Source organism: Polypterus senegalus, chromosome 14 (genome assembly GCF_016835505.1).
Source record: "Polypterus senegalus isolate Bchr_013 chromosome 14, ASM1683550v1, whole genome shotgun sequence".
NCBI classification, from domain to species: domain Eukaryota; kingdom Metazoa; phylum Chordata; class Cladistia; order Polypteriformes; family Polypteridae; genus Polypterus; species Polypterus senegalus.
In genome coordinates, this window is record NC_053167.1 from 106,463,035 (window position 1) to 106,532,873 (window position 69,839).

A 69,839-nucleotide genomic window follows, 5' to 3' on the forward strand; every position below is an offset into this window, starting at 1 on the left:
ACCCTTTAGGGGTCACAATGGTGGTTCATGAGTAAACAGCCTTTATACAAGTCCAGCCACAAAGTCTCAGTTTAATTGAGATCTGGGGCCTCATTTATAAAACTTTCTGTGGATTAATGGGTGAAAATATATGCACAACAAAAAACTAGGTAAAAGCATACACCAAGAAAAATCAGATTTCTAAGACCTGGCAAATGCCCATTTCTCCACAATTTACCCTTTATGTGTCACAATCATCTTGCACTGCAATTATGTTACTTTAACATGGCCTTTTATAACTTCAATTTAATCTTAATTTAACTTAATCCTGATACTCTATAGGGCCGGTGAATTAAGCCTAGTCGTAGACTAAATGTCATTTTAAACCTGGATTTATTGAAGTAGCTTTCTCACACATGGATTACAATAGTCTCAGACTTGCACTAGTCTTGACTTAAACAATTGGATTTCTAGAAGTAGAATTAGACCTAATCCAGATCTAAATTAAGTCTTAAATTAAACCTGGTCAGAAGCAGGTTTAACCTCAGATAAAAACTGCTTGCCTCAAGGCTCACGTCCACAGTAGCAAAAAATGGATTACCTTGACTATTTCAATGACAGTAAGAGACCACCACCAAGACCAGAAAGAAGGTTGCTAAAAGACAGGAGCAACCCACTAAATGATTTTGATGATTTACATTTTCTTGACCGTTTCCGTATGTCAAAGGAAAATGCAACAGAAATAATTGGTTTGCTGCAGCCCAAGCTTACAGGTGACTTAGTCAGAGGCACCCCTATTTCTCCTTCCTTACAAATATTAATTACCTTAAGGTTTTGGCATGTGGAACCTACCATCGGAAACTGGGGATTTGTGTGGTGTAGGTGAATCAACAGTGTGCAAAATAGTACACAAAGTCTGCAGTGCTATATGTGAACTGAAAAGGATTTCATCAAGTTCCCAAATGCTGCTGAACAGGCCACCTGCAAGGTAGATTTCTATGAATATGGGAACTTCCCTGGAGTCATTGGTTGTATCGATGGCTGCCACATTCCCATCAAGTGTCCCTCTACAGCAGATGCTGAGGAATTCAGAAATCGTAAAAACTGGTTTTCAATAAATGTACAAGGAGTGTGCACTCCCACTATGCAGTTCTCCAATATTGTTGCACGCTGGAAAGGTTCAACTCATGACTCAAGGATTTTCCACAACTCCTCTTTATATACTCAGTTTGAAGCAAGACAACACTCTGGAATTCTACTTGGTGACAGTGGGTATGCGCAGACAAACTTCTTGTTCACCCTTATCCCCATCCAGTCAGACCAGAGCAACAGCGCTATAACCAAGCTCACATTCTCACCAGAGGGCTAATAGAGCGCATGTTTGGTGTATGGAAGAATCGTTTCCAGTGTCTCCGAAATACACTGCGGTTTGAACCTAGGAGGTGCTGCATTGTTATTATTGCAACAGCAGTGCTTCATAATTTTCTTAAACGGTGCGGCTGCCCAGACCCTGATATTGAAGATGATGATGACCAACATGTCCCCATCCCTGAGCTAGCCAATGACAGAAATGGACTTGCTTACAGAGATGCTTTTGCTTTGCAGCACTTCTCATAAATGTGCCTTGAATGATACATAAATGATTGGCATAGACAGGTAAAAATTTCAGGAAATTTTTTTATTTAACTGAGGTTTGGTTCCAAAGACAATTGACACTGCTGCTGCTTCATCTCTCTCTTTCATAGACAACTCAAGATGAAGAATTTTCATTTTGACTTCATGTTCTTCTTTTAAATATTTTAATTTACATTCATGGAACTCTATGGCAAGTTTCTCATGAATGGTCATCCTTTTCCCTCTTGACCTGCTGCCTGGATTAGAGACTGCTGGATGCTGACTAATGCTACCGCAGGAGACTGGATGCTGCTGCATGTTGGTGCTGGCTGCTGATGGATTCATTTGAGCCTCTTGACTGTTCCCTGCGCCCCCCAAGTCCTGGGTGAAGATCAGGTCATCTTTGTATGGAAGAAAAATCTAGTATTACATTTGACTTCAACAATAAAGGTCATTACGTCATTTTTGTTACAAGACATGACTTGCATTTAATTACTGTATGTTGGATGGGATAACACATGTTACTGTAAATGAGACATGTCCTATCAAATGAGTCTTTGAAAGATTCCTCACCTGAACTGTCCAAATGGTCATCATCTGGAATACCTTCCAGGGGTTGCTGACTTTCAATAATCCCAGCCAACAAGTCCCCCAACTCCTCTGTGTCTGGTGGAACTGGAAGTCCCCACCTGTCTTGAAACGCTCTTGACACGTAGCAGCAGTTGTTTTTTTCAGGTTTATTTTTATGTTTTTCCACAGGACCTTTACAAGATAATATACACTCTGAAGTTGGAGTTCTACATAATATTGTTTTCTTTTTACATTTCATTGATGAAAACATTTATAATTTACTGATTTGTAAGAATGGGGCAACAATAAATCATACCTGAACTTGTTGGAGTGTCCGTTTGGTTACTTTTTCATTTGAGTTGAATTCATTCAATATGGAAATCCATGCTTTCTTCTTCTTGTTTTCTGTACCTGAATCATGCTGTTTGTTTTCAATTACAGGATAGTTTGATACAATTTGTTTAAAAAGGGTCTTCTCAAATTCACTGAAGTTTTTTGAGCGTTTTCTTTTGTCTTTATCCATTTTTGGTTAAGTGTAATGACTCCTGTTCCACACACTCCTTAAGACTAATGAATTACAAGTATTCCATACCAGGTTTTATAGCAACCTCTCCTTAGCCACATGTGCATGCCATTAATCTAATCGGGTTTCCAAAAGATGATCTCACTTGTCCTTGATTACCTTAATCTGAGACTCTGTAGTCTAGAACTAGTTAATCCAAACTTAAGCAACATCTCAGAAAGTCAGTTGTTTAGTGTGGATTAATTTAAGTAGAATTAGCCTAGTCCTGGTTTATTTTAAGCCCTTAACGGGAAACTGGGCCTATATGTTCAATCTCCTCAAAATAACTATTCATGGTGGCTCTAAAATCCGTACTGACCCCTACTCTCTTTTCTGTTTCTTTTTCCGATTTCTTTGTGGTGGTGGCCTGCGCCACCACCACCTACTCAAAGCTTCATGATGCTCCAACAATGATGGACGGATTAAAAGGCAGAAGTCTACGTGACCATCATCATCATCAGCTGGAGGGGCAGAAGTGACGTCATCTCCAGGAGCTGGAAGTGAAGTGAATGATGAAGTGGTGGATGTTCCATTTTCTGAATTACTGTTTATGTTGTGAGTGTTTTTAATTGTCTTCTTTGGTTCTATAAGGTTAGAGAGAGAGGGATCAGTACCATGAAACAAACCCTTATCATTTGTTATATCGCTCACCTTAGGACTTGTTGACTGCTTCCTATGCGCGCGTGTGTGACAGCATGTAAAAATGCTTCTAATGCCTTCCTTAAACATCCATATATGGAGCATTCTAATCAACCTGCTACATATTGTAATAAAATAAAGATGCTGGAAAAACTCCAAGAAGAGTTGGGGAATGACCCCATATAATGTCCATCAGGCACAATGAAATAAAATAGCAAAATGGGTCAAAAACATGAGCATTTCACATTTGAGTAATGAATACATGGATTTTATATAGAAAATGGTGGCAGGAAATGATCTAGACAGGAAATTATATCAAAAGCAGACAGGCGGAAGTGATATCATCATGGAGGGCCGGAAGTGGGATCATTATGGCGGAGCCGGAAGTGACATCATAAGTGGGAGCTGGAAATGACATTGTCTCTGAAGAGCCATGAGTGGCATTGGTGATGGAATTCAGAGATGAGATCGTTGAATAGTAGCCATTTTAGGGAACCGGAAGTATTGCGGGTGAGTTATGGTTTTTCTTCTTTGATTCTGTTGATGGAGAGAGAGGGGCATTAGTACATACAATCAACCCGTCATATCTTGTAATATCACTCAAATTATGGCTTGGTAGCTGCCTCCTAAGCACACGTATGTGACAATACATAATCACAATGCATTTCATGACTGGTAGAGCAGCCTCGCTGTTGATGCGTTGAGATCCCATCACCTGCATTCAAGTGCATTTGACTGTGCTCTGCAACTGAGACTGCAAGATCATGCACAACATTATAACAAGTCTCCTCTGCGCACTGGGCATCTGGGTAGGGCATAAAGCACCAGCATCTGAGCAAGTACCCACTATCACCTGGCATATATAATAACATTATTGCTGTTATATAAAACACTAAGCATTCAGATGTTACCTCACCAACACACCAGCACCATCACATCTGTCAAAGCTACTTTGCCTCAAAATAAATGAATCAAGAGTAGAACCCAGGCCACTGAGATCTGATGTTTGCCAGACACATCTTAAATGACTTGTGCATTAATAGAATCTAACTGCTTCTGGTTAACAAAAGCAACTTCGTTCTTGCTAAGTGCTCTTATTGCAATATGAGTGCAGTCAAGTGCTCCAGTTATGTTAGGAGAACTGGATACTGCTGTTTCTTCCCCCTATGTTCTCTACCATTCTTTAACCATGTCCACATGACCATCATCATCTAATTCTTACACATAAAGCCTGAAAACCATGAGGACTGATTGAGATAATTTATGTTAGGTAGAATGCCCCGTGGGGGGGGGGGCTTGATGGTCTCGTGTCCTCAGAACCCCTGTATATTTTTTTGTTCTCTGGCTCTCTGGAGTTTTTTGTTTGTTTTTTCTGTCATCCTGGCCATCTGACCTTACTTTATTCTTTGTTAATTAGTATTGCCTAATTCTTATATTTTTTCTTTCTTCGTCTTGTAAAGCACTTTGAGCTACATCATTTGTATGAAAACGTGCTATATAAATAAATGTTGTTGTTGCTGCAAATTGCTGTTTTGGACAAAATATGTTCATATCTAAATATGTTCACCTACACCATAGAAAAACATGATGGAGTGCCTTGCTGGTTGATGTCTGATGTCTTTCAGCAAAGCAGCCATGACAAAATGAAGTTTGACTGAAATATTCCTGACCTGTGATCCCCGCAGAGGTCAGAGTTACCTTATATATGCAGACATTCCATGGTTAAGTTTTGTTGTATAAATCCTGAGTTTTATGTAGACTCTGACTCAGCCACTCCAGGACATTAGCATTGTTGTTTTTAAGCCATTCCTGTGTGGCTATGGATTTCTGCTTGATGTTGTTTTCTTCTCCTAATGCACTGGTTTCATTTAGATTCTATCAGGTTTTCCTCCAGGATCTCCCTGTATTTCACTGCATTTATTTTATCTTCTACCCTCACAAGCTTTCCGGAGCCTGCTGTATACAAGCATCCCCAGTGTTCTTGATATTGTTCAGTGTTTAGCTTATGCAAAGGTTTTTAGTCTGATTGCCAGAAATCTCAGTTTTGGTCAGCTGAAATCTTCTTTCAGATGACATCACAGTTTTCTCATGTGCCTTCTGGCAAGCTCTAGGTGAGATGTTAGGTGCATTTCTTTTAATAATAGATTATTCTTTGTCACTCTCCCATAAATCTTTGACTGCTGAAGAATGCATGTAACAGTTGCTTCGTGCACAGTGTCTCTAATGTTTTCCAGTGTAGCTTGTATCACCTTCATAGATGTAATCAGTCTGTTGGTGTCTTTCCTCACTTATCTTCTTTATTTATGATCATCCAGTTTGTGTGGATGGCCTGCTCAAAGCTGATTTACCATTGTGTCATACTCTTTCCATTTCTTAATAATTTATTTAACTGGACTCCAAGGGATATCCTTGACGTATGCATTTGAACAACTTTTCTTGGAGTGTTTTTGTATTCATTGTATACAGTAGGATAGTCCATGATAATGATACACCAAAAGCTGGGCCTTCCCAATAAGGTGGAGTTATACTGCAAACAACTGAAACCCCAGACAGGTGGTCACTATTGAACTAATGATGTGACTTCTAAAACTAATTGGGTGCACCTTTGATGACTCAGGTAAGTTATATTAACGGGGGTGGTTACTTATGCAATCGATTATTTTGGGACATATATTTGTAACTAATTTAGCCCACTTTTCAGAGAACTGTTTCACTTTGACATTAAATAGTCTTTTTTGTTGATTAGTGTCAAAAACGCCAAATGAATTCCACTCTGATTCAATTTTGTATAACAATAAAATGTGAAAACTCCCAAGAAGGTGAAAACTTTTAAAACTGTGTATAGCTCATTCTGTTCAAGATATCTCAAGTAAAATTCTACTGTGTTGACAAATGTCCTTGAAGAATAAGCATGCTACATTTCAAGAAAAATCTTCCATGGATGGCTGATTTGTTTTATGCAGACAAACAGATGGACAGACAGACAGACATGGCTATTGCAATAGCTGCTTCACACGTTATATAAAGTACGAGTGCACCTAATAACAAAAAGTGTATTGTCAGTAAGCGTAGTTACCATTTATTAACTCACTAGGGGGCTCTCCCCAATAGCTTCGCTTGCCAACTCCCCTGGCCTGCACTACATGCCAGGCTCTTTGTGTCTCTGCTGTTTGAGTTGTGAAGATTCTGTGTTTATTAAATAGAAAATCCAGATGTGGCCAATTATGCCCTGTTTTTCACAATGCAAAATAATATCCTGAGGACAACTTAAGAAATATGTTCATAAAAAATTAACAATTTTATGTAGAAAGCTATTCAGGTAAATTGGAGATGATATTTGTAGATAGTATAAACAGCAATACGGGTTGATTTTATTCTTGTTAATTGTAAAAGTTGTTCTAGATTCCCTGTTCATTACTCTTCTTCATTGATATTGTTTTTATAAAGATTTCAATAATCATTAAACAAATTACCAGATAAATACCATATGTGTACGCCTTACATGTACTGTCATTTCTAAGGAAGCTTATTGATTTTTGGTAAGTTAGACAGTAGTGAATGCATTCTCAACATGAGTAATGTGCTATCAAAAGGTAAAAAATGCCTTAAAAGCCATTTGTTAAATAATTTGTAAACTTTTAAAAGTACATTATCTAATGTATGAATTATCAATTAATAACATGTATAACTGTTTGAATGAACATGAACTCATGATCTGTTAAACATTAAATAATGCTTGTTAATGTTTTATTAATGAAAGTTATTTTTAAGTGTTACCTGATTTTTTGATGTGTGGCCCACTTAGCTTGTTCACAACTAGCGCTGTTGCCCTTAGTAAAATAAGGCTGAGAGCACCTGGATTAGCTAAAAGAAAAAGAAAAATGTCTAGAAATGTGGTCATGTTGCAAACTGTTGAAATTGCTAGATTTATTTTTAGAAACATCACAATCATCTCGGTTTAGAATTATCAGGAAAGAAGATAACATTAGCTTGACCAGATCTGAATGGACAAATAATGTGGTATTTTGAGTGCAAGCAACATAACTGCTCATGTGCCAGTGGCCAATGTAAGTGTGTCTGATGGAGCCCATGTCCTGCCTGATGATTGGCAATAGAACCATTATAGTATTTTTGTACACCCTGTGAAGTGTAAATAAAGGAACTAGCTATTATGCAAGGGTCTTCATTTTCAAAAGAAGCTATTTTGTTCTATTTTCTTGTTCTGCACTCTATTCAGATGTATGCATTATCCTGCCTTTGCACATACTGTACAGGTAAAATGTACTGTGCTTTGCCTTATTCTGTTGATTTGTTATATTTTGGACTCTAAGAATTCAATACTAGTAACTATAATCATTTTTCTATTTAATTTCACCACTTTTGTTGTCAATTTTGTTCACATTTTATTACTCTGCTTTAGTACGTAGAATTACAAGGGACGTTCCACTTCCTTATTTTGTTTGTTTGTTTGATTCTATTTCTGGGCAAAAAGAACTCATTAAAACTTACATTTTTTTTCCATAAAGCCAAATACACTGATTGTGTGTATTTTGGAAAGAACAGCAAAATTGTAATTAGTGGCTCTGAGCCTAGGGATCTGCACTGGCAATCGGAAGGTTGCCGGTTCGAATCCCTTAAATGCCAAAAAGGGAGTCTACTCTGTTGGGCCCTTGAGCAAGACCCTCAACCTGCAATTGCTGAGTGCTTTGAGTAGTGATAAAAGTGCTATATAAATGCAAAAAATTATTATTATATGAATGCAAAGAATTTACAACTGTACAACTGATGACACAGATTCTAACACTCCTATGGAGTTTAGGAAAGTTTATACAGGTGCAAATAAACTGTCATTTGAAATCTTATTTGTATTTATTACTGACCTAAAAAATTGTTTAGGTGTATTGTAAATTAATATTTGACTTGTCTCCATGCATGTATATAGGTGCACCAATGGTGCTGATGCCCAGTTGCACCACAGAGTCTTAATCTGAACATGTTTGGTGATATAACGCTTTGAAATCCCAGAATTCTGTCTTCTGCTCAAGCAGGTTTATTAATAAATGCCAACTTCCAGTGGCAGGTTCGTTGAAAAGGGTCCAAAACAAAAGGGACAGGAGTTCTAGCAGGTGGACAAAGGGGATGTGAATGTTCATTTCTGGTTTTCTCCTTCAAAAACAGGAGATGAAGTTACTGACTGTGTCACACTTGCCACCCTTTTCCTGGGTTCTTATCTGGACAAGGCCCATAAAATGCTCCTGAATTCGTATGTAGGTCAGTAGTTAAACCCACTAATCATGACACAAGAGAGTGGCAGTGTGTTGCATGTTAGATAGATAAATCGAAAGATCGATAGATAGATAGATAGATAGATAGATAGATAGATAGAGGGGTGGCACGGTGAGTGGCGCTTCTGCCTCGCAGTCAGTAGACCCAGGTTCGCTTCCCGGGTCCACCCTGCATGGAGTTTGTGTTGGCTGGGATTGGCTCCAGCAGACCCCTCTGACCCTGCAGTTAGGATATAGTGGGTCAGACAGACAGATAGATAGATTATACTTTATTTGTCCCCAAGGGGAAATTAAAATTTCACAGAAGCGCAAGAAAAATAGAAATATTGTAACAAACTACAACCATCCAAACACAGTAGCTACGGTATGTGGCATTTTTGTAAATATAGCAAACTGGCTTAAACATCATATTTCAGATACTGAGTAATACTGGATGGGCTTCATTATCAGACAGAATGGAAAAAGCAGCAATTCTAGAGATCTGTGTAAATGAGAAATATACAAAGCAAGCACATTACAATTAAAGCTTCTATGTGTGATCCAGACTTTGAAATGCTGAATGATTTTTTTCACATTACTGCCAAGGAGGGGGCTGCACCTTCCTGTAGATGTTTATTGTAGCATCTGTGCAGAGCATCGCAATGGATAGATTCTCTGCTCTTTACATTGTTCTTTGAAGTGGCTTGTTATTCTTAAAAGGACTGCTTACCTTTTGCCACACTATAGTTAAAAAAGTGACTTTTCTAGCTTGCCGTTTAAATAGGTTCCTCTGCCCCTCTTGATGTAATGCCAGCTCATACTTGGCTGACTCATCTCTGGCTGAAGTAACTTGTCAGTGCTGTTACATTATTTTTAAACTCAGCATCAGAAATGTTTCACTTTGTTATCAACACTGTAGCAACAGAAGGCTTAAACATCCCAGGAGGCTCTGCAGCACTGCACCTAAAATTAGACCTTTATTTACAATTTATTTGATGTTGAATTTTAAACAGTTTGTTGTATTTAATCTTGTTTTGTAACTTTTTGCAAGGAGGGTATCCTACAAGCCTGTTATTGGCAGCAACACCCCTCCAGTATACAATTTTATTATGTATGTTTGGTGAGTTGGTGTTTGTTTTTTATAATATTAGTATATTTTTCCATCTTTTTGTTGGGCTTCTGGAAAGGTTTAATTTCCCATTGTGGATAAAGTATCTATCTATCTATCTATCTATCTATCTATCTATCTATCTATCTATCTCTTCAAATCAATTAAGAGACATTTTAAATGATAGGGTGTTTTCCCATGATACTACTTTGCAACCTTCCAGTCAGACATAGTTAGAATCTGTTGAGAACCGTACTCTGTGCGAGGTTTAACAGATCGGCACCGTACAGCTAGAGGCCGCTACAGTCGTGCTATTTTACTTCAAAAAACGACAGCGAGCTCTCGCTTCACCGTATGAGCCCGCCTCCACAGGGAATATTATCCAATTACCAGCGACAGTTTTTCAACGTCTATGATTGACGTTTCAATTTCTCAATTGAAATCGTTAGACAAAACGCCGTTTTAATATCATTGGTTGGCTGTATTTGCGTATGTTCCGGAAATTTATCTACAGTGTGTACATTTGGCTTCGCTATCCAAGTATAGTAAGTAATCTTGCGATTCGTATTTTTTTGTTTTTCTTTTTTGTTTAATTGAAAATGCAAAAATGTAATTGGTGTTGATTTTGTTGTTATCTAAATTGTACTGCAGAATTTAAAACTGTAACGTTATATCTCTTCAACAATACTACTGAAATTTGAATGGCTTGTCTTTTACTATGGGGTGTTTAAGTAAATGTAAAACCAGATAAATGAGATTTGTCTAGAAACGTTTTTAGAAACAAGTATGGTATTATTTCTGACTTATTGAATAACATACTTTTGGCTTCGTATTTTTACAGTTACTTGCACAATGCCATGGCGACTAAGTGGTTCGTTTGAGACTTTTACAGTTTTTTGGTTAAACATTTATTTTTCATGTAACAAATGTGTTTTTTGAGATTCTAAATTTTGCACGATTGCGCAGTTTTTGGGTATATTTTGTCATAAGATTTTTAGCGCACCTACGTCAGATCCATGCACACCCAACTTTACATGAATAGAAAGTGATGAACTGTTAATGTGCAGAGATCTGTACCTTTTTATCTTCTTCATATTTTCTGCAGAATCATGAACCTGGCAGGCCACCAAGACCGTGATCAGTTTAACTTCAGGAAAAGTAAAACCCTGATTATTCGTCATCTGCCTTCGGAACTGACTAGGAATGAAAAAGAGGACCTTCTGAAATATTTTGGTGCTCTTTCTGTCCGAGTGTTTTCAGACAAAGGAAGGATGGTTAGTCAGCGTTTTATATTTGTGCATTTTGAGGGTTGCAATTTGAGAGATCAGTATTGTGTAGTCATGGATTTGAGATCTCGGATTGAACATTGTGTATATTGAGTTTTCACGCTCCACCTATGTGTCTGGGCACTTTCTTTGTGTGTATGTGTATGTGTGTAATATATTTTAGCTAATTGGGAACTGTATATTGTCTTGTTCTAGTGTGAGTGTGGACATATGAATGGACCCTGTGTTGGACTGCCACTTTTTAAAGGATTAGTTCCCACATTGCAACACATGTTGATAGGATGAGCTTCATGCCCATATCCATCCTGACTCAATTAATTTGGTGACAATATGTTATTTGACAACAATAGTTTTTATGGTTTTAACAGTAATCCTTACATTTATATTTGCTACTATGTAAATATGCCTGTTTAATTGTTTTTACATTTCAATTTCAGAAACATACAGCATTTGCAAACTTTGAATCTGAATTTTCAGCCTTCAAGGTGCGTGTATTTACAAAATAATATATGGTTTCTGAAATTTAATATCTAAGATAAAAAAAATATATTTTTTTTAGATTTTATGTCTGTAGTAAAACTAGGAATTTGCAACTTTGGAGGTTTTAAATTGTTGACATTTCTTGCTTGTTGATACGAAATTTGTCTGTGTATTTGTGATATGTAAGTGCATGGAGCTTGCTAACGTTTTTTGGTATAACTCACATTTTTAAGCATGTAACTGAAATTACAGTTGATAAGTGTATTGAATAACAGTAATCAAAACTTAATGCCTTTTCATTTGTGTACGTCAGATAATGGAGATTGTTTAGGTGAACATTGTATCTTTTGGTAAATATAGTAAATGTATTCAATTCAAAATTTACAGAAACACAAAAAATATAATTATCTATGGCTGTTCTATAGTAAAACATTTTAAATTAAAACGTTAATTTAAAACGTTGCTTAATTAACATCATGTTTTTACATTAGAATACAGTTTGTTCTGTTACCAAGCAATGACATATTTTAATAAACATGTTTAGACTTAGTTGAAGTATTATCCTCTCTTTTGTAATAATTTTTGTCTCATTTTTCAAATATGTTTGTCAGTGGTTGAAAATACTAACTGCACATTTCAAAGATGTGAAATGTGATTGAGGGCACAGTGGTCTTGATTGTAATTTATTGTAGAATTATTTGCTGTAAAGCCAATGAATTAAACATATAAATTTCATTCCAGATTATAAAGAATTTTTTTTCAGAGAAATTAAAAATATTAAGTGTAGGTTAATTTAATACCTATTGATATGCTGGTGATAGGAAGAGGATTACAATAAAGGAAGACATGATGGGAGACAGTTACCTGTGAAAGACCAAAGGGGCTACTGTAGTTTATTTGTCATTGTTGTTAGCTTGGCATTAGTTGTTACTGTGTCATTTTAAAATAAATGCAAATTTTTGATAGATCCTGTGCCTTAGCAATCTTCCAGGCATGGAAAGAAAACTGGGTACATTGATATTATTTTAATGTCCATAGCAGTATACAGTATTGTATTCATTAGTAATCAATAGATTCATTTTGATGCCTTTTACAATACTCAAGGAGTTCTGAGCTCTGTGAAACTGGAAGCCATGTGTTTTTTGTTTTTTTTTTTAACCTTAAAGAGGGCATGGCACAGTTGGTGATAACATTTACTTATTTCTCATTTCGTAGTTGCTGGAAAACAATATATTTGTTTGTTAATTATATGGATTCTGTTGAAGCACTTGCTGCAGTTGTCACAAAGTTTCTCATAATGGGATACATGCCTTACAAAAAGGCTTGCAACCACATCTGGCCAAGATAACATCATGGCTTTAAATCCTGTATGCAGCTGTATTATTGATTTGATTAAAAACACTCCAGTCCTGTTAATTATAAAATCTTTTTTGCATTTGAACAAAAACACTTACAATCCTCTAAAAATTACAAATTATCATAATTTTTCTTTCCAATTTACTGCAGCACGGAGTTTATTGTTTGATAGTATATCTGGTAAAAATTGTGAATAAAGTATAAGAAAGAAGCCCTAATTATTTTTCGTGTCTGAAAAATATGCTTTATGCAGACTACACAGTTTTACTAAATGCAAGTTTAAAGGTGAAAAACTATGTGTTATAAGAATATTTTAAAAGGAATGAAATATTGCATTAATATTACTAAAGTATTTAGTATAAACACTTTGGCTTAAATTATTTATACCTTTGCTTGTGATTATTTTAGGCACTTGGTAGACTGCATCAAATGAAAATTTTGAATCATACTTTAGTTGTAGAATTTGCAAAAGATCAAGACAGTATTCATCTTTCAAATCAACCAGCAATTTCAGACACAAGGTAAGTGTTACAGACTATATAGCCCAAAGATGGTAAGAATTTTGAGTTATACAAAATCTTAGTATTGTATCAACAGTCATTTTCAAGGATACATTCCCTGCTGTGTTTTTATTTAAAAAGATTTTAGTTTTGCTTTCTTATTTACTAGTTTGCAAAAATTGATACATTTTCCCTCAGGTTTCAATAAAGTACTATCTGCTGCGTCTGTTTGTCTACCTTCTAAAATCTTTTTTGTCTTATGTTTTTTTCTTCCACTAGAGGGAGCAATGGTATCAAATTTAGCACAAAGTATTTTGGTCAAGAATACATTTGAAGTAATTATTGGAATTAAGTATGTTATTGTAACAGTGTTATGTCTTTTTTCTTTTTTTTAATTTAAGTAAGGATAAAATCACAGATTCTAAGGGGAAGCCTGAAGCAGCGTCACCTGTAATTCCTTTGGTAGAAACTGGGGTGGCTCCCAGTTTAGGGTAAGTTCATTTCAGTATTTCTACAGTTTTTACGAGTTCACAATTATTTTTATTGTAATGTACTTTGTATACATTTTTAGCTTAAAAATGATTAATTTGGTTTAAGAAATGTTTTTAACAATGTACTGATCAGGAAATTTCTTATGTTTTTGCTACTTTGAATCTACTTGTTTATTTTATGGTACATTACATGTTTTTTATTTTGACAGTACAAATCTGGTACTTTTAAGTGTTTTAAACATTTTTGCAATGATCAATTTTTTTAGTGATTGAAATGACATTGTATGCTGCAGGTGTAACACAGCTGGTTTGGTATTTTAAGGGTTCTCACTTTTATTTTGGAAAGTTGGAACCTTTTATTTATGGTTATGTATGGTTAGTCATAGTAGCACAAACACAGTTCAGTATTACTTAATAATAATAATAATAATACATTTTATTTATACAAGGCGCCTTTCAGAGAACTCAAGGACACCGAACAAACAATAAATAAATAAATACAAAACACAATTATAAACAACTTAAAACATCAGAAAATCTAAAAATTAAAACCAAACAAAACCACTATAATTAGGAGGAAGAAGAAAAAGCCATTTTAAACAAATGTGTTTTAAGTTTACATTTGAAAGATGAATATGATTTGATATTTTGGAGATCCACAGGTAATGAGTTCCAGTGCTTGGGAGCAGAACGGCTGAAAGCTCTGCTCCCCATGGTGGTTAGACGGGAGGGAGAAACGGTCAGATGGGTGGAGGAAGAGGATCTAAGGTTACGGGATGGAATGGCAACATGTAGAAGGTCAGACAGATATGGAGGTGCGAGGTTATGGACGGCCTTAAAAGTTAGTAGCAGAATCTTAAAATCAATACGAAACTTGACCGGGAGCCAATGAAGCTGCTGCAAGACCGGAGTAATATGGTGAAAAGATGGGATTCCAGTGATGATACGTGCTGCAGAATTCAGGACTAACTGAAGCTTGTGAAGAGATTTATTAGGGAGACCAAAGAGGAGTGAATTGCAGTAGTCCAGCCGAGAAGTGACAAGACTATGAACAAGAATGGCAGTAGTATGAGGAGTGAGGGAGGGACGAATGCGATTAATATTACGTAAGTGGAAGTAAGCAGACTGGGTGATGTTATTAATGTGATATTGGAAAGATAGAGTACTGTCGAGGATGACACCCAGACTCTTGACCTGAGATGATGGGGAAACAACAGTTATCAATAATAAAAGAAAGATTATTGGTTTTGGATAATGATGATTTTGAACCAATGAGGAGAACCTCAGTTTTGTCACTGTTTAATTTAAGAAAATTTGAAGAGAACCAGGATTTAATTTCAGAAATGCAATCAATAAGTGAGGGTGGTGGAAAAGAGGAGGTGGGTTTACCAGCAAGGTAGAGCTGGGTGTCCTCAGCATAACAGTGAAAATTAATGTTATATTTGCGAAAAATATTGCCAAGGACTTATGTTACCTTATTGTGTTTCTTCATTATTGTGAAGCTTCAGATAGAAAAAAATTCAGTAGTGCAGGTAATTTTTTATTCAATATAATACAATTTTTGTCTAAACAATGAAACATCTGCATGAACTGTTTATAATGTGATTTTACTAATCAAAAATATTGTCTGCACATTTGTAATAAGGATATGATCATGTAGGTTTTACTAACTAGTTACATTAAACAAAACATGTTTTTCTCTTCAGGTTAAAATTCCTTCCAAACCCTTGCCTGAAGTATTTATACCCACCTCCAACAAATGTTATTTTGGCAAATGTAGCAAATGCAATGGCTAGTGTGCCAAAATTCTACGTTCAAGTAAGTAAGGATATTTCTATAATTCACAATATTTACTTTTTGCAATATTTATCTATCAATTTTCTGAAATATCCTCATCCACTCTAACATAAGGGGAGCAAGATTCTGTCCCAACAGCATTTGATACGAGGAAGAAACAAAGCCTGAATGAATACTTGCTTGCAGAGCACACTCTCTCTCTTCAACACACACACACACACACTCAGTCCTGTCTGAGGCCAATTCAGATTTACAAGCATCTTTGGGGCATAGGGAAAAATCTGTAGAGAATACACAAACTACATAGACAGCGATTACCCTGCTTGTTAAATTCAGGTTCCTGTCTCTGTGAGTCCACAGTTGTAATGTGTTTGTACCACTTTGCCATCATCATTTTGCACTTTATGGAAGTGTTAACTGCTAAGAGTGCTTGGACCAGTGGTCCAGCAATATTAGATGTCATATCTGGGTGAGAAAGACACAGCAAAATCCGGTAGGTCAGTGCTGGGTTGTACTTGTTCACTTCGTTCCCTTCAGCCCTTTCTCAGACCAAACCTGTCTTGGGTTCATATTTACTCCTTTGCAAAGCTTCCCTTTAACCCTACCCCAACATATCTAATCTGCTGGCACACCATTGTACACTACCCAGAGGAGACACCGTTCATCTCAACAGTAGAATTAGACATCTCACCCTGACTTCTCTCTTTTGTTCATTATGTCATCTAGAGGGTGTGTGTTGGTCCTTCCATTTTCTGCTTTTTTTTATTGGGATGTGTTTATATAGTTTAAAATTAATTTATTTTTGTAACCTTGACTCACATTATCCTATCTATTTTAATAATGTAAATTTGATCACAAAAACACACAGGAATCATAAAAGCATTACAAAATACTTTGTAAGCTAATTGATAAACTATTCACCATCTAAACCAATCTTGTATATAATTTAAACAGATTCTATTTTTTCTCATAGCTGCAGCAGACTCAGTTTTACCATTATTTTAATACATTTATTTCTGGTTCAACATCCAGTCATATGTGCAATGCCCAGTGTGGGCATGTTGTTCCAAAGTAGCAAACCTGTCGGGTTGTACTTTACTTATTTATCCTGTTTTCTTTCCTGAAAAGTGCAAGTAAAAGATTTAGATTAAAAAATCGTGAATGAAGATGTAAGCAGAATATTTCAGTGGCTTGTGTTTAAATTTTTTTTTTTTTTTAAATGTCATTGCTCATTACACTGCTAATAACAAAGTAAATTTAGATTTTTAGTCCATTTTAAATTACTTTGAATTTTTTTTTTAAATTAAAACAACAAATATTGAAACAGCTGAGAGCATTAATGACTTGTTAAGTTTGTAATGAGCCGATACTCTAAAAAGATTACTTTTCCCATTAAGTAACAGATTTTTGTATTGTAGTAAAATTCCAATTAGAGACCTGGTGAATCGTTAGACGTTGATGATAAGATGGAGTTAACTTGGCAGCATTTTTTTCTGGAGGCTACCTTATAATATTTTAGAATTGTTTAGTGATGGGCAAGTCAAGGTGCACCCAACTTATTTTGCTGATAAGATATGACATAGATGGTAAGGATGATGAAATATTTATAAATTTCTATTAGTAGAATGTAATCTTTTAGACATTTCTTTAGAGAATGAAGGGCACACTATAAATTAGTAACCAAATTATTTCATATTTGCTTGAATGGACGGCTTGTTTGCCTTACGTTGTTGGTCAAGGATGTGTGTTTCAGGTTACAAATTCATATTTGTTGTTATCAGCTTCAATTTTATAAATTGTACCTTGGGTGGGAGTATTATTCCATTGGCTTTTAGAGGAAAGAAAGTACATTCTGGTTGGATGGGTCTACTTGCATTGTTTGGCCTTGATATAAAATTCAGCATTGCAAGTAACCCTTGCTTAAAAAAAAAAAGGTTTGCCTTACTTCTGATCAGCGTCATTGGTGCTGAAGCTCAACCTTTTCACATTTTCATGATGTGATATAAGACAAAGATAATAAAAATTTTAAGTGAAGATTAGAATGACATAAAGCAGTAGACTTTGTTGTTTACAGTGCTGGTACACTTTCAGCAATGTTTTTAAACCACTTGTGGAATCATTTAACTGGCAAAATGTCTAGGAGGTTTGAATTCATTAAAAATGGTAAAAGAGATCTACAGTAGCAGAAGAGTGACTGCTGCGTAACACATGATTTCCTAAAATTTAAAGTATCAGGATATAGATTCGGTGATTAGTAGAAGAATTATGAAAAAGGTGTTAGCTTATACTACCTAAACCTTTCAAGGGGAAATTTTAATTTAAATTCTTTGTCACTTGGTGGTGCTGTTCTATAACTTACAAGGTCTGCAATGTCCCATTTCTTTTAGGAGAAATTGATGTGTATAACTACCCAATTAGTTCAAAAACCATTCTACTTCAAGAAATACAGCTGTGGTAAATGCATATTTTTTTAGTTTTGTTTGATTAAAAGCACTATGTTGGCATAATAATGTTTTTAATGTTACTTAAGAAATCAGCCTGTTGTGAATTTGTGTCCTTTTTTTGTGTGTGTGCGCTGGTTGACAAAGGGAATTATTGTTTTGACTGGTGTTTTTGGTGTATAGTAGAATGTAATCTAATTTTGCATTAGTTACTATGGATATTTCAAATTGGTATCCCAAATATATGCATGTTTGTACTTTTATCATTGACTTTTTTTTATTGAATGTTTCAAAGTGAATTTTTTTTTCAAATTTAGAATTTAAAAAAATATACTAAAAATGGTAAAATATTTTATTTTATTTTTCTTTGGATTAGCTTGCATTTATGACATTTTCTGGAGTTTGGGGAGGTAAACCGGTTGCAGGTACCTAAATTGTGTCCTCAGTACCTTAAAACATATCCACATTTGTTCTACTAGGCTGTATCCTTTCCATCTGAATTGAAAATTAATTAAAATCTGATCCAAATGTCTGACTTCCTGGTCCCTTTTTTTTTTCCTTTTTTTTTTTTTCTTTGCTTTACTGGTTGGTTTTGATTGTTCTTTGCACATCTACCAGTTCCATCTGTTTTGAGCATTTGTTGCTTTAAAATGGCATCATGAGAGTAATGATATTAAAATTGAATTTTTTAAAATATAAACAGCACAGAATATTTGTGTTGTAGTGGTTGTACAAAAGATCATTATAACTGTAAAAGTTTAAGTTACCTATAAACAGACTTTGAAACTGCAATAAAAACTGGAACCACATGGACAGGGAGATGATAATCTTTGCTGTAAAAACTGTTTCTTGATATGTAGAACTTTATCAAAAAATTAAATGGCAACATAGGTCAGACAGATGGAGAGTTGAGGAGTTGGTGTAGAACCATCATCTTCCCTGGAGATTGCTGTCACAAAGTGGCTCACCAACATTTTGGTGCAAAACAAAACAATAAAAAACATACTTGCTGTAAATCAAGTTTATCCAGAAGTAGTGATCTCTGGGCACCATATGTAAATGTAATGTCAGAACAAATGTTTAGCACTACTGCTAGGGAAATAATCTATAAATAATGCATAGGTGAATGTCACTGTTACAAACTAATCCAAAGATGGATGTCCTTTAATATACAGTAAGCTTTAGTAAGTCTACAATGTGAACAGCCTAGTTCTTTATGACAAAACTGGAGAATATAAAAAAAGCAATTATATGATGTAAAATATTCATTTACATATCAGAGTTAAGAAACACATTTGTTTGTACCAATTAGAACACAGATAAATAGTATAATCTTTAATACACCTATATCTTAGCTAAATGTCTCAAAATATTTAAATGTGCTTAACGTTTTGGCATATATCTATATTTGTCATTTCCACCCTCTGAATAAGCTGCAAAGATGGCAAGATCCTTAGTAAAAGATCAAAAATAACACAACCTTTCTTTCTTTCTCATCGCTGACCTTGAAATAGTCTAAAACAATACCCCATAAAGTCATTTTTAATATTTTGGGAGTTGCTCTTAGAAGGCTAGGAGGACCAGTAAAGTTAAAATTTCTAAAATATTACCATGTTCGTGAACAGCAACTTCAAAATAGCATTAAACAAAACTCCATATTCCTGTGTTACTGATCCCCGTCTTTTTGAGAGTTTTGTAAAAAGGAATAACTTTGACCTCTTGTATCCCTTTATGGGGTGAACCCCCTGGAGTCAATTCATGTGACATGTACAGCTTCAAGCTATTCTGATCATTTTTGTTGAAGACACCTGTAGGTTGACCCTTTAAAATAAGATTGTAATTTCCTGCACAAGAATATGGTCCTAAAATAGTGTAAAAATTAGGTTTTTTTTTTTTCAGGTTTGAAGGGGCAAAAATAAGGGGGGAGGAGGGCAGTGGGGACGGTCTACGAAAAGCTCAACAATAAAGCAGGTTGAGCAGTATATCATCTGTTGGGGTTTTCTCATGCTGGTGAGTCACCAGGTGCTGGACAAAACAAACTGAAGTGATTTCAAGGTGTACCATAAGTCATTCATATGAACACAAAAGTATTCAATGACATTATCTCATTGTTCCCTTGGTAATATGCAGGGTAAAGGTATTACAGAATGTTGTAGTTAAATAGGTAGGCACAGTCAGTAGCAAGTTCACACAGAAATTATAAAACGCACAAAGATTAATTTTGTTTTTCTGCTTCAACTACTGAGATTATTGTTGGTCAAATGCCCTTACTTCAAAAATTGAAAAAAAACTCTGTCTAAAACAAATATTGTCAGGCTTTCACTCCTCACAAAATCTGGTCCTGCCACTGGTAATTTTTTGACAACTTTCCAATATTCCACCCTGAAAATACCTGTGGTTCAGAGAGTGTTAGGCTCTGGACCCAAGATGTAATGCAAAAAACAAGACATTAAAAAGCTAACTAAGAAAAAATAGCTTAACCTAGGGCTTTATTTGTGATAAGTATATAATACAGTAAAAAATGATATATCAGATGACTGTGCAAGAAAACTTACAGATATATAAAGCTGGAAAATGTTACAAAAGCATTTTTTTTAACTCTTTGGTGGAATTGTACAGTGCTGTTTTTGGAGGAAAAAAGCACTGCCCACCAAACCCTCATTCTGACCATAAAACACGTCTTAAGGATCAACATGTTTTGGGGCTTCTTTGTAACCTTTGCTGTGAACAGTTTGCTGTCACAGATGAATTAATGAGTACAGTATTAAGAAAGTTTACCTGGGAATGTCAGTATTAGTGGCCTAATACCTGAAGCTTAATGGAAGCTACTTAATACAGCAAGACAGTGACCCAGACACAGAAGAAAGTCCACACATTGAAGGCTTCGAAAGAACCAAGTGCATGTTCGGGATTGACCAGATTGAAATGCTTTTTGTATGACCTGAAAAGGGCTATTCAAACAAGGCATCTCAGAATAACAGAAGTATCAGTGAGCTGAAACAGTGTTGCTTGGTGTAGTGGTATAAAATTCCTCCTAACTATAGTGCAAGTCTGAACAGCAGATAAAGGAAATGTTTGGTGTTGGTTTTTGCTGGTAAAGGAGACTTTACCAGTCAATAAATACAAGGGTTCACATACTTTTTCCAGCCTATAGCGTGAATGTTTAAACAGTACATACAGTATTAGCAAGACAAGTACAATTGTTTTTGTGTTATTAACTAAAAAAGTTTGTGTTTATCTAATATTATGACTTGAAGAGTAGAATGCATTTTCATAAGTAATTAATGCTGGCATCTTGGTAATTCAGATACCTTTTTTTATACAACTGTATTTACTAGATTACAACATTGCTTGTATTAAAATGGGTAAAATATTTTTATAATCTGATTTAATAGGTGCTTCATTTAATGAACAAGATGAATCTTCCTTGCCCTTTTGGACCAATAACTTCAAAACCTCCTTTGGTAAGAGGTTCTTTTAATATAGAACAAACTATTCTGTTACTTCCAACTGATGCATGTTTATATTCAGTTTAAAAATATTTTCATTTAAAATCAAATTCTGAATATTTTTATTACCATTTTTGTCCATCTTAGTTAATTCTGAATACTCTGAAATGTGTGGGTATAATTGAAGTCAACCTTTTAAATTTTCCATCATCTGATAAGCAGTAGTTTTTATTCTGAAAGAAACTATTAAATGTGATAGGAAGACAATGAAATAATATACATTTTTTAATACATAAATACTGGCTGCTGTAAATGACATTCCTAGTGTAGTATAAAATGTATTCAAGCTAATGTTATTTTTGTTATGAGGCTATGCTGCCTGACAAACATGAGTTGCCCTGAAAGTGGACACAGTGACTGGATACATGGAGTAGTAACATATGGTCACTTCGTATAATCCCTACTGGTATTATAATATATTTACAGTATATTATAACTGAAGTTATTAAAGTTGAAATCGTGAACCTCTTTATGTCAAAAAAATTGTCAAATTTTTAACCCAGTAAGAAAAAGGCCGTCTTAATTACATATTTTTGTCCTTGCAAGATTCCTCTCCCTTCTTTGCAATAGGTCAGTCTACAAATATTGAACATTAGAATTTTTGATTTAAAACGTTCTTTATACTTATATATAGTTATTGTATATAAGTGTGTTACTTTTTGGGGCAACATTTAGAGTACATTACCATTAAGTGTGTGTAGACTGTTCATGTTAGTTTCACAATGAAGTATTAAACTTTCATATACTATCATTAGATGTTTGAACTATTTTCAGTTTTTGACTATTGAGTAGTGTTCAAATTAATTAACCATAGAGTAAAATTCCAATCATCTTGTGATTGTTTCCAGTCCCTTAATTTTTGTTTTGTGGACATTATTTTCCTTTGCTCATGGAACTTTGCTATAGCCCAGACCAGATTTACAGTTCGCATGTAAATCAAAGCATCTGCAGAAATCTTGAAAATTGCATATGAATACAACAGTGATTTCAACTTGGGTGTATTGCTTCTTCAACTCCATTTTGATGAAATCAGTTTTTGAATTCTAAATTCAGTATAAATCGGCATTTAGGCTCACTTGTGAACTGGGGTTTGAGAGACTACTCTAGTTTGTAGTGCACTCTAGCACTTGGTTTTAGTAATGGACATGTAATTTATCCACCCTTTTTCTTAATTTGTTTATTCAATGTAGAGTCACTGCACAAGGCATTAAATAACCCCAGGTTTTGGTGCCAGCCTGCTGTAAGGCATACTCACCCATACATATCCCAACAAAGTTTAACCAATTCCCATGCAGAAACAAGGACACTGCTGATGCTATATATTTTTTTACCAGGCTGGTAACTGACTCTAGGCTCCTATAGTTTTGGACGTTTAACATTTTAAATATATTGGACACACACTGAACATTTTGTAAGTCATACAATCTTTCTCTTTCTCTTTCTGTTTAATATAATACAGATTACTTAAGTGTAAAACACTAATTGTCCCGATGAACTATTCGAGAGGAATGTTAAAAGGTGTTAGCTACAAACAAAAACAAAAAGCTAAATACATCTTTGAAGCCATAAATCTTAAATTAAAAAGATGGAACTGCAGAATTGGATACCAAATAAAAAAAAAATCTGTTAGATGCCACAATATGTATTTTTGTGTAAACCTTATAGACATGTACTCCCCTTTGGTGTACAGTAATACCTTACCACAAAATACAGCAAAGTTGGAAAAATTAAGAAAGCTCTTAATTTCAAGATACTGTAAAGAAATAGGCATGTCAGTGCAATGACACATGTTCATATTTTCTTCTTTCTATACAGTAAGACCCCACTTAATGTGGGAGATATGTTCCAAGAAATCCAAGCGCTAAACGAAACAGCGTTACACGTGGTCCCCTTAACACATAAATAGTGGGGATAGGTGAAACAGGACAGAGAATAAAAAAGTCTTATCACTTTTTTTTGTTTTTTGTTTTATTTTGTAACGTATAATTAAATACTTTTTTATTACATTAATTATAGACATTTTTTATTGCTAATATTGATTATATATAATTTCGAGTAAATGCATAATTTATGCTTGTGATAAAGAAAGTTATTTCTCATTTGACACTTTTTGTTTTTATATGAAGAAGTCATCTAATGTCGTTGGCCTTTTTCACTGTCGTTCAGCAAGCAATTGTCAATAGCAAGGCATTGCTTCAATGACACTTCGTCTTGCCTTTGAACTTCTAGTAAAATTTGGATTGTTTTGTATAAACCGATCAATAATTTCAGTATTAGCGGCTAAAGTTTTTTTTAGAAAATCTGTTGAAAGTTCCTTTTGTTCCGCATCTTCAGAAATGCTAATTTCGCTAATTTGGCGTTCAACTGCATCTAATCGTTTTAGCACCTGCATTTTAGCTTCCAGCGAAATGCTTTTTCTTGTCACTTTACTTTTTTCTTTGCAACCACTCATTTTAAAAACTAAAAAGGGATAATTGTTATTTGTTACAGTAGAATAAAATGTTATGTTTATGTCCTTACACAATAACGTTGATGACCAATCATAAATATGTACTGTACTGCACTGGTACTGCACATACGAGTATCTAATCAAGTCGTGCGATTGTGGAGTTCCGCCGAAAACCTCGCTTTTATGTGACTACAAAGTGAATCAATGAAAAATTAGAATTCAGGAAAAAAAACGTGTAATACTGAAACAGCATTAAACGGAGCCGTGTTTAGTGGGGCCTTACTGTACTTTAGCTTAATTAGAAATGAGAAATATGTGATATCTGAGAAGCTTTTTATAATGTTTTTATTTTTTTTTTTTTGTTAATTTTCTACATGTTTGCAGGAGATTGTCATAGTATTAGAAATTTAGTTTTGTGATGCCATCTAAATACTGTAGAACTTAATATTTTTATTATTAAAATTAACTGGCACAAGTATATCAAAATACAGGTTGGTGCAGGGAAACGGGAAATTTTAGAACTAGGTGTTGGTGACCCTGGGGTATCGGCAGTTGTTTAGGACCAATGCGACCTCATTTAGAACCCCATGCCATTAGTTATAATGGAGCAGTGGAATAGTGTGCGACAAGCGTTCTCTGTGAAACCTTTGTATAAGAATGGTAATAGTGTGACTGCTGCGCAAAGGGAATTTTGGCATCATTACCAGTTAGGATGTCATGATTGTGTCCCATCTGCTCATGCAATTGCAAGGTTGCGTAATTTCAAACAAACTGGTTCAGCCTTCAAAAAGAAGTCCCTAGGTGGAGCCACTTTGCATATTGCACGACAATCGATGGCAGCTATTCAGTGATTGGAAGGCACATCATTTCATGCAATGGTTACATTCCATGGCCTCCAAGATCCCCAGATTTCACTGTTTATGATGTTTTTTCTGTGGGGGCATCTTAAAAGCCAAGTGTATCGCACAGATCCTACAACCATTGCTGAACTAAAAAGCAGGATTGAAGAGGCTGGTATTCCTCTTGACATTTTACATCGAACAATGCAGAATTTTCACACCAGGTTGTCAGAATATGCATGGAGAAATTGACATATTTTATATGCAAACACTAATACTACTGCCTTGTTACAAATATTTACATCTTTATTTTAAAATTATCATGCTCTGGTTCAGTTTTATCCAATGCCCCATAAAGTTTTTCATTTAAAACTCTTTGAAATTATATATACATATTTTTATAATTATTTTGAGCGTTTTTTATAGTACTAGGGTCTTGTACCATGTTAATCATTATGGATGTAGTGAAAAGTCAAGCAAAATGACACCTTTTTATTGGCTAGCTAAAAAGATTACAATATGCATCTTGCCTGAAGAAGGGGCCTGAGCTGCCTCGAAAGCCATTATATTGTAATCTTTGTAGTTAGCCAGTAAAAGGTGTCATTGTGCTTGAATTCTCACTACTGTATTTTCCATGAAACTTTACTAAAAAGAGAAACAGAAGCACGCATAGAAGCAGCAATGCAGAAATATTTCTAGGGGGTGCAGAGTAAGACATATCACTTTGGAAACTTTTTTTTTCTTTGTTCAAGTGATATCATATGGAACTGATAAAGTAGACATATGAATGAAGTAGTTAACTACAAATAATTACTCTATTTAAACTTGTTGAAAAATACGGCATGTTCTAATTCTCATTAAAAGTAACTGCAAACAATCTGTAGTAATGCAGGATAATGGAAGTTGTTGAATCTAAAGTAAATTTATTGTTAGCATTATTCAATACTGACAGTGATGTTCTAATTCAAAAACTGCTTTTTGGGAAAGAAAAATTTTAAATTCCAAGGAAATTAGGCCGTTTTAACCTTGGTGATATATTCTGCTTATATGTAATTTTTTAGTATTTATTTCATCACAAGATTTTGTGGGTTTCTCTTAATATGAAAATGGAATAATATGAAACAAATTAAAATTATTTAGTTACCAGTCTTGCTTGGTCCTCCTGTATTAAAAGCATCTGTAAAAAATACTTGATGTCTGCTTTGTCTGTCTATGTCTTAGCATTTGCACAGATTCCAGCAAAATATGCAAAAGAAAAAATTATTCTTGCCAGTGAACAACTTTATAATGGTATTGTTTGTTGTGTGATATTACCAATATTCTGATATTATTACCAAAAGCAAAATATCACTAACATTTTGAAAGTGGCAAAATTTCATAGTATTGGTATCTTTTGACAGGGATAAAAATATAAAAAGGAAATGTTTATAAGTCAAGCAAAATAATTATAGTTGTGCATTGACATTATTCTTCATTACAGTTTGAAGATTTTGTTCCTACCCCACCAATTTCAGCACCTCCTGAAAATCCTCCACTACCAGAAGAAGAGATGGAATTTTCAAGTGAAGCAGAATCTGAATATATAAGTGAAGATGATGAGGAGCATGAAAGGTGAGATTATGTTTTATGCCGGTAATGAGTTTTTCTTCAGTAATTACAGGAGGGCTGGTTAAAGCATTATTCAGTTTAAGGTATTTGCTTATTATTTTTCAGTCTTCAATAAAATGTATTGTTTTAATCTCCTTTTTTTGTGAGTGAAACTTCATCTGTGGTTACAAAAAGTTTTGACCAGTGGCTGTTGTGTAAAAAAAATAAATAATAATTTAAAACTTTTATGCTCAAAAAGGAAGAATACATGCAAGGTATGTCTGTTTTAGGTGTCATTTTCTTTCTTTAGTTTAAGGACATTTGCCTCAGGGTACGTCTCTCAAGATCATTTTCTCATGATAGACTGTAACAAAGTTTAGACTAGCTTCTAGAGTTTGGCCTGCGAGTCTTTTAACTTGGCTAAGTGATTTATCCCTTCCCCAACACATTGAATTCTGACAACATCTTCTCTGTGCTTCAAAGAATGTGTCCTCTCATTTGAGACAGCTTTAAAACCTGCTATCCCCAAGACACTGGAAAGTGTTTGCTCTTTGCTAATAATGTAGAATAGCAAAAACTGCTCTTTCAGCGGCTTCCTTTTTATGTGTCTATCAAGAGAATTTCAGGTTCTTTTCTTTTGCTAGATGATACAGTAAGCACTTTTTACTATAATACTATGATTATTATATATACCTTCACGAAAATTTAAAATTAAGTTGAAATCATAATTCTATGTACCCTATATATAAGTTTTTTGTATAACAAATTTGCTGTAATGAGGTACAATTTTATTTACAAATATTAAAACAATGGTATTAATACTCAAACTGCCCTAAAGAGGGAAAAAATGAGAGTGCAAAGAATTAGCTCATTTTAAAGAAAAGAAAATACCTGAGCAAAAATAGTTAATAGCAAAATTGCTTCTTTCATACTGGCCTTGATAAAATTTTTGTTGACCAAATATTTCACTGTTATTCTTTTCTTGAAGGTGCATTTTATAACAAGAACAAAAAAAAAAAACTGTTTCTGTAATATACACTTGTTGCCACTTGTAGGTTTCCTTTTTAAAAATTGGTGTGTAACAAGTATGCTGAGATGAAGGTTTGTGTAGTTATTAAGAGCAAAGGAAGAGTTCTCAGGATCACTGACTATAGTCTTGTGTAGAATGCTTTATGGATCTTGTCCTTAACTTACTGTATATCTGTTTAGTTTGGTTTAGAAAAGTTTATCCCACAGTAATTTTCTCCCTGTTTATTTTAACAGAATGGTGAAACTAATGGGAATTGCAAAATTACCACCTAAACGACAACAAAAGAAAAAATCTTCCACTTCAAGAAAAAAGCCAAAATTGAAGGACCTTCTCTATGTGCCTAAGCCTGATTCTCAAAGGTATTGTATTTTTCATGAAGTGAATGTGTTGAATATGCTAAATACATGGATTATCATTTTGTTTGTTATTTTTTACAGAAATAATATGTTTCACTTATTGCTTGTATTATTGTGAACTCTGTTTATTAGGTTCATCTACTTCCACCCTTAAAGATTAACGCACACACAGATACACACACATACTAGCCATAAAATGTCTCTGGTGTTGCAAGTTGCCAGTCACCCTCCACACACATACCCATAGAAAGCTTAGCCAGATAAAGTTCTTGAGTATTTGCAAATTGCCAATCACTGTGCAATATTCCACATAAGATTCTCTACATAGGGACTAACTATCATAATCACTAACAAACATGCATGTGTTATCGTGACACACAAAATAACAACTCTTGCTTTATCCCAGTTGCTCTAATTTTTGTGGAACAATCTCAGTAGCCTTGATGAATCCTGTGGGTAAGAAAGTAGCAATTTTGCCCAAATTTGGCACCAAAATATAAAAACAGTGTGGTATTTGTTAACATATAATAATGGCAAGTTGAAAATGATATAATAGAAAACAAAATAAGATAGTAAAGTCTGGATTTAAACAGTCTTAGAAAAGCTTATTGAAAATCACAAATGTCGAGGGATGGATGTACTTGGCAGCTTTTGGTGTTGCAGTCTGTATTATTTATAGGTTATGTTTCCTGACATCCAGATGATTTGGTCACGCATATCTCAATCTATAACGTTTGCTTCCTCTGTTGCTCTTCTGTTATCATTCATGTTTGGTTCCTCGGACGAGTTATATTTATGTTAAAATATACACATGGGGATTTGGGACATGTGATATTGCACGCATTTGATTGGATATCTTGTTTTGATGATGAATGTCTTTGATCAAGGTGCTTGATCTTTTAAGTGCCTCCGCACTACTTCCTTCTCAAGCTATAAAATAATTCTTTAATTCCTATACCTATTGCATCCGTCCTTTCACAGGTCATAAATTAATTGAAACCGCTTCTGTGGCATCTGTACTTATTTCTGTTTTCTCTCCAGAGCCTTTAGTCAGTTTCAGTTTTCATTTGCTTCCCTGACCTCCAGGAATACAGCCCCTTTGGCCTGTTGATACCTCTTTGCTGCTTCGGGAGTCTCCTGTGCTGTTCAGACATGGAAGGAGTCCTTTTTAAGCCTGATGGGATCCCTCACCTCTGGTGTCCACCATTGGGTCCTTGGGTTGCCACTTCAAGAGATAATCTCTATGGCCTTCATATTTAAAAAGAGTAGTCCGCCTGGTATGGTGTTATCGTGGTCTCCTCCTGGAGCCAGGCCTAGGGGTGAGCATCTTGAGGCTAGGCCCGCCATGGGGCACTGTCGGGCACTGCCCGAAATGACAATTTAGGCCTGCCCTCCTGTGGGCCCACCACCTGCAGGAGGAATAGATGACGGGTACAGTATGACCTGGGTGGCAGTCAAAGGCAGATGCCTTGGTAGACTGGAACCCAGACACAAACGAAAAAGTAGTAATTCAAAATGAGCCACTACTATACATTCAGCTAAAGAGTGTTGGAGAGCTCGAGAGTGTTCACTGTGCACTATTACCACTTTTAGTAATGGTGAATTTTCTCTTTCTTCCCCTTATTTTCCAGTGATCTGGCTTTGCCTCTGACAGTGCAGTTTAAACTCTTATGTTTTTAACAGAATTTTATAAAATAAAGAAAAGGAAATGGTTGTTTTATCTTCTCTTTGTGACCTTGTAATTGAAGTTTGTAGCTTGGTCTTTGTATTTGGCAAATATATTTTTGTTGCCTCCATTTTGTGTGTTAATAAGGGATAACAAGAAGTACATTTGACAACCTTCACTGTCATATTGGAGCAGGAGTGTTTCTGATGTTTTTTTCTGACACCAGCCTCTTTTAGTTGCCTATTACCTTAAAGTTCTGTTGTTTATTTTTTTATTTTAGACTTGTGCAAGTCCAAGGTTGCCAGGATTTGCCATGATTTTCAGTGTTCATGTAGTGCTGCTTTCTAAGAGAGAGTCTGAACATATAAACATTATAATTATGTTTAATATTCTGTTTATTAAAAAATGTGTATTGGAGCAACCCATTTTTAGAGTGGAGGGAATTATATTAGGTTATAATAAATGTGTTTTATAATAAATGTTTTTCAGCAGTTAATTTAGTAAAAGGATAGGCACTTTCATCTTACCTTTCACAGACATATCCAATTAACATCCTACATCCTTTTGACCTGAGGTGCTTTTAGGTATTTATTTTTCATGACCATATAAAATATCAAATGATCACAGAAGCAGTGTAATGCCTTTTTGATTGATGATGCCACTTACTTCTTTACACATTTTTTCTGTTAGTATTTTCTATTAATCAATAGTTTAATTTCAGATTTCATAAAAAATAAATACAAGTATACTATCCTACTATGAATAGAATGTGCAATTACCAGAAATTGTTTTATGTTGAAATAAAACATGCTTAATGTGTTTTGGTATATCCTGTGTGTAAAACTCCACAAAATCTTTCCTCATTTGCACATACAAACTGTGAGACCATATTAATACCATCCATTCATCCATGGTATTGTTGAAGCCTCTTTATTGTTTTTTGACAGAGTTCTGTGAGTATATCTACAAAAACATTCACCCGTCGAGTTTGTTTACTTTTTTCTTGTTATACATCTACATGTTAATGCATTAAAATATGTGATCTTCCCACAATAACGCAATAAATTCAACACATTTGTGAATCAAAAATATTATTTATTTAAAACACTTATTTCTGCAGACTCAATAACATTTCTTGTTAAGAACTAAAGTTTTCACACCCCATTCACCGAGCCAGTAGTTTTTACATAGTACTTTAGCAGCCATGAATTTTCTTGGCCAGGTCTGCCTGAACTTTGAACATTTACATTTTGGAATGTTTGTCCATTCCTCAATGTAAATTTGCTCCAACTCTCTCAATTATATGGAGTGTGTCAAAAGTAAGAATTTTTCAGGTAATGCTACAGATTTTCAGAGTTGGATTCAAATCTGGATCTGGCTGGGCCATTCCAAAATGCTAACCTTGTGTTGTGTTTTTTTTTTTTTTGTTTGACTTCCATAGTAATTTTTATTTTTTGCTTTTGGTTATTGTTCTGCTGGAAAATAAGTCTTTACCCTATAGGACATGCAAGGTGGCACATTGTGAAAAGAGCAAGGGAAAGTATGGACAATCTTGTCAATAGTAACAGTGTCACTTAATGCAGTGTCAGATTTTAACCATGTATTTTGCCTTTTTATTTCTACTACTAATAAACAAATATTTTACTTGCAGCAATTCCCATTCTCTTCTCCAGCCATCAGATGTTTTTGAACAACTTCCAACACCTAGTCAGAAAAAAATAGAATTTCACATATCATCTCATATTCCAGGAATGCCAGAAGTTCAGCATCTTCAGGAGGTTAAAGGTATAAAGAAAAACTAAAAAGCAAATACTCATTGCAATAACTTCAGTTTTATTTGTTTTTTGCCATGTGTAAATATACTTCCTTGAAATCTCAAATTTGTGATATTTTTCGTAGATGGTTATCCTGTGAAATTAAGTTTCATGTCTGTCCCTGAAATCGGTCCTGGTTGTTACATAATAATAAATCTAGACAGGCTTCTGTCTGTATTATTAAGCCACATTAGTATGATATCCTGTTCCTTTACCAGGCTTGCTTTTTTGAAGGTGAACCTATTGTCTTCATTACAGTTTATAAAACAGTATGAATATCTAGCCTCTATCCTGAAGCTTTACATAATATGACTCATCAGTCGTTTGAAACGGATCCAGCATTACTTCTGTGTTATATGTAAATGGAAACTCTTCCACCTTTTCAGATATGCCTATCTTTTCCTAAATAATGTATTCATCTATGCTATACTCGTCCCAATCTGTCGGATTTAGTCAGATTTCTGTTACTACTTTAATATCACCATTATTTGTTGCTTCATATAACTCTACCTATTTATTTTATTTTGCCACTACTAGAGTTGAGGTAGTTTTTAATATATTAACTGATTTTATTTCAGCTTATTCACTTTGGTCTAGTTATCTTTTTAGTTAAAACTACTGTTTATTCTTTTATGTAAGTTCTAAAACTTGCCTATCTTAAACTCTTGACCCCAAATCTTTAAACAGTCCTCAACTAACATACTGATAGTTTTCCCAATCCAACTGTGCCCTTTCCATCTGAATGTAACTCATCAAAAAGGTACAGATCCCCTCTGCTCCAAAAGGTACCCCATTGTTTCATTAAACCAATGACACTTTCTCCTATACCAAACAGAAAACTGTTAAAATATTGCACACTACCTTAGTTGTGACTGAAAACAGTTTGTAGTAGCATCATTGTTTGTCTTACCTCTTTATAGAAATAGAAAAGAAAGAAGAAGTGAATGTAGTGGAAGAGGACAACACAGGTTTTGGAAAGATCTACCCATCACTGGTGACAGAAGATACAAATGATAGTGAGCATGACAGTGACAGTGATATACCTTCAGAATTCATATCAAGACGAGACTTAGAAAAGGGAAGAATTTCAAAAGAAGGTATCTTTTATCTTTTCTGGTTTGTTTTTTTTTGTTTTTTGGAATTTTGCATTGTATGGTATCTGGCAAAACATTTCCTTGGTTACAAATACAGTGATTTAAAGATATAATATTTTAGTTGTAAAAGTTGGTTGACATATCTGCTGAAAGAAGACCTTAATTAATGAAGAAGCACAATTATTCTGCTTTATCATTCACTTAGAGTTTAGATTTTCTGTGTTGCTTGTATAGTAGTACTATACTCATTCATTTTTTTTCTCCTCATTACTACCTCGTGTTAAAAAAAAATTAGGGAATGTGCTCCCCTCGACTGTCTTGTATACTGAGATGGAGGAAGAATTCATCAGAACCACTTCCAGTTGCACAATATCTCTCAAATATCTCTTTGTTTCTCATCATAACTAATTGATAATATTGATACCCAATCATTTATCTCTATTTATAGTCAAACATTATGTTAAAATGACATTTTCATACATAAGGAGGTCAAAAATGTTTGTGGAATTTTTTTCATGATTACATATGCATTACCTAGATTATGTGCAAAGTAAAAACAGTTGTATTCACCTTAAAACACTGGAAAAAGTTTTAGTATTATATAATACTAGCCAACCCGCGGCGTACCATACGTCGCATAATCAGACCGTTTTTTTAATGATTTTTAAGCACAGGGAGAAAATTAACATTTGAAAAATCGGTAATGTAATAAACCAGCAAGAAAAGCAACATTGTAACAATGCACGGAACAAACCAACACACAGTCGTCCGTGATTGAAAACTGGTGGACCGCCATCGCGCCCTGCCTGCTCATGTGCCCACCTCCAACTCGTCACTTGAGTCGTTGTCGTCTTTGCACAGTCTACATGCACCTTTGACTCACTTTTCATTGCTCTGTGCGGTTTTGGCTGCTTTTCTATATATAATCCACCAAGACACCCGACCACGGTAGTAGCGCGAATTGCTCTATGTAGCGTGTAAAACAGTTTGCTATGGTGCACGCGGTCGTGCGTCGTAACTGAAAACTCGGTTTTTAAAGATTGCTTGCTTCATTGTGTTTTAACCTCAGTTGTAAAGAATTTTTTTAAGGATCACATGGGATACCCTTCACAAACCGTTTTACACGCTGCATATGGCGATTCACCTCCGCGAGAAACATGCCTCTATAAACAGTTAAGGTGGCACGGAGGTACATGAGGCCTCTACGACAGACGAATATAAATGACACCGTTCTTTCTGTGTCGTCGCATCCGAGTTGGTGGGCATGGCTCTGCAAGTTGTCGTCGTATCCAATGGTCTTGGAGTTGGTGGGCGTAGCTCCTCCCAGCGTGCGCCATAGGTGTCTGTCTTGTCAGCGGCTTAGTGAATTCACGCCCCTTCTGGCGTGCTTTCCATGGGTGTCTTGCCTTAGTGAATTATATATATAGATTTGTTGGAATAAATTGCTAAAGGTTAAACTGCATTCAGCAACATTTAATTATGATAATGATGGTAGAAATAAAAAAATCATAAAGTTAAATGTATTACCAGGAGCATGACGGGGAGGTAGCAGCTTATTGTTCCCATTTACATCTTTATATTTACTTGACATGTTAAATGTTTACACGTTATTGTTAAACTGATGATGAAATGAATATTAAACTTAAATAATAAAAATTTAAAATAGTTAATAATTAATTATAATAATAATAATAATTGAAAGACTAAGCCTTATATTGAAAACAGTTTTTAATATCATGTACACATTTATATTTCCATGATGCAAAAAATGTGGGTGGTTGTAAATAAAATACTACTTCCAGTTGAGTAATTTTTCTCAAATTTCATGTCTGTTTTGCTTTTTATCATTATAAATATCTATACACAAATTGAGTCATTTATCTGTAATTATAACCATAGTTTACTTGAAAATTTGCAAAAGTACTCAGTTAAAGTACAAATGCAGGTTGCACAATTTTTCTCAAATTTCTTATCTACTTATTTTTCGTCATTTCTGATATCCACACAAAATTTGAATCATAAATCCTATCAACTTTTGGGTACTTTACCTGAATACATTTCAGATTTTTTTCAAGTAGACTATGGCCACAAATAAGGATATATTATTTTTGATTTTAAGCAGGTGTACAACAAGTGAGGCCTGCAGTTCTTTAGACGTTGTCCTGGGGTCTTCTGTGACCTCTCGGATGAGTCGTCTCTGCACTCTTGGGGTAATTTTGGTCGGCCGCCACAGGAAGGTTCACCACTGTTCCATGTTTTTCCCATTTGTGGATAATGGCTCTCACTGTGGTTCGCTGGAGTCCCAAAGCTTTAGAAATGGCTTTATAACCTTTACCAGACTGATAGATCTCAATTACTTCTGTTCTCATTTGTTCCTGAATTTCTTTGGATCTTGGCATGATGTCTAGCTTTTGATGTGCTTTTTGGTCTACTTCTCTGTGTCAGGCAGCTCCTATTTAAGTGATTTCTTGATTGAAACAGGTGTGGCAGTAATCAGGCCTGGGGGTGGCTACGGAAATTGAACTCAGGTGTGATACACCACAGTTAGGTTATTTTTAACAAGGGGCAATTACTTTTCACACAGGGCCATGTAGGTTTGGATTTTTTTTCTCCCTAAATAATAAAAACCATCATTTAGAAAACTGCATTTTGTGTTTACTTGTGTTATATTTGACTAATGGTTAAATGTGTTTGATGATCAGAAACATTTTGTGTGACAAACATGCAAATAGTTTTTCACACCACTGTATATACAGGTAAACTTGACTGACTTACATACTAATTATGCAACACTGAACTTGTTGTCTTTTCATCTTGTTGGGGATAAATCTTCTCTTCTCATTTTAGAACTTGTACAGAACAAAAATACCACTGTTTATAATATTTTTGCAATACATTTGCTGAAATTAGAACATACAGTGCATCCGGAAAGTATTCATAGCGCATCACTTTTTCCACATTTTGTTATGTTACAGCCTTATTCCAAAATGGATTAAATTCATTTTTTTCCTCAGAATTCTACACACAACACCCCATAATGACAACGTGAAAAAAGTTTACTTGAGATTTTGCAAATTTATTAAAAATAAAAAAATTGAGAAAGCACATGCACATAAGTATTCCCAGCCTTTGCCATGAAGCTCAAAATTGAGCCCAGGTGTATCCTGTTTCCTCTGATCATCCTTGAGATGTTTCTGCAGCTTAATTGGAGTCCACCTGTTGATTGGACATGATTTGGAAAGGCACACACCTGTCTATATAAGGTCCCACAGTTAACAGTTCATGTCAGAGCACAAACCAAGCATGAAGTCATACCTGTGAGACAGGATTGTCTCGAGGCACATTATCTGGGGAAGGTTACAGAAAAATTTCTGCTGCTTTGAAGGTCCCAATGAGCACAGTGGCCTCCATCATCCATAAGTGGAAGAAGTTCGAAACCACCAGGAATCTTCCTAAAGCTGGCCGGCCATCTAAACTGAGTGATCAGGGGAGAAGGGCCTTAGTCAGGGAGGTGACCAACAACCCGATGGTCCTCTGTGGAGACAGGAGAACCTTCCAGAAGGACAACCATCTCTGCAGCAATCCAGCAATCAGGCCTGTATGGCAGAGTGGCCAGATGGAAGCCTCTCCTTAGTAAGAGGCACATGGCAGCCCGCCTGGAGTTTGCCAAAAGACATCTGAACAAAATTCTCTGGTCTGATGAGACAAAGATTGAACTCTTTTGTGTGAATGCCAGGTATCTAATTTGGAGGAAACCAGGCACCGCTCATCACCAGGACAATACCATCCCTACAGTGAAGCATGGTGGTTTACAGCGACAGGAACTGGGAGACTAGTCAGGATAAAGGGAAAGATGACTGCAGCAATGTACAGAGACATCCTGGATGAAAACCTGCTCCAGAGCGCTCTTGACCTCAGACTGGGGCGACGGTTCATCTTTCAGCAGGACAATGACCCTAAGCACACAGCCAAGATATCAAAGAAGTGGCATCAGGACATCTCTGTGAATGTCCTTGAGTGGCCCAGGCAGAGCCCAGACTTGAATCCGATTGAACATCTCTGGAGAGATCTTAAAATGGCTGTGCACTGACGCTTCCCATCCAACCTGATGGAACTTGAGAGGTGCTGCAAAGAGGAATGGGCGAAACTGGCCAAGGATAGGTGTGCCAAGCTTGTGGCATCATATTCAAAAAGACGAGGCTGTAATTGCTGCCAAAGGTGCATCGACATAGTATTGAGCTAAGGCTGTGAATACTTATGTACATGTGATTTCTCAGTTTTTTTATTTTTAATAAATTTGCAAAAACCTCAAGTAAACTTTTTTTACGTTGTTATTATGGGGTGTTGTGTGTAGAATTCTGAGGAAAAAAATGAATTTAATCCATTTTGGAATAAGGCTGTAACATAACAAAATGTGGAAAAAATGATGCAATGTGAATACTTTCCGGGTGCACTGTATATGCACATATAGGCATATACTGTGTTGTCCTCAATAAAAATGATTGCTAACTAACATTAAATCTTCATCAGGAAGTAAAACCTTGTTAAAGTAATAATGGCACCTGTGGCAAGTTACCCTGAGTAGTCAATAAATACATAAAACATTTACCAGCACCTTAATTTATTGTTGTGTAATAGACTGTAATAATGCAATGTTTATTTTAATTCATGTTACTCTTTAAATTTTTACTTGTTTTTCATATTAAACAGAAATGAAGAAAATGTCACTTTTTAAACATTATGAGCCTGGAGATCCAACCTGCAGACTTTATATCAAAAATGTTGCCAAACAAGTTGAAGAAAAGGTAAGATGACATTGCTGGATAGTTTAAGCAAAAAAAAAGAAGATTATAGAACTTTAAGCGTGATGTGTATTTTTTTTTTTACTGAATGCAGCTAACGTGAAATCTTTTTCTACTTTTTAGCATTTGAAGTTTATATTTGGAAGATATGTTGATTTTACATTAGAAGCTGAAAGAAACATGTAAGTGTAAAATACTTCTTTGAAATAAATATTGTAGAACAATGTATCCAATAAGCATTATGTAGTATAAATACTTCAATAAATATATGTATATAAATTGCTCCCTCATCTACACAAAACTGAATTTGCTAATTATTACTTTGGGTAACTGGTATTATGATAATACAGTATATGGTTTGGCTTTTTATCTCCCATTTAGGTTTGATATTGTGTTGATGAAAGAAGGTCGGATGAAAGGACAAGCATTTGTTGGACTTCCAAGTGAGAAAGCAGCAGCGAAAGCTTTAAAAGAAGTTCATGGCTATGTACTTTATGACAAGCCAATGATTATCGTATCCTTTTAAACAGTGTATATTTATTTCATATTGGTTACTTGCAGTATAATCCATTCAGTAGCAAGAACTTTGAAGTGTTGACATGCAGTTTTTGTATGGCTGTGTAAATACCGTCTGGAGTTACACTACTGAAGACTTGCCTGCTAACTGCTTCCTTTGTGTGTGTGTGGTACAGACACAAACATTAACCAGGTTTCCATTCAAGGAGTTTTTGTGAAAAAATATTTAGCGCTTCAAATTTTAGTTGATGGAAATGCTAATTATCGATAAAATGTTGTACATGTCGACATAATATTTTTCCATTTAACTTTAGCGCATAAATTCCATATCGATACTTCCGATGTCGCAAAAACTACATTGGAAACACTTTTTGTCGGAAAAAAAGGGCTTTAACGCAAATAAATGTGTCACATGATACATTTTCATCACGTGCAATCAAAACGAGAATAGCGGAGCGGTTCGCATGGTCTGATGAAGAGACTCGTTATTTCTCGTGATGAGCCAATGCAGTAGCGGATAGGCTGGGTCTCCTGCTACTAAACGGGGTACCTGAACTCCCTCCACATCAACTGTAGCCTGGAGGTGTCTCTCAGGATGTCTAAATAATATAAAAACCGCAAAGGTAATTTACTGTGCCAGTCAAAATATTTAATAAACCGTGTGTTTCATTATCTAAACATTTTTTTCTTATTATTAAATGGCAGATGTTTTAGCATATATGAGAAATTCTCTCATTAATATTAACTTTAGTTTTTTGATTAAACGTCGTTATTTTGTATTAATTCAAATTTCAGTTTTAATTAAAAACCTTAAGGGAAGCAGGTTACAGTACTAATTCAGTTGTTATCGCACTGAGAAGGGATGTTGAAAGGTAGGCTCACCTGTACAGATCCGATGCTGCAAACACAGCTGCATCATGGGCACTTCCAGGAGTGCCAACGCAAATGTCTCGTTCATGCACCTGTCATCAACAAGGGCCTGGAGAACAATAGATGGCCACCCTTTGCGATTAATGTAATCGCGTAGCCTTCCGTCGGGGGAAGAATAGGCACATGCGTGCCATCCAGCGCACCGTAAATCTGTGGCACAAGATGCACCAAGGAATTGCGGTATGCAATTTCATTGGCCTCCGCTACAGTCGGAAGTCTGATATAACACCGCATTAATTTTTCTTTAATAGCGGTGCACACAGCATATACACATCGATGGACGGTAGTTTTACTAACCCCGAAAGTTTCTCCAACTACTCTATACTCGGCGCAGGTTGCCAGCTTGTAAAGGGCGATGGCAATCCGCTTTTGGGTTGGAACCGGTGGTCGGTGGCAACCTGTGATGGGCGCAACATCAGGACTGATGAATCCACACAACATCTCAAACGTCGTCCGTGTCATTCTAAAATGTTGCAGCCAGAGATTTTCTGTGAAGTGTCTCCCACCACCTCCTCCCAGAAGGTCTTATTCCGTCATCTCCCATACCCGTGGGTTTCGTCGCACTGGGGTACTTTTTTCGAGCTCTAGGGCTATCAGACAAGCAACTGCTTCATTCTGCTGTCTTCTTTGAATATTATATACAATTCCAATTATTTGTGAAACTGAAATAACAGTAAGATGGCAAATTTCAAAAAACTGTCTGAATAATCTCTCCATTTCTTTGTTTCTTTGTTTAGTGGAGGGGGTGTAACGTGGAAAACAAAAGGTAGATAATTTGCGACATACACAAAATTATGTATGGAAATGGCTCAAGGGCAGATTTTTTTTCGCGATACAGCAAAACTTATGCGACAGTTCGTTTTGGAGGGGATGACGTCATCACGCACACCATTTTATCGATAAAAAGCTAGTTTGATGGAAACAAGCTGGAGACAGCAAATTTCGCACATTTTTTTACGTACAGTATATTCTGTTTGTCGATAACAAAACGTCACAAAAAACTGGATGGAAACTTGGCTGTGTTTTATTCTATACTTGGTATTAATGTATAGGCTGATAATTGAACCTAGGCTATTTTAAATAAAAGGATTCAGTAAATACCAAGATGAATATCTGTATGCTACATTTGTCAAAATTAAATTTATAATGATTAACCAAAAGGTACGGTTGGAATTCAACGACAAGACAATGTTAACAAAATTGTTTCTCTATAAGAACTTGTTTGATTGAAAGATATTAAAGACATTCTTAACCATGAAGTGCAATTATATAATCCTAGTACTTTTTACCCCTTTTCCTTAATGAGATTTAGCAATATGCAAGATCTGCACGGCCAAAGCCAGATTCATCTGATCCCAAAAGACGAAAGGGTTTAAATCTATAAAATATAGGTGAGGTGTTTTTCATTTTAGTTTTAATGCATAATATTGTATATTTTAGCGAGCAGTGCAGCCAGCATCGATCCCTACAGGCACCCCACTACTAGATTGTTGTACCATGACCATTGTTTTGTGCATTTAGGCATTTTCTATCCCTATTTACTAAAGTTTAGAATCTCTGTTGCCTTTCATCAGCAATTAGTCTCTCATACAGCACAAAATCAAGGATTGTTTAAAACCCAAGGTATATAATATTTTATGTTGACCACTGCCAAATATTTATGTTGCTTGCTCAAACAGTTTAGCATGATAGTTATGGAATGCACAACCTTCCTTAGCAGTAACATATACTGGAAAACTGTGGTTCTATTTTGACTTTTTTATTATTATTATTATTATTGCTTACATTATTTTACAAGTAATATAGGCTAACCTAAAAGGACTAGAGATACTGGGCTGTAGAGGGTCATTTATATAAGAAGTAACAGTGTGGTTAAGTTTTTATTTGTTGGGAATTTGATTGTCTTACAGAGATCACTAAATGCACATGACGTTAACGTTGTCTGATCTTAAAGATGTATTTCTTTCTATACAGTCTCTGTTGCACATCACAGTCTATAGTGTACTCTTAGTTTAGTATGACCTAAATATGGCTTCTTAATAGATGACAAAGCAAATGTGTATACAGTTATGATATTGACTTTTGCCTAAAGAAACCTCTTGTTTGTTCACATTTTAATTTATTAGTCCTTATTCATTTTAATAAAGTAATCAATAAAAAATGTTTTTTTTTTTAACATTGTTACAGTCTCATGGCATCTCCTGACCTCTAGGAACACAAAAGCAGCATAGGTGGGGGAAAATAAATGGCATTTAACATATTTAAGCAGTCATAAGCAATTTTATCTGGGTTTCTTATGTGCATTGTAAGCAGTGAGAAGTGTACAGTAAACCCTCCTCGATCACGGGGGTTGCGTTCCAGAACCCCCCGCGATAGGTGAAAATCCGCGAAGTAGAAACCATATGTTTGTATGGTTATTTTTATATATTTTAAGCCCTTAGAAACTCTCCCACACTGTTTATAAATATTCTCCGCACAGTTATACAGTAAACCCTTGTTTATCGCGGTTAATCCACTCCAGACAGATAAATGAATTTCCACGAAGTAGGATTCTTTATTTATAAATCTAATATTTTCGCAGTTAGAGCATTGAAAACCTGTTTACGACCTTCTAAATACATTTTTTAACATTATTAGAGCCCTCTAGACATGAAATAACACCCTTTAGTCAAAAGTTTAAACTGTGCTCCATGACAAGACAGAGATGACAGTTCTTTCTCACAGTTAAAAGAATGCAAACATATCTTCCTCTTCAAGGTGCGTGTCAGGAGTGGAGAATGTCAGAGAGAGAGAGTAAAGTAAACAATCAAAAATCAATAGGGCTGTTGCGCTTTTAATTATGCAAGCACCGCGATAAAGCAGCCGGAATGAAGGGATCAATATGAAGGTAGTCTTTCAGCATTTTTTACAGGAGCGTCCGTATTTTCTAAGCAAACAGCTTCTGTGCAGACAGCACCTCTGCTCACAAACAAAGCAAACAATCAAAAAATCAATAGGGCTGTTCGGGCTTTTAAGTATGCGAAGCACCACTGGACAAAACAGCTGCAAGGAAGGAAGCAATGTGAAGGTAGTCTTTCAGCATTTTTAGGTAGCTCGAACACCTCCTCCGTCAGGCAGAGAGAGTGAGAGAGACAGAGAAAGCAAACAATCAAAAATCAATACATGCTGCTAGAGCTTTTAAGTATGCAAAGCACCGCACGGGAAGCATATCGTTTATCATCGAGGAGTTTTATTTAATACGTGCTCTGATTGGGTAGCTCCTCAGCCATCCGCCAATAGCGTCCCCTGTATGAAATCAACTGGGCAAACAAACTGAAGAAGCATGTACCATAAATTAAAAGACACATTGTCCGCAGAAATCCGCGAACCAGCGAAAAATCCATGATATATATTTAGATATACTTACATTTAAAATCCGCAATGGAGTGAAGCCGCGAAAGTCGAAGCGCAATATAGCCAGGGATCACTGTATTAGTGTTATAGTTTCTCTTATCCATCATGTCAGTTTTTGTACCCAGAAACTTTTGTGAGGGACTATATTTTCAAAATGTTAGATATGTTTGAGTTTTCACATGCATTTTTAAAAGTATAATATAACAAAGCATGTAAATTGCAGAAGTACATGTGGTGCCTTTTTTAAAAAAATTTGACTTTATTAGAATATATACTTATTAATACCTTAATTTTTAGCTAATTTGACAGCCCTACCTTTTAGTGTTTGGATTTAACCCAATTTGATTTTTTGATGTATGTTCATCATGTAATTTATTATGTTGTGAATGTGGGTTTGTTGCATACAGTCCTCCTGTTTTGTAAGTTAAATCAGTATTGCTTTTATATTAGTACCACCAAAATCAAGCTAACAAGGGATGAAAGTGTCTATCAGGCAGCGTGGTGTAGTGGTTAAGGCTTTGGACTTCACACCCTGAAGTTGTAGGTTTAGTTCCAGTACTGACTCTCTGTTGAGCGAGTCACTTCACCTACCTGTGTTCCAACTGGAAAAAACACACAAAATGTTTGTAAGTCACTTTAAACAATGGTGTCCGCATAATGAGTGAATGTACTGTATTTATACCTCAGTGAAGGAAAATGATTTATTTGTGGGATTTGCTTACTGGGATATAATATGACAAGTGTCAAATAAATATATAATATATATAATATGTGTGTGTGATATTTGAAGTTATTTGAGTTACCAATCAGTATAAATAACCTTTTATGTGTTCTACAGTATGTATTAAAAGGATAGTAGTTTAATTGTTTCACAGTACTAATCTGCTATTTAACATTTATTTCAGGATTATTCTGTTGAAGCTGAAGAGTTTTTTTCCTCAAGCCTACATTGACCTTTGCCTAAGAGAAAAAAATGTATAAATAAAAATGCCATTGTTTTAGTTTATTTGCTGTCAAAGTTGTATTCATTATTTGTTACTTCAAATGTTAACAAAATATGTAATTTGGCCAAGGGTGTCTAAACTTCTGAATGGATCAGTATATAGATTTAACAGTAGGAAAAATTACATTATGTATGTTTTTAGTGTAAGAACAATATTTTGATCTTCTGCAGTCCCATAAAAAAGTTTTAACACAACATAATCATAAATGTCCTTAAAAGGAGTTAAGGGAAGAAAAGTGTCAACTAAATTGTTAGAAAACATTTTAGTAGTAGTGATGTCATGTGAATAAACTAATTAACTTACTGTAGAATACAGCCCACAATATCACAGGGTCTCATCTTTGTGCATTTATGGTTTATAGTTTTATAGTACTGTTTAGAGTTAATTTAACTATGCTGTATTTGTAATTTTGTTAAACAGGTGACCTTATAATAACTAAAACAATTTGAAGCTAAGTAGAATTCAGTTTGACTTATACTAAGAACAAGGTGAACATTTGTGTCTTTAAAACGTGATCAACCACAGTAATGTTTACCAGATAGTAATTATTTACTGAAATCTCATTAAAACACAGCAGGAGGGTGGAATTGTAAAATCAATGTAAAACAAAGTTTGAGATAAATAAAAGCTAACTTGTAAGCATCACCGTGCCACAAGAAAAGCACAGAGGAAAACTGTGCCAAAGTGAATTTCATGCCATCATTATGTCTGTGTTTTCAGCATGACAAGTCAGTCAGAACATGAGCAGCAGTGTGATGCATCCTAGATTATCTCGTCTTTGCCTTAGTTGCAAATTCCTCAACCTGTCAGTTAATGTAATTATACTTGGATACTTTAGTCATGTGGTTGAAAAGTGAGGATCACACACAAGTTCCTGAGACCACCGTATTTTCAAATTTCTGTTATATGAAGTTGTGCCATTCATAGGCACTAGTATAAGGTAGAATTTCAATCCCAGAGACTAGTTGTTTGTTTAATGTTTAAAACAATAACAATACCTTAAAGGCAGGATTAACTATTTGCTAACTCTAAAATCAAAGCATGTCATCAGACAGATTTATGGTGAGGAATCTTTATCATTGCACTTTTTAAGAAGTTAGTTGTTTTCCTCTCTCTCCCTATTAGTCATGTTCCCACCAATAGGAAATATTTTATAATGCATTTTTAAATGCACTCCCCTTAATTTCCACTGGTGTCCTTGAGTATATGATTTACCTTAAACTGAAAGAATGTTACTGGGTCTACTTTATCGATGCCTTTTAAGATTTTAAATACCTGGATTAGGTCCCCATGCAGTCTCCTCTGCTTGAGACTAAACAGGTTTCATTTTTTTTGCATCTGTCAGAGTAGGACATGCCCTTAAGTCCTGGGATGCACTGGGCAGCTCTCTTGTGCACAACTTCTACTCTTGTCTGTATATCTAATTGAGGTTTGGATATTATTTTTTAGTTTTGTATGTAACACGTGTGATAAATCATAATAACGTCTCACTCACAAGTTTTGCGCACCTCAGCTGGGTGTCCTTTTGATATCTTATTTGAAAGAGCAGGGTGTGGATTTCTTTTAAAGAAACCCAAACATTTCTCAGCATGCTTTTCATAAGTATGACTTATTATTTGTGTCCTTTTTAGTTCACTGTTTTTGATGTGCAGTTCTGGCAAAACAAATGTATGTATGAAGGCTGCCTGCTACTTTTTTTTTTCTTTTTTTTTTGTGTTTTTTCTTCCTTCTTCTCATTCATTTTTTTGTGCACTGGTATTATATCACATAATGTATACCCAACTGTATATTATTAATTTTTATGTTTGCCTTTTTATTGTCACATTACAGCATACATATTACAAGTGAGAACCAAATTAGCATAGTGTTCAGATTGTGCATAATAGGCATATATATATATAATTCAGTCTCAAAACAGATCCTTCCAGGAGCTAACGCTGCAGTACAGTTGTCCTGATGGTAACATAGAGAACCATGTGTGGCTTCGATGGTTGGGGGTCTTTTGATGATGTTTCCTGTTTTCTTTACAAAAGACTGCCTAGTACAGGGGTGGCGAACTCCAGGCCTGGAGTACCGTATTGTCTACAGGTTTTCATTCTAACCCTTTTCCTAATCAGTGACCTGTTTTCACTGTTAATTAACTTTTTCCTCATCACTTTAAAAGTCCTGTTAGAAGAGTTCAGCCCTCTGAATTGATTCCTTTTCTTCATTAAATGACAGCCAAGCAGAAATGAGATATGAAACTAGCTAATAGATGACCAGCTAAACTGGGGCCTTCAAACTCCAACCAATTTCACTCCAATCACTTTCTTAACGAAGCCAATTCTTGCTGTTAATTAAACCCATTATTTAATTCAATGGCTTGTTGCTGCTCTTATTCTGCCAATGCACACATTTTGAAAACTGTCGTTTTTCTGTTCTTTCTAAGAGCACCGTCAAAATGTTGTGGTGACCTGAGAGATCAACCTTACCAAGACCATCCCCTCTCTTTAATTTCAGATATTGTGTAATGGGCATAGGTGAGCTGGTCATGTGGTGGTTTGTTTTGTATCTCATTTTTGTTTGGCTGCTAATTAAAGAAAAAGAGACAAATATGGGGCCTGAGTGGAGTTAATTAAAAGAAGTAATCAGCAGAAAAAACTGATCACTAATTAAGAAGATGGTAAGAATGAAAACCTGCAGCCACTGCGGCACTCTAGGCCTGGAGATCGCCACCCCTGGCCTAGTATATGCAGTAATCCTGGAGGGAGGGACACTCACCTCCATTGATGTGTCCATCAGACCACACAACCCTCTGCACAGGCTTGTGGTTGAAGGCTGTGACACGTCTAGTTAGAGTGCTCTCTGTGACCTTCTTGGAGTACGTTCTGAGAATGCCGGGACTCATGCCAGACCTCTTTAGCTGTCTGAGGTGGAGGAGGCACCGCTGTGTCTTCATCATTACTTTTTTGTATGTACAGTCTCTGTGAGGTCCTCATAAAATGTGCACATTAAGGAGCTTAAAACTGCTGACCCTCTCCATAATGGTCCCATCGATGTTAAAAAGAGTGCTTCTGAAAGTGCACAGTTACCTCTACAGTCTTAACCACAGTGAGAGAAAGGCAGTTTTCCTAGCCCCATGTCAGATGTGGATGTTGAGGGGAATACAAGCAAGGACTCTGTACACACCCCAGGGAAGCACCATTGTTGAGTTTGAGAGGGGAAGGGAGTAATTCTCCCTGCAGTCTAACCACCTGGCACCAGTCTGACAAAAAGTTTAGAAATCTACACAGGCAGCCAGTTAGACCCAGTTCTCTGAGTTTGGTATTAAGTTCTGAGGTGTGTAGGAGGGAGACACCAGAGAGAGAGTGTCAGGTTATTGGCGCGCCAAGGCGAAAGCCCCATTTAATCTGTATATGTTCCTTTGGCAGGAAAGCAAACCGCAAGTGGTCCTTTAAGCGTACTGGCAGTGGTGCCTTTAAACAGGCAGTTTTCCCTCTACAGCTGTGGTGCTCAAAACCCACTGGTGGTCCGTGAGCCTGCACAAGGTTGTCCATGGGCTGACCCAGATAACTTTCTTAGATGAACTTCCTTGCAAATAGAGCGACACAGAACAGCTCTAAAATCAGATTAAATTACGGTAAATAAACTTTATTAATCCCATGGTTAAATCCACATGCATGCAAAAGCAGAAACATAATGGCAAGGATACAGATTCACAGGGCAAATAATACAGCCAGTCAAAATAAATAAATATATAAAATAACCAACAAAGAGCGTTGTGTCTGTCTTTATTACAGACATCTTTGACTTTTGCTCTACTCCCTATTGCTGTCTTTAGACAATTCTTTAATTTTGCAGTCTTTCTCCTCTCTGTTTGGAGAGATGACCTTTCACAATGTCAGTCCCTTAACTCCATATGGCGACTGACACATGCCACTTCTGTTGTATTAATTATCAGCCATCCTGCCATAACACCACCTTCAAGGCTGACAGTTTTTCATGGATCACTGGCTGAAATCTTGAACTTTGCAATGTAAATCCAGCAATGTTAGGTTTTAATAGGAGTACCAGAAACTCCAGCAGATTTGTCTTCAAGCAGGTTTGAGCACCGTGATTTTCCAATAGGGATGGTGTACACCACCTGGACCTGTGAGATGACTGCAGGTGAGGGGTTGAGACTTGCAAGCAAAACCAAATAAAATGAGTCCACGTAGTTGTTCAACTTTTCTTCTCAATTTGGATTAGGACTATAAAAAGATTCTTTCAAAACTGAAATTGAGTGAGGGGCAGTGCACGCTTTTGTGGTCCTGTTCAAGTTGGGGGTTTTTGTCACTTTTTTCAAGGGTCACTATAGCATTTAAAAAATTGTTAAGGTGTTTTCCAAAAACATCCCTGAACTAATATGCTGCCTGCAGTCAGGTTGTTCATCTTTGCATCATTACAGTATTTTCACAATAGTGTATACATAATAGCTATTGGAATAATTGTAACACTGAATTTATGCAAGATCAGTCATCCGGGAGGAGCTCAGAGGAGCATTGAGAGGAGTCCGATGAGGTGGCTCGGCATCTGATCAGGATGCCCTTTGGACGCCTCTCTGGTGAGGTGTTCTGGGCACATCTAACTGGGAGGAGGCCCCGGGGAGGACCCAGGACACGCTGAAGGGACAATGTTTCCTGGTGAGCCTGGGAACGCCTCAGAATTCCCTCGGGAGAGCTAGTAGAAGTGGCCAGGGAGAGGGAAGTCTGGGCATCTCTGCTCAAGCTGCTGCCGCAGTGACCCGCTCTCGGATAAGCCGAAGAGGATGGATGTATTTATGCAAATTGACTCATGGGTGTAAGTGGACTGCCATTTGACAAAGTAGTCCTCAGTAAGAAACACTTTAAGAACAACCACTTTAAAAGCTCAGAGTCCAAAGTGAATGTCCACAAAGTACTAACACTGAATTTCATTTTACTTTAACTTACTACAAACAGCAGTGACGTTTACAAGTTGCACATTTAGATGACCCGTAGAATGAATTGAATGTTTTTATTTTTGGGCTTGTTTTCTCTATTGCTTGAAGTGGAATAAAATAACTACTGTGCTTTGGAGGCCTCTTAAATGTGAACTTTATCTGTTTAAAGTAAGCAGAGATGCATATAAATATAAATTATTTCAAAGATTGGAGAGTCCCTTTAAAGGTTTGGAGCTGCACATGTGTATTACAATGGAGTAGCTTGAGGAAGACCTGTTAAGTTTAAAGTTACACCATTTGTCCATCTTGTCTTGACCCTACTTCTCTCTTCCTCCTTTTTCACTTCTAGCAAAGCAACACCTACACTCAGTCACACTGGTTGGCACCATCACTCAGGCATATAGCACTCTTGCTAACCATTGAGCTTTCACTAACGTTCTCTTTCCATTAATAACGCACCTCACTGCACACGCCAAACGTGATCAGGTCTCATTTTTCCTGTCTAGATCGCCACCTCTTTTTCAGTCATCTGTTCTCCCTGGAGGCCAGTGGTGTTGTCAATCAGTTCTGCTACATCCCTCATTTGCATGAAGCCATCTCTAATACTTTATAATATAATATTAATAAATTTCAACAAATAAAACATTACCAAATTTCAATCAAATCAGTCAAATCATTTTTAAAATTTTGGTGTATTTAGTTTTTCGATTGTGTCATCTCTAAATATTGATATAAGATCAAACAGTTGTAAACTCCCTTGAAAGATAAAGGAAATTCTAGCTGGCTGAAGTGGGAGATGCTGTACATGCATGTAAGTTTAGATACATTTTTTTCAACCTGTATTCTTACTGAATTTCTTGATTTTGCAAACAACTTCAAAAGTTATAAAAATAACATTCACTAATATCAAAGAAGATTGATCTGCCTATTTCTGATGATCCTTACTTGAATAAAAATTCAATGGCAGAGTCCAAGGACCTCTATCAGCTGTTTGTGTATGTACTGTAACTGTAACAAAATCCTTTAAAAACATATATACTGTTTGTATCTAAAGGGATTGGATGTTTAAAATTTTCATTATTGGCTACTGTTTCAAAAGGACATTGAATTAACGGTTGCCACAGAATATACACACACTACTATAAAGAAGTAGGCATGATGATAAAAAATATTTTTTATTTTGCTTTTAGAATTTTCATATTTAGCTAGTGTTAACAATGATGTTCATTAAGTTATGCTTTAAAAGTGTTTTTTAATTAATATTTACTTTAGATGAGATGTTATAAAGAAAATTCATGCACGTAGATTGGATTAACTTGAAGTATGCAATATTCAGAAATTGCCCCAGTCTGTGTAAAAAAAAAAAAAAAGGGCACATACTGACTGTAAATGAGGTCAATGTTAGATAAAGCATTAGTATTTGAGATAAATAATAATAATAATAATAATACATTTTATTTCAAGGTGTCTTTCTAAACACCCAAGGACACCGTACAAATGGGACTTAGGGATGGGAGCAACCCAAGTACTTTTTCCCTTACACTCAAAACTCTACTTCGTAATTTTTGAGTGTACAGTCGTGTGCCATCACTGGGACTGCACAGAGTGGGCACACATAATAGTATCTTTCCTGCAGGGACCAGCGCAGCACGCCAATTATGGCCTGGACAGGGAGGTAGCCAGTGATTATGATAAACTCAAAGCCAAGGTGCTGTTGAGATATGGCATCACTCTAAACCAGCAGACTAGGGCCTCTCATGAGTGGACCTTTGATCCCAAAAAACCTGCATGTGCCAAGCTTATGAAATCTGGGGCCGTGTAGTTTCGGTGGCTAAAACCAGAGGCCATCTCCTCAAAAGACATCATGGAGTTGGCCGCCTGTGACTTCCTCATACAGGCCCTCCCTGAACATAAATAAAAATCAATGGATGTCTTGATTGCAGCCTTCGAGCAACACCTTGCTGCCTCTCAAGTCGAAAGAACAGAAAGTCGTGCTGAGTGGCAAAATCACAAGAAGGAAAGGTTGCAACAAGGGAGCCCTCTCAGTTCAATTCTGACCCTATGGCGTGTCTGAAGGAGAAGCCACCCACACCACCCCGCTGTTTCAAGTGTGGAGAGCTTGGCCACACAATTCCCAACTGTCCCCGTTTTGGCGAGTCCATGGACTGAAGTGGGGCCAAAGAAGAGAAGTATTGTTGATTAGTGCACCCTCTGTCTTTTCCGAGAGCTGAGGTGACGGTGGTTGTAAAGGGGTTTAAAGTGTCGGTGTTTATTGATTCTGGTAGCAGCATCTCCATCGTAGCTTGACAATATATACTGACTGACTTGTATCCATGGGAAAAGCTGGTGGTATGCGTCTGCCCGATGTATTATTGCTTTTAAGGGATTCACAAGAAACCTCACACCGTGGTTACGCCCGACTGTTGACGTAGCAACTCAGAAAGGACTGACGTTTCGCCATCAATGTCTGATGATGTAGACCAGGGAAAGGCGTGGTGTGACAGAGCATGGCTTCCTTCATTGAGTTGGCACGTGATCTCCTTACCCAATTACAGTTTCAGTTTAGACAAACGCCTGCCTCTTTCAAACATGAACAATAGAATGATGATTCCCTAAAGCGTGCCAAAAATGTGATTGTCCTAATAGATAGCCAATCCACAAATCATCCCATACCACAGGAACCTCACTTTGTCCTAGAAAAGGAGGTTGCCAAATTACTCTCTATTAAACATTTAAAAGACTCCATATACTATCCCCAAACGGACTGCTTAGTAGAGCATTTTAATCAGATGCTCAAACAATTGCTGCATAAAGTAGTCAGCAAGGATGGAAGAACCTAGGATCAGTTAATCTCCCTCATCCTGTTTGATTTATTTTTATATACTGTAAATGTCCATCTATTTTCTTCATATGCTATACTGCAGTACTGGCCTCAAGGCAGCAGCCAACCCTGGACAAAGGTACCAAACGACACTACTATTGTGAAAAAAAAAAAAAAATACTACAAAACATAATACAGACAAGAAGAACAACATAAAAATAAATAAAATTTAAAATGTTATTGCACTAAAGGATATTGCACATTTAGCCCACTTTATAGAAAAACAGTATATTATATGTAAAATATATATTTAGAAATGAGATAAATGACATTTGGAACCTTTGGCACTTTGGAGGGATGGCACCCCTCGATGTTCATAGCTTGTAGTCAGTATTAGACTTCGATGACCGGAAGTCCCCCTTGGTGTCAAGAGCACATGTCCCTCTGTGCACATACCTTGAAATTTACTAAGCACATGCCCACTAGCTTTCATAAATGGGCAGGGTGCGGAGTCCTGTTCTGTGTCCGGAGCGTGTGCATCTTCAGTTGCATAATTGGTGCCACTCAGGGTACAGTGATCCCTCGCTATATCTCGCTTCAACTTCCGCAGCTTCACTCCATTGCTGATTTTAAATGTAAGCGTCTGAAAAATATATATCACGGATTTTTCGTTAGTTCGCGGATTTCTGCGGACAATGGGTCTTTTAATTTATGGAACATGCTTCCTCAGTTGGTTTGCCCAGTTGATTTCATACAAGGGACGCTATTGACGGATTGCTGAGAAGCTACCCAATACGTATTAAATAAAACTCCTCAATGATATACAATATGCTTCCCGCGCAGTGCTTCGCATACTTGAAAGCCCAAACAGCACATATTGATTTTTGATTGTTTGCTTTTCTCTGTCTCTCTCACTCTCTCTGACATTCTCTGCTCCTGACGGAGGGGCTGTGAACAGAGGGGCTGTTCGTACACTGGCCTAGAGGATATGGATGCTACCCTAAAAAATGCTGAAAGACTACCTTCACATTGCTTCCTTCCTTGCAGCTGTTTTGTCCAGTGGTGCTTCGCATACTTAAAAGCCCGAACAGCCCTATTGATTTTTTGATTGTTTGCTTTCCCCTCTCTCTCTCTCTGACATTCTCTGCTCCTGACGCGCACTCCTTTGAAGAGGAGGATATGTTTGCATTCTTTTAATTGTGAGACAGAACTGTCATCTCTGTCTTGTCATGAAGCACAGTTTAAAATTGTGACTAAAGGGTGTTACTTCATGTCTAGAGGGCTCTAATAATATTAAAAAACATATTTAGAAGGTCGTAAACAGGTTTTCTATGCTCTAACTGTGAAAATATTCGATTTATAAATCCTACTTTGCGGAAATTCATTTATCGTGGTAGAGTCTGGAATGGATTAACCGTGATAAATGAGGGTTTACTGTACATACTGCAGAATTTATGAGGAATACACCCGTTACCATTTCATAAATGATGCCCAAACAGTATTACTAGACTTTGACAACTGGGTCATCAGGGTCACTCTTGGTGTCCTAAACACATGCATCTTCAGTTGCATAATTGGTGCCACTCTGTGTGGACCCCATGCCCCTTGGGTCCTGGAGCACGCACCCCTTCACTTTCATAAATGGCCCCCTTAATGCATTGACTGACTCAGGCTGTGATCATCTTTCCAAATTTTTGGGTGAGGGCAAAAAAAGCTGCCCATGTCACCCATACATAAATCCACTACTGCTTAGAGTGCTGACTTAAAATTGCCAATTGACGAAATCTGCATACATTTGGATTGTGGGAGGAAAACCCAAGCAGGCATGAAGAGCACATGCAAGTGGCACATGGATAGTGACTTGGTTGTGAAATGATCCCTTATCTTAAGAGCCATGAAGCACGAACACAATTCCCAGTAACACTCCATAATACTATTACAGCACTACTGTTGAAGGTAAGTGTGATTATCTTCCTTCTGTGAGAATAATAAGACAGCAGCAACAACCTCCTGTTAGTTTTTTATGCTTTGCATACATATTTTTCTTTTGTTTAAAACTTCTTTGATCAATATTATTTTTTAGAAGTTAGTATTAGCATTGTAGTTCATCACATTGTTATTTTGTTGGCCCTGGGAGTAAGAAATTATTCTGAAAGCTTCTGATTATAAAAGCTTTTGGAGATTGCATTTTTTTTAGCTGTAATGGAGTCCAAGTGAATCCCATTCAACTGTGGTGACAGATGAGAACAATAAAGTGTATAAATGACTGGATGATGAATGATTTTCACGCTTCACTTTATAACGTTCGTATAAATATATTGTGTTCAAAATCCAACAGGATCCTTAACATTTTCTTTTTACTGTGCTGGTCTAGTGAGTTTTAATCTGCTGTTTATATTCAACTTTTTTTTTGTAAGCACACAATTGGAACCAAAGTCTGGTCTTCCATTGCTTCCTCTCCCTTTTAAGTGTAGCTTTTAAAAGCCATTACATAAGCAGTAAGCAATGCAAAATGGCAACCAAGGAGCCACAATTTGTAGCTTGTGGAATTTTCTTGATTTTTACTTTCTTACACATGCAATATAATCAAATGTATCAGCTAATGTAACACATTCAGATTAATAAATAGCTGAGTCTTACACACAAATACTAGCCTGGTGGAATTCTTCTATGTCCTTAACATTCACTTTAAATACCTTTAATTTGCAATTTGACAACTGGGTGCTTTTTGGTAAAGATTGATAAAGAAGAAATTTGCTGCTTGCAAAATTCTGGGCCAGTTCTTGGGAAAAATGAGTTCTTTTAAGATTGACTGACATGTTTCTTACAGCTGTTGTTCAACTTAGAAGAAGCAACGTTTACCACAGTGTGGCCTCTTCTCATAAAAATGTACTTTCAAAGTTAAAGGGACTCTGTCAGTAGAACTGTTAAAGTCTAAGTTGGTGGCTAATTTGCATTAATGTAATAGAAAACATAGAATTATATGCATGTGTCTAGCAGTGCTAAGCTCTTGGCCTCTGCAATCTCAGTCAAGACCAGTTTCAGTTAGTTTATTTTATTATTATTATTGAGTACTTGGCAGACACCTTTATCCTTTAAAAGTTTGTTGGGGAGGATTCTAGACTTTTTATCTAACAGAAGACAATAAGTTAACATTCCTGGCTGTTTTTCTCATTGTCTTGAATAATTTGTATCATTTGCCTCTGTAAAACATAACATTCTACTGAGCAATCTGGGTATCTCTGGCACTGTCCTCCAGTGGCTTAAGTCTCATCTGACTGATAGGCAAGTCTTGGCAACAACAGATCCAGCTCAGTGCCTGTCACAGAGGGAGCTCCTCAGGGCTCTGTCCTTGGCCCTCTGCTCTTTCGTATCTATATGCTTCCCCTTGGCCACATTATTCACAGCTTTGGGCCAGGATGTGATTTTTATGTAGATGATACTCAATTCTTTTTCAATGTTAAAAGCAAAACTTCTTTTCTTGGCTCAAAACTGGCTTCAGTGAAATTAAAACCTGGACGGAGCAGAACTCTTTAAAATGAAATTGCAACAAAACTGAACTCCTGGAAATTGGCACTAAAACTCAACTTAAGAAAATGAGCTCCTCTTCAATCACTATTGGTGATGATCTCATCTGATCTTCTACTAATGCAAGGAATCTTGGTGTCATTTTTGGCATTTGGTACACTGTATTAATCCCCAAAGAGAAATTGTCTTTTTGCATGTCCTTGGGCGATCCTCATTCTTCTTCCCAGATTTTTTCCCCATCACGTAACAAAGTTGAAGGAGGCCTTTTGTTGCAGCGCTCTCTGTAGAGGGTAGCGTTTCTACCTCCGGATACTTTGACGCAACCTTCTCAGGGTTTTCTGCCCACACAAATTTTATAAAACAGGTCCTCTGCTAAATCAATGACCAGAGAATCCTGCTGGCTACGCCAGTGTAGCAGTAGGGGGCGCTAGTGCTCCCTTGAACCCACAGGTACCACTCCAAACACCAGGTAAAAGTGCAATAATAATGTGCACTAAGCACCCTCCACTCCACACTATTCATAAATAACCAATAACAAATACAATAACCAATCCTCCAGCTCCCAGACGCGTTGCCCTCCTACCACCCAGCTCACCTCGCCGTCTGGGAGCTCCCACAGTCCTTTTATATTCCCTGATCCAAAAGTGTTCCCAATTCCTAGTCCATGTGATCCTGTACCACTTCTGGGTCAGGTAACAAGTACTTTTCTTCACCCTGGAAGCCCGTCACTCTTCCTTTGACGAACTTCCGGGTTATAGGGCAAATAACACTCCCCAAGCCTCCCTACAGCAGCTCCTGGTGGCTCCCATGGTATCCAGTAGTGCTGTCCATAAAAACTACAATGTCCTTGGGGTTCCGCTGGAATTCGGAGACCTTCCATGCCACTGTGAGGGCTCCCTCGGGCAGCCTGGGGCTATTGGCCGGGATACAAAGCCGGCCATGGACCACACCCCAATATATTAAAGGAGGACAATTTTAAGGTCTCTATTACGTTGGCCAGACAGGAATTCTTGGCACTGTTGGACTCTGGTAGCGACATCTGTGTAGTCTGCTGTGACTTGCTCTGGCAGACCCCTTATAAGACCACAGATAAAGTAAACATCTGCTGTGCCAATGGGAACATTAAAACATACAAGACTATATTACTCTCTCTAAAATTTAAAGGGAAGAACTTTAAGGTTTGGACTGCCACATCAGACACCTCACCCTGGCCAGTCCTAACAGGAAAAAGGAATGCCTTCTTCCCATGAGTCTTTGCCACCTGCAGAGCTCTTACCCCCATAGTGGATAGAGAGGGGCTCACCGCAGACAATGTCATTCAAAGGAACAGGTTTGAAATTGAACCGGAGTTGCCCAGCGAGCTGAAGGGCGAATCCTCAAGTGAAGACCACAGACAGCTAGCAAACTTGTCCACGTCGCCGCACACACAGACAGCCTCCACAGTCCGGACACTCAATATGGATCTGGATCTGCGATTCTCCATCAAACATGGAGGAAACAGAGACTGCCACCTAGGCGGGGTTTGCTCGTCTACAATAAACTGATAACAACTTTGATTTTGCATTCAGACAAGCCCACATTCGCAAATGACTCTTACTATCTAGAGAGAGAGATTTTAAAACACCACATTTTTTACTTAAGGATGGTTTGCTGTATCGAGTGATGTCTGATTGCATAGATGATGGACGTATCCAGTTGGTAGTACCAAGTGAGCATAGTGAGAAGGTTTTAAAAATTTCTCACAGTCACATTTTGGGGGTTCACCTCAGCATGGAAAAGATGAGGGAATGCATTTTGAAACGCTTTTATTGGGTGAATATGGGCCAGGATGTGGAGCGATTTTGTAAGATCTGTCCCAACCGTCAAATAGTTTGCGCTCACAGAGCTGCCAGGTCACCCCTTGGATCGATGCCTATTTTAGACATCCAATTTGAGAGGGTGGGATCAGATATTGTTGGCCCGCTTCCCAGGAGTAAAAGTAGCTTTCAGTATATGCTCATGTTAATAGAAAGCACCACAATATGCCAATCTGATCCGAGTGTGATGCATACCCAATGCCACATGTGGACAAGCTGTTAGAAAAGCTTGGGCAGGCTTCATGTATCTCCACCCTCGATCTCACGAAGGGTTATTTGCAGGTCCACTTGGAGAGTCTACTTGTGAGAAAAACCTGTTCGCCACTCCAGACAGGTTGTTTGAATTTACAGCACTCCCTTTTGGTCTCCATTGTGCACTGCTGACCTTTCAGCAAATGATGGAAAAGACCAAGCATTCTCATTCTGGGTACACGACTGCCTCTCGAAAATGTGGTCATTTTCAATAATGATTGGGAATCTCATCTCATCCACCTTTGGGTGGTGCTTGACAGTTTATGGCTGGTGGGGTTGACAGACAACCCTAAAAAGTGCAAGCTGGGTATGTCAGAAACCCACTATCTGGGAAATTGCATGGGGAAGGGTTTGCTCAAGCCTCAAATGGACATGGTGGGGAAAGTGCTTGCATATCCCTGTCCAGAAACAACAGAGGCAGGTTTGTGCCTTCCTTGGGCTCTCGGAGTATTACAGGCTGTTTATTCCCAATTTTGCACATTCGGCCTCCCCCTTACTGACTTGACAAAGGGCAGAAAGAATCGTAGTGTTGTCTGGACCAATGCTTGTGAGAGAACTTTCACAGACCTAAAAGCTAATTTGTCATTATTCCTGGTTCTGACTTTTTAAAGGAAATTATTCTGCAAATAGATGCTAGCGCTTTCTATTTTGGAGCGGTGCTCATACAATATTTTGAGGGGGAAGAGCACCCAATTAACGTTTCTCAGAAGAAAGCTGCTACCCAGGAAACGTAATCATTTGACTATTGAAAATGAGTGCTTGGCGATTAAGTGGGCGGTGGAGGCTCTCCGTTACTATCTCTGGGGACAATGGTTTACCCTGGTGACTGACCACGCCCTGATATAATGGCTGTACAAAGAGAAGGATACGAATGCCCAGCTCACTCTGTGGTCTATTAGCTTGCAGGTGTTTGCTTTTGATGTTCACCACCGTCCCAAGGCTGCACACACCAGTGCTGATGTTCTCTCCCACCTGGCTAAGCCCAGCTTGGACAGTCGATTTGCCCACAACGATGTGGGCAAAGCTGAGGGGCGAGATGTAAGGCTACTAAACTCTTTTGGGACTCCCATCCAACGGGATGACACGCAGAAGAGCGTCCCGAAGCGCGATCACTGCGTCTTTGGAAGACAGCTTATCAGTTACCAGGGCAACCACAGGCTCCCAGTGCTGTAGTAGTACGCTGCCAAAGCAAATCCAAAAAGATTGCGGTCACATTATAAGCACCTGCCATCGATGGGTAGATCCCACTACAATAAATAACAATGGTGTTCTTGTTTCAAGCTGAAAAAAGCTGGTTTAGCTAAAGTACTGAGACTCAGCCTCGTATTTTGGGGTGCAAGACAGAGATTCACACGTCACAAATATACAAACTCATAAAGATAATTTGAAATTGCAATTCCAGCTTAGTGTGAATGGTATTGTGCACAAGTGTGTGTGTGCCAGTTGTTCCTGTGATGGGCTGGCATCCGTTTTTTGCCTTTCTCACAGTTGTGAGGAGGGAGAGACAATCAGCTAGATGAGTTTTCTTTTGAAATGGCAGAATGCCACAAATGGTTTCTTTACTTTATTTATTCCTTTCTAAAGTGACATGGATGCACTATTTTACAATATTTATACACTTTCAAGATGTGGATTAATATCTGATAACATTACACATATTTGTAAGTCTAAGCCATATTTTATATATTTGAACCCTAGTATCCTTCAACCCCATTGTAAACTGATAGAACAGACAATGTATTTTAAAAAAAATTTAAAAAATACTTCCTTTTTAAACACAATTGTAATATTTACCACATATGTTGATCTGCCTCTTCCCCTTGTTCTTTGTCTTTCATTCAGATGCACAGCATTGTGGGAATGACGTCTTCCTTGTTAACATTTATTGAAGAGCTTTCAGGAAGTAACCTTTAATAATATTATTTTAAAGAATGCACACACATTTTGTGAACATTTTTTCTTTTTTCCTTGGACATTTTTCACTTCATTTAACACTGCCCAGCGTTGATCCCATATCAATACCACTGAGTTTGATTATTTAGTAGCTAATTTCTTCACAAAAATATAAAATTCAAAATCTGTATTGACCACCACTACAAACTACATGGGGTAAGTGACATTTCAAAACAATGTAATTTTGGTGTGGAATACTCCTTTATGGGGAAGAGTGTGAATATTAATGGAGCACTGCAAATATCGAGGGGCGATCATTGATAAAAGGCTAAACTTTGACCTCAACACAGAGCAAATTTGCAATAAGGGGCAATTTGTTTTCCAGAAACTCAGCTGTTTTAAAGTGGACAAAGCCCTCTGTTTATAAGCCTTTTATGCAATCTGTTGTTAGACTTTCTTTTATATGTTAATTTGGCAACCTCAGCATTATAAAGTATTGAGACAACAATGTAAAACATTACCAGCAAAATGATTGGTTTGCAGCAGTAACTGATCTGTTTTTTAAAAAAAAAACAAGATAGAAAGAAAGCCAGGTCAGCTCTGACAGACGGTAGCCGTCTTCTTTTTCCTAAATTTCAGCTCTTGCCATCAGACTGCAGATTTAGATGCCAAAGGGTAAACAGCAACAGGTTTAAAAACTCTTTATTCCTATGTTGAATTATATTAGTTGTAGGGATAGGAATTCTGAACTCTTGTTATTGTGAACTGTTTAAGGTCAGTCAGTCCGGGGGGGTCTACTGTTTTTCATAATGTCCTTATGAAAGAAGGAAAAGAAAAGGCTCAGCTGCTTCTGAAGACACAACCAGAACAGCAGACAGACAATCCGATTTTCAACTGTCTGCACACATGACGGTAGTGAACAACACAGTTGAAAGATGAACGAGTCTCAATGAAAAGTACAATGACATACTGACAAAGGATGAGGAACAGAAACAGTTTCTACTTCAGCTGGTCGCAAACCAATGCAATAATTTTCCAGCTTCATCAAAGACAGTACTATTCTTATAGACCTACAAGTGTGGAACAGTGGTGTGCTGAGATAAATACTGTCAAATGGAGTGACCTCTAAATGTCATTCATTTTAAATTAAAATATTGTGCGTTTGTTATAAATATAATAAAGAATAAAACTAGCCTTGAGGTGAGCCTGAATCTATTATTATTATTTGAACCATGTGAATAGAGATCTATGGTAAAGCTCCACTTTTAAATATTCAGATCATGGAGTGTGCAAGCTCTGAACTGATGCAAGGGTGCCCATGCCGGTGCCACTTTGAGGTTGATTGAGGTACTCGGCTGATCACGCATTCACACGCAAATGCAAACTTGTCAGTCGGATGCCTCATTCACACCTCAGAGCAGGTGGAAGACAACATCTGCACCCAGTCGTGTAGTATAAAAGGAGTCTACACAGCAGAGAGGCAAGATCAGAACAGATGTGCACCTATCAATGGGTGTCTCCTCATGCTGCAAAGAGATACCAGATTTGAGGAAGATTCACTGGGGATTGTGATTATTTTAAATGGATGGACAGATTCCTTCCATGATTTTAACCTTGTTTTTGTTTGATCTATTTATTTGGATCTGAACCTCCACGTATAGATTATTTATTTATTGATGGGTGATCTGGTTTTGCACTGCACTTTTGAACACTGCTTGTCTTTGTTGGGGATTAATAAAAGCACTTGACACTTCTGCACTAACCCCTCATTTGCCCAGCTCATTTCAGTTATTAACTATAGACAGTTACAGGTTCAAGAGGCTTCTGGATACTCCAGGGAGCATTGAGAAGACATGGACTATCACAGACCTCCCTAAAATATATATATATATTCACACATATGCACATAGGAGGCAGTCTAAGAGCTTAGCTGGGAGTAAGATGCAGAGGCAGGAGTTGATGAACAATACTAATGTCTTTTCTTCCTCTACCACAGACCACCACAAGAAAGTTGCAATTGCATCAAGTGTAGCCTTGGCAGCTCTTGTTCAGAAAGCGAACGCTTTTATTGTTTCACAATAATTAAGATTAGGTATATAAGTAGGTTTCACATTTCTGTTATCATTTTAGCCCTAAAATATTGACTTAACATCAGGGACCTATTTTATTGACCTTAAGGTACACTCACCACAGTTAATTCAGAAAGAATTTAGACCCCTTCATTTTTGGCACACTTTATTGAGTTGTAGATTGAATTTTAATTGGATAAATGTGCCATCTTTGCCAATTAATCTACATTCAATTTCGAATTATTGCAAAGTGAAAAAGGTTTATTAGAATTGAAATTTCTCTTTTATCATCTGATGTGAATTGCTTGGCCTCACTTTTAAGGACAATCCTGCACAACATTCAAAATACTTAGTTTTATTTCTTTAAAAAGACAGTCCTATTTTCAGTTAATTGCAATACACTTTGAATAGAGTTAGTCACAGGGCTCCCACATACAGTATTTCAGCGAACATGATGTACACACGCTTACAAGTACGTTGATGGTTGTCCTTTCATACTAAAGCAGTTGCTGCCTAGTTTGCACATGCGCTTTTCCATGTGTTTCTCTTTCAGCATTCACTCCTCCAAATCCCCAGTGACTGTATTTGGGCTGTGCTTAGTGCTTTGAGGTGCAGACTCAAGCCCTGCTTATCAGGCCCGACTTAGTAAACCTCCTACAATATGTCATGTCAGGCTGGCTTCTAACAGAGCTTGTTGGTAATCTTCGTGAAAGATCGACTGGTTTTCATGCACAAGTAACATGATTTATGTGTTCTTTTTTGCACTTCTGTTGGAGATGTGATATATTGTAAAATATGCACCATTATGGGGATACAGTTTTAATTGTGGACTGCATATTCCCTCAGTCGCTCTCCTAAATTCTCCTGTTAGTTTGTTCCAGTTTTCATATTGGCTGTGAATAACAGAATTTTCTTTTTATTTTATTGTTACTATTTCTTTTTATAACAGATAGAAGTATTTGATACACACTCAAAAAAGTCCACAGTACCAACAAACTGATAAACTGCAGATTGGGTTGGAGCTGCCAGTTTTCTACAGGTGCAGATACTTTTGTCTTGGCTTGCATTGCAACTCCCTTTTCATCCACAAGATGGAGTAGAGAGCTGTGAGACAAATCCAGTGTAGGTATGTTTTTTACTAATGTTAGTCGGCAGAATGTACAGTTTATATACTATATAAATTACAGTCTACACTGACAATAACATAGTCCTTCTCACTCATATAGTATGTGATGGTTTGGCAATAATATTGAAAAGATTTGTTCTTTCTGGAATTTAATCTAATTAATTGATATCAAAAGTTGTGTTTTTTGATTTCAGTTCCAGGTGATCATTAGGCATCATCCATCCATCCATCCATATTCTAACCCGCTGAATCCAAATACAGGGTCACGGGGGTCTGCTGGAGCCAATCCCAGCCAACACAGGGCACAAGGCAGGAACCAATCCTGGGCAGGGTGCCAACCCACCGCAGGACACACACAAACACACCCACACACCAAGCACACACTAGGGCCAATTTAGAATCGCCAATCCACCTAACCTGCATGTCTTTGGATTGTGGGAGGAAACCGGAGCGCCCGGAGGAAACCCACGCAGACACGGGGAGAACATGCAAACTCCACGCAGGGAGGACCCGGGAAGCGAACCCAGGTCTCCTAACTGCGAGGCAGCAGCGCTACCACCGCGATTAGGCATCATTTTGGTGTTATTTCCAATGTGGCTCCTGTAATTCATTTTTCATGAGATATACAGCATGTCCTCTACATCTTTGCTCCTCGTTGGATATGTAAAGCTGACCTATATTTCATCAAATGGCTATAAACTTTATCACCCTATTTCTACAGTATGTGTTAAAAGATATGTTTTCTCAAAGACTCTGCTCTGTGATAAATTACAAATATAATGGCATGAAATAAGAGAGATTTACTTTATTATAACAAGACATGTGCTTCTGCAGCGTATTTCTGTCAGACATACTGTATTTAGATTGTGGTTGCCTTGTTCGCCGAGATTACTTAGTAAATAATGAGTTCCTCTTGAAATATTTGTTTTAAAGGAATTCTGGAATGATAATATTAGAGTATTTGATTTGACAATCTACAGAGACTGTAATAATTCTAAATAGCCACACTACTATATAGCAAATATTTTAAAATTGTAAAAACTCAAGCACAATTAATGACTATGGTTTCTTATCTCTTTATTTTAAAATAAAATCCTGGGAGAGAAAGACTAGGAGACGAGACGTGATTTTTACGTGAAGATCATGGAAGACATTTAAAAGACCCGCGAGACGAAAGAGAATAGCCTCGGAGCATCTCACGGGGACCTTAAATATGAGACTTTGTGCCAAGAGATTGACCCAGGACTGTCTCGCGATGACGTAGAATATAAGATTCTTGCAAGACACACCCTACTTAAAACCAATATCAAATAAGACAAACGGGCAGCAAAACACTCAGTCGTGTAATGGCTTTGTACACATGCAGATCTATGGCTCTCAGCGCATATAAAGTGTATAAGGACAACATGTTATAAATGAAATGTCAACGACTAATCAAAGAAGAAAGAGCAGCATGAACAATAGAGACTCAAAAGCGTTTGAGTGAAAAAAAAAGCAAAAAAGAAAAAGAATAATCTAGGTGCAAATTCAAAAAATAAGGAAAATAATAATCAGCCTGGAACAAGTGGAATTGGAACAAAAAGCACGTCCAATCAGGCTCAGAATTAAAAGACAAAGTAGAACTTCATAAAGACACTCAAAAACCTTGGCGCTATACACATGCAGAGCAGGTTTAGAGATTATGAAAGCAGTGGAATTGGAAAGGCTCAAAAAAAAGTTGATACAAATGCAGAGAAAGTTAAAGAATATGAAAGCAGGAAAATCAGAAAGTATCAAAAAAAGAAAGATCACAGGAGCGCAAAGAAACGGAAATTATTACTCAAAAAAGGGAGAATAATCACCACAGACCATGTGTCATTGAAAAAAAAGCAGGACAAAGCGAGGTCAGAAATAAAAGACAGAGTAGAAAACAAAATAAAATGTCATAAAGAGGTTAAAAACAAGGGGGCCAAACACACACAGAGCAGATTAGAGATAATGAAAACTGGAAGACTCAAAATAAACGTAGGCATGAAACACATGCAGACCAAGATACAGAATATGAACGCAGAAAAAAACGACAGTGTCGAAAAAAGAAAGTAAACATCGCATTAACGCAAACAAAGAGAAATTAGTACTCGGATAAGACTCAGAAATATGTACAGTAAATATTGTAAGGCTTTGAAGTTTAAGTCAGAGAATTTCAAAAACGGAGTTTACCTCACATGCATTTATTGGTTACTTTGCAAAAAAAAAAAAGATTAACTGCTGATGGTGTAAATCGTTTTGTCTGTGCTGAAATTCCAAACAGAGAAACCTATACTGAATTATGGTACAAAGTCAATAAACACGTCTCACTGACCTCATTTAAAAGAATCAGCATGTTGGGACTCCAAAGATTCAAAATATTGTTTTTACAGAAGTTCTGAAATAAAAGTGAAACTAATGAAATAGCAACAATTCAAAGACAAAAACAATCTTAAAAGTGTGTATCCGGAAAAACAAACATGGGGGTTGGTGAACGAAGCCCACTAGTCTTTAAAAAATCTGCACTCTTGACATTAAAGTATTTTTGTGACTTGTGTACTCAGTAGGATGGTCCTCTTTTGATACTTTTATGTTTATTTTTTTTCTCCTTCTTCCCCATTATGGATAATAACTACAGTGTTCAGGCATATTGAGAGCTGTTTTTACAGTTGGCGATTTTGATATACTGTGTTTGATGGCAGAGCTCACATCTTGATATTTAGCAGTAGTACTAAAAATAATCTAAAATATGAATTCCTGCAAATATCTTGAAGCTGCTGAGTTATGCACTTTGCTTACTACAGGCATCACAATTGCAAGAAAAATGAATTATGCATATTATGTCACATACCTTCCATTTATCACCATGGAATATTACCTTAATTGATCACTGAACCAATATTATAAACGAATTATAACATATATGTCTGTCTTCTTATTGGCCATCAAGCTAAGTATAATCTACTCATTTACTTAGACCAATGCAAAGTACTAAACTAAAGTACTAAAACTTCAGGTGCAAGTCACAAACAAACCTTTTCGGGACAATAGCCCATTAAAGGGGTCATAGGTAAAAATCCAATTTTAAGACACCTTTAATTAACATACCTTGAAGATATGGACAAAAACTGGAAAACTCAATAAAACCTCACATAATTATGGGAGGACCTATAAACAATTTAGTCACAAACCGGCCATTCAGCTCAATATAGCTCTTCAATCTGTATTAACGTCTGCCATCTGCTAAATACAGTGGGTTCAGAAAGTATTCAGACCCCTTCACTTTCTGCACGTCTTATTGTGTAGTAAATTTAATTTTAAATTGATAAATTTGCATTTTTGCCTATCTGCACTCTATCATTTATAATGACAAAGTGAAAACAACAATGAAAATTTGTTAAAAATCAAAAACTGAAAACTCTCATTCAGGCCCTTCATTGACTATTTTATAAAAGCCCCCTTTGGCAACAATTACACCTTTGAGCCTCTAAAACAGGGGTGGGCAATGTCTGTCCTGAAAGGCCACAGATGCTGCAGGTTTTCATTCCAACCCAACTGCTTAATTAGAAACCAATCCTTGCCAATCTCAGACCTTATTTAATTTTATGGCTTGTTAGTCTGCAATGTAGGTTCTTATAACGTAGATTGTTTTCCTTTCCAAGGATATCATCAAAATGATTTCAAGCCTAAAACGGATCATTTTCAGTCTGTCACATTTTCTATTAAGTATTTTAATAAATCAAACAGTGCATGATGAACACACAGAGATGTAAATCAAAACAAGCTAGATGGTGAACTGCTGACTGCTTTGTCATCCACATCTTATTGCTAATAAGAAGCCATTAAAACAGTGAATGCAGCTGTTTAAGATTAAAATAAGCAATTAAGGGTGGGGAATCTTAACAAACGAGACCACTAAAATGAAGCATCAAAATGTCACTTAAGCAGTAAGTGCGTCATCAGCAGTAATTGACTTCTCATTAAGAAACTGGGTTGGAGCAAAACCTGTAGCCACTGCGCTCTCCGGAAAGACATTTCCCACCCTGCTCTAGAAGCTTTACACAACAGAATTTAGGGCAGTTTATCTCATTCTTCCTGGCAGATCAACTCAAGCTTTGTTAGTTTCAATGAGAAGCATCTGTAAACTACCATCTTCAGGTCTTTCCAAGATGTTCTATGTGGTTTAAGTCTGGGTTTTGCAGGGTCACTCAAGAATGTCCTGTCCCAAAGCCACTCCAGCATTGTCCTGGCTTTATGTTTTTGCTGAAATATGAACCACCCTCCAGTCTGAGATGGTGTGCATTCTGGGGTAGGTTTTCTTTAAGAACATTTCTGCATTTGGCTGCATTCATCCTGCCCTCATTTTTGACCAGTCTCTGCTACTGAACAGAACTTCCATAACATGATGCTGCCACCACCAGGCTTCACCCTAGGGATGGTATTAAGCAAGTGATGAGCACTTCACGGTCTTAGCCAGACCTAGAGCTTGGAGTTCAGCCCAAAGGGTTCCATTTTTGTATTATAAGAGCAGAGATTTTTTTCCTGATGCTCTTCAAGTCCTTTAAACTGTTATGTACTTTTTACTCAAGATTACCTTCCATCTAACTACTCTACAATAAACTTCTAATTGACAGAGTGCTACTGGGATGGTCATCCTTCCAAGAGGTTCTCTAATCACAGCAGAGGAGTTCTGAAGCTCTGTTAGAGACCACTCTGTCTTTGGTCACCTCCTGACCAAGGCCCTTCTTGCCCAGTTACTCCTTTTGGCTGAACAGTCAACTCTAGTAAGAGTCCTGGTGCTTCCAAACTTCATCCATTTCACAATTAATGAGGCCACTATGTTTCTGGAAACACTCCAGACTTTAAAATGGTTTTATACTCTTGCCCTACAGAGATCTTTAGACTTCATGGCTTGTTGGGTTTTTTTTTTTTTTTTTGTCCTGACATGCAGTGTGAATTCTGGGGCCTTATATACCCTGGTGCATGTGTGCCTTTCTAAATGATGTCCAGTCAGTTCAGTTTGCCAAAGGTGGACTCCAGTCAAGTTCTAGACACATCTCAAGGATCATTAAAGCAAACAGGATGCACCACAATTTGGAGTGTGTCAGTGAAGAGTCAAGATACTCGTATGAAGTACAGATTTCAGTTTTTGATTTTTAATAAATTTAAAGACCTTTCTGAAAATGTTTTTCTTTGTTGGTTGTGGGCATTGAGTATAAACTGAAAATGATAATCCATTTAAAATTCACATACTTCTCTATATAGATGAGACTCTTGAATGGATAAAATCTTTGTAATGGTGGCTAGAAAAGCTAGTGATAAATTAACAGGTGGCATCCACTTCATTATTTTGAACCTTTTATCATGTCTCCTCTAAGCCAAGGAGTTCTTTGTCTTTAGTTAAGTCACGATCACCCTCGTCTTAGACCAGGTTGACTTTTCACTAATACATTTGTACTTGATAGGTGTTACTCGACCTTTTCATTATTTATTGTTACCAGTAATGCACCAGTGATGCATATTGTTCCTAATGGACTATATTTACTGTCATTTGTTATGCAACAGTGCAGTGTTTACAAGCTTGAAATTTTATGGCTTCAGAAAAATGTATGGTAAGGGTTCACGTATGTAATCACTGCATTTCGTAGCTTACTGGGCTAATGTTATTTGGTCCCAGTGATTTATTTAAATCATAGCAGATTTTACTTAATTTCTTAAATGTTTACTACCTCCTTAACAATCCCTGTAGTTACTAGAAGGTGTAATGCTGGGAATAAACTGTCATAGACAGGCCATAAGTTGGGTCACCAGAATAATCAGCTCTCATTAGCGTTATTTCTTCTTTGGCTTGCTTAGCTTGGGATGCGAAACTCTGTCCTTCCCTTCCACTGATTAAGGTCTGATGCCTAGATCCTGGTGGCCAGGTTTTTATAGTGTCGGCGATGGAGGGGCAGAGTCTTACAAGACATGCTGAGCAGAGTTAACGCCTTCCTTCAGTGCCCGTTCAATGCTGCTGGGGAAAGAGACAATGCCGTTAGCATCAGCACCCCTTCTTGTCCCAAAGTGGAACTGCTTACCTCACCAAAGTCAGGAAGGTAGTTCCTAGACACATATGCAAGACAAAGTTTATCAGCTTCTTCATAAATGAAAACTTTAGAAAAACAATGTGCAAACTGCCCACAGTCAACAACCTGGACAAAAATCAAATTCATGTCCCTTGAGCCATGAGGCTGCAATTTTAATTGCTTTGCCATTGGGCTTCCCACTTTTATTTTTGCTTCCATAAGGATCTTTACACAGCAAAACACACACACACAAAAAATTTCGAACAAACCTGAAGCTACAACTCATGAATAAATTAGAGACATGCTTGTAGCCACTGTTTGTTGAATTTAAATGAACTTGCTCTGTGGATGTGTCAAAATCAAGAACATCCCAGGCTGTTAAGTCTGTTATCATGAAACCTGCAGAGCATTAAAAATAATCAATATATTAAAGTTGCTGATTAGCATGACTTGCTATAGTCATCTCAGTGGTGCATGCTAATGTAATGACCTACATGTGTTATGTTCAAAGTCTATCTCTTCCTAAATCATTGATTCTGTTGTTACATAACCTTAATTTAAAGGATATAAAGTATGAAAGGTAAGGGTATTATAAGGTGCAAAACTTTTACTTTAAAACTAATGTACCAAAATGATTTTCTCAAGTGTGTTTCAAGTTGTGCACTCAGCTCTGGCGTACTTTTATTCTGTATATTGCCAGTAACGATATATATATTTGTTTTTCTTTTGTACATTGGATCTATGATTTTCTGTATTATTGATTATATTTGTTGAATTTGGACTGAATCTTACAAGGGTTGTAATTGCATTCAGTGGGGAATGCAAGTGAAGAAAGTTGCTAGATGTTTTGCTCTTGGTGTGCAACAATTTACTTCTATATTGGTAAGAAAAGAATGCTAATCCCTGAAACAATCAATTTATATATAAATGTGTCTTAAAATATGGTCTGATTTTCATGTAAGTTACAATAATGAACAAACACAAGCTTTTTAAAATAATAATGCACAGATTATTGCATGTTCTTGTACATATTGAAAAAATCATTGAAACAGGTGTAGGTTGTAAAACATAAGTGATGGGCTGATGATTTCAACACAAGCAAACTGTCATCAGTTAGCAAGCCAATCAATGACACGAGATTGGAGGTGTGATTTAGTGATACTTTGACCAATAAAAAGACTCAAACATTTTGAATTTGCTATTCACAAGAAGCATCATCTGACATGATGCATGCCTTTCAAGAAATGATCTCAGAAGATCTACGATCAAGAATTGTTTATTTGCGTAAAGCTGGAAAGCGTTAGATATTCGTCCACAGGCAGACAAACTGTGAATAACTGGAGATGATTTAGTACTGTCCCTACTGTAGGGCGGAGTAGTGGCTCTGAGGTTAGGGCTTTGCACTGGCAATCGGAAGGTTGCGGTTCAAATCCGTAAACGCAAAAGTGACTCTACTTCATTAGGCCCTTGAGCAAGGCCCTTAACCTGCAATTGTTCTGCCCTGGGTATGACGTTAATCTGCATCCTGCCCTGCAAGTAGGCCCTGCAGGAAAAATGGGGTTTGGTGGCAGAATTGGCACTCTACCACCGTAAAAAAATTCCGTCTGAACTAGTGTGGTGCTGAGGTATCACCTGTTGCATGGCTGCATGGTCCTAATCTGGGATCCTGAGTTGCTTTGTCATGTGGAGGGTACGCAATTGCAGTATCAGTGTGTGCTCCTAACCTCTCTCTCTCTCTCTACTGTAGAAGTGTTGGCTAGTAAAGATGACTCAAAAGGCACATGGAATATTCAATGAGGTAACAAAAGAACTCTCAAGTAATATTTAAAGGCTTGAAGGAATCATTGGAACAGGTTAACATCTCTTTTCATGACACACCACACAACATAAGGATATGGCTAAGCTGAAGCAGTTCTGTAATGAAGAGTTTATCAAAATGTGATTCATAAGTACTGGAAGCACTTGCTTGAGGTTGTTGTTTGACCAGTTATTAAATCCTACAGTTCACTTACTTTTTCCACAGCACATTGTGAATGTTTGATGGGTGTGATAAATAAAGGTACGAAAAGTAATATTTGTTTGTGTGTTGTCAGCTTAAGCATGTTGTGTTTGTGTGTATGTGTGACTTAGATGAAGATCAGATGACATTTTATGACCAACTAATTCAGTAAACCAGGTCATCCCAAAGGGCTTGCATACTTTTTTACC

General features: G+C 36.8%; 1 protein-coding gene across 1 annotated transcript; it reads left to right on the top strand.

The window, feature by feature from the left end:
- The first annotated feature begins 10,215 nt into the window (after window positions 1-10,215).
- On the top strand, window positions 10,216-43,078 carry rnpc3 (RNA-binding region (RNP1, RRM) containing 3). Its single transcript, XM_039735533.1, has 16 exons — window positions 10,216-10,281; window positions 10,842-11,010; window positions 11,460-11,507; window positions 13,267-13,379; window positions 13,760-13,849; window positions 15,556-15,667; window positions 21,483-21,551; window positions 26,365-26,495; window positions 27,735-27,860; window positions 31,175-31,308; window positions 32,258-32,434; window positions 37,142-37,236; window positions 37,357-37,415; window positions 37,615-37,747; window positions 39,992-40,070; window positions 42,978-43,078. The coding sequence occupies exons 2-15, from the start codon at window positions 10,846-10,848 to the stop codon at window positions 40,061-40,063; spliced, it is 1,524 nt and encodes a 507-aa protein (XP_039591467.1). The 5' UTR covers window positions 10,216-10,281; window positions 10,842-10,845; the 3' UTR covers window positions 40,064-40,070; window positions 42,978-43,078.
- The last annotated feature ends 26,761 nt before the right edge of the window (window positions 43,079-69,839 follow it).

Coding starts and splice junctions, on each gene's coding strand:
- rnpc3 (XM_039735533.1), top strand. CDS start 10,846: ATGAACCTGGCAGGCCACCAAGACCGTGATCAGTTTAACTTCAGGAAA. Junction 13,380..13,759: donor CCAGCAATTTCAGACACAAG/GTAAGTGTTACA, acceptor TTTTAATTTAAG/TAAGGATAAAATCACAGATT. Junction 32,435..37,141: donor GGGAAGAATTTCAAAAGAAG/GTATCTTTTATC, acceptor CATATTAAACAG/AAATGAAGAAAATGTCACTT.